The 72,089-nt window shown below is 38.8% G+C and overlaps 1 protein-coding gene across 1 annotated transcript; it reads left to right on the top strand.

Annotated features, from left to right (window-relative positions):
• The first annotated feature begins 23,975 nt into the window (after positions 1-23,975).
• On the top strand, positions 23,976-67,606 carry BPNT2 (3'(2'), 5'-bisphosphate nucleotidase 2). Its single transcript, XM_036878952.2, has 5 exons — positions 23,976-24,646; positions 50,989-51,151; positions 52,202-52,297; positions 61,672-61,833; positions 63,350-67,606. The coding sequence occupies exons 1-5, from the start codon at positions 24,260-24,262 to the stop codon at positions 63,619-63,621; spliced, it is 1,080 nt and encodes a 359-aa protein (XP_036734847.1). The 5' UTR covers positions 23,976-24,259; the 3' UTR covers positions 63,622-67,606.
• Positions 67,607-72,089: the final 4,483 nt, after the last annotated feature.

The raw sequence follows: 72,089 nt of genomic DNA, 5'->3' as shown, positions 1-72,089 counted from the left end.
TCTCTCTCTCTGCTGCCCTCTCTCTCTTTGTCTCTGTCTCTCTGTCCCCCTGCTCTCCCTGCTTTCTCTCCCTCTCTCCCTCTGCTCTCTGCCCCGCTGCTCTCTGCGGCTACCTCTTTCTTTCTCTCCCCACCCCCCTCTGGTGCAGCCACTCTCTCCTTCAGATAATAAAGTCTCTTGCGTGGGCCCGTGTCTCCTGAATCGTTCTGGGTAAGGAGGGTTGCAGCGAGACACCCTTTCAACCGCAACCTTCACCCCAGCAGGCTATCTGGGGGGAATTTCAAGGGAGCTCATCTGGTTCCCTTTCTCTGCTTCCCTAAGCCTAGAATTTGTATTTCCCATCCTTCAAGAGGTCCCTGTGTCTGAGGTCCCTGTGTACTCAACCCCCCATAATGGAAGTTTCTTGCACACACCCCGAGATTACACATCTCAGCCACACACACTCGACCTCTGAAAAATGCCCAACCACCAAGGCAGTACTTATAGCCCAATTTTTCTACCTTGTCTCGTGCACGAGTTTGCCTGGTTGCTGCGGTGCCTGCGTTTTCTCCCTGCGTTGGTCACGCTGTCTCCGCACAACAGTCTCGGGTCTCCCCTCGGCTTCCGTGTGAAGGTGAGATGCCCAGACACAGCGGGCCACCCAAAGCCAGACGGGACACATCTTCCCACTCCGCTTGGGCCCCCACCTCACACAGGCAAGAGGATCCCGGACGAGCCCCCAAATTGTGAGAAACACACTCACTGGTCCAAATTCAATAAGTGGACACGGAGACAAAGAGAACAGCAGAGCGAGGCTTTAATGACAGTTTTGCAAGATCGGGTGTCTGGTGGGCAGGCACACCTGGGGAGTTTGGCGCCAATAATTTATCTCCTAGTGCGCGAGTCCCTCCCCTGGTTCTTCATTGGCTGAGTACTACAGGGTTCAGTCTTCCCCGGACGTCACCTAAGCCCATTATATCTTTCCTTTACATGTCTTATTCTTATTGGTAGGTTTAAAAACTCAAATAGGTATCACCAGGCCCTTATCAATTCCCCCACCCCCACTCTCAGCCTGAGCAGCTTCCACCACGTGGCCCTTTGTTACTACCTTACTGTTAAAATGTTTAAACATCCTAGTGGGAATAAATAACATTTAGGTCTTATACTCTTTCCTAACAGGGGGTGATGCTGTTTCTCCCAGTGGGTGGTGGTTTTAGGGAGCAAGGCTGACAGCTCTCAGTTACAAGCCCTAGTAGTGTAAATGGGCAGGTAAGCACTTCTCACCCCACCCATTTTTCTAAAGGCCGAGGGGGAGCCTCCCTCAGGGCCCTGGTAAGGAAAGGTGGCTTGTTAATCAACGCTATTAGGATGGGTGCTCTTTTATCACAGTAAGAATAAAATTAGCTGTGCTCCATCTTTCTCAATGGAAGACCATTAAAGGATTTCCCTCTAAAATAAAAAACAAGCAAAGGATTCCCACTATGGCCACTATTTTCCATAATTGTTTTGAATGCACTTACCAATGCAGTTAGTCATATGAAATAGTTATAGGCATAAGAGTTAGAAAGGAAGAGATTTACCGATCTACATTTGCGGAGACATAATTATTAAGCATCTGGAGAACCTCAAAGAACTCATGGGAAACACTACAAAAATACCAGAATTCAATAGTCAAGATATTGTAACAGCTTGGTATGGTGATAGCTGGTACCTAGAATTGTCATGTATATAAATGTTGAATCACTATATTGTACACCTGAAACTAATGTAATGTAATACTGTGTGTCAACTACCCTTCAATAAAAAATAATTATCTACAAAAAAAAAAAAATACCAGAATTCAAAGGACACAGAGACGTAATTCATCTTTATGCACACATACAATCTTTCTAATGGAGATAAAATGGAAGCAGAGACCCCATTTCCAGTAGTAAAAATAATAATAGGAATAATAACAGAATACATAGGCATAATTTACCAGGATATGTCTAATACCTGTGTAAGGAAAATATTAAAACAATCCTGAAAGACACAAAAATAGAATTGATGGAAAGGTACATACCCTGTTTGGGATAGGAAAGCTCAGCATTTTAAGTATCTCAATTCTCCCTAAATTAATTTATAAATACAATGCACTTACTATAAAAATATTCTCATGTTTTCTAAGCAGTATAAATTTATTACAAGTAAGAAGAGGCAAAAAAGAAATCTTGAAGAAAAGAAAACTGGGAGGTGGCCAAGGAAGTTACCAATATTACTTAGGAATTACTCCATAGCATTAGGTAAAGATAAAATCTAATATTAAAGCATATTTCATTAGAGCATATTATAAGCTCTATAATTGTGGCTCTGTAGTTTTAGAGGGTTAATTGGGTAAACTAATAGTAAATCTAGAGATGGATTCAATTACGTATGGGCGTTTGGCATATGACAAAGATGGCATCCCAATTCAGTGGAGAAAAAAGGACTCTAACAAATGTTGCTAGAGTAACTGGAGAGTTGATTAAAGAATAAATTTGGTTCCACTGCACTGTACACTGTAAGGCTGGAGGCACCGGAGGGAGGGGTGAGCATGTCAGATGAGCTCAGCCCTCACCAGATAAGGAAAGGGGGCAGCAAAGCCCCCAACCCTGGCCTAGCAAGGGAAAGAGACCAACAGATTCTGGTCTGATGACGTGCCAAAATCCCCGGCTACTGCCTGCTCCCAACCTGGAAAAGGAGTAGTAACTTTCTAGTCCTTTGTCTACTGTAAAGGCCAATGACACATGCCTTAGGCTAGCCAATCCTCGTGCCGCTGTAGACCTATGCTCTCCCTCCCCCTAGCTTCTTTATAAACTCACTGCCTGCCCTGCTGTGCATGACTACTCTGGCCTGTGAATAACCAGACCGGCGAACATCTCCTGGGATTGTGCCCTATTAAACTTTTGGCTCCTTTGTTGCCTCCTCGCCTAGTCATTTTGGCTCGATTTTACCTTATATACACCAGTATCAGTTACAATACAACAGAGATTTAAATATTTAAAAATATACAAATTGATACAAAACAATGAAATACTAAGAGAAAACATGGATAACTGCCCTGTAAGTTGAAGGAGAAATCTTTCCTAACCATGATTCAAAAATCTATACCAGTAAGTGAAAAGATCGGTAAATATGACCACATGAAAATAAAAACTTGTATATTGCAAAAACCCATCATAAGCAAAGTAAAAAAATACAAATGAAAAACAGAAAAATATTAGCAACTTAGATCATAGACAAAGGATTAACATCCCATATATATAAAGAGTATGCAGAAGTTGAGAAGAAAATGTTCAACAACCATATTGGGAAAAAAATGAGGAAAGGATATACACAGTTTATGGGGAAAGATGCAAGTAATGTTAAGCATATAAAAAACTTTTCAATCTTTTCAATCTCTCTCTAAAAAGAAAATGAAAATTTCTTTGGAAATAGCAAACTTCACTTTGATACTGACACCATTTTTCACTTATCAAATTGGCCAAAATTCAAAAATTTGACCACATGCCCTATTTCTAAGCTTGTGAGGAAACAGTCTTACATATCTTGGTGGTTAGAATGCAAGATGGCCCAACACCAGTGGAGAAGAATTTAGCAGTATTTTGCAGAATTATATGTGCAGTTATCCTTTGTCACAATTCAAATTTCAGAAATCGATCTTAAAGATACTTGAATGAAAGTATGAAAAGATATATTGTACTGTGTGGGCTTTTTTTGTTAGAAGACTTATTTGTAAAATACTGGAAACAATCTTAATATCCATCCTCAGGGAAGTGGTGAAAGAAATTATGGTATGTTCACACTGTGGTATAGAATGTCACAGAATGGATTATCCTCAAATGACTGAGGAACACTGCTATGGAGCAATCTCCAAGATGCCCTGCTAAATGAAAAGGCAAGTTCTACAGCAGTCTGTATAGCATATTTCCTTTCATCTAAGAAATGGAATAAATTCTGGCTCACATTTTTAAAAACTAATAAAAATGGCTAGTTGTTTGGAAGGGGAGAAAAGGGCAGTTGAATTCGAGATGGGACTTAGGCTTCTTACTGTGGGTAAAGTTGAAACATTTACAGAATATCTCAAATATCTCACCTGGCTTTAGTATATCTGCATATCAATAGGCGTTCAGAGGTGGAAAGAAGTAAGGCTTTAGTGCATTTGCATATTTCCTCAGGGGTGGAGAAGTTCTTCTCCATATCACTGGGTGATTACCTGGGTAACAGAGGGGTTATCTGAACCGGAGAGGTGAGGGGGAAGGCGGTGCTGTGGCTGCTTGAGCAGGAGAGAGAGATGGGCTGGACTGCAGTTTTGTAAGCAATAAATGTGATTTAAACGTTATTTCTCCCATTGACTGATTTTGGTTTTTAGAGGTATTTTGCCCCAGGATTTCCTTTCCCCGGACTTACAACTGGCGTTAAGTCGACAGGATTCCTGTGAACCCAAAACCTGTCATAATGGGTGCGACCTTTGGGAGGGCTGCCAATAGAAATGATGGGAGAAGTGGTGCTCGAGCCGAGGGACATGTGTCTACACTTCTGTGGTCGTGGAGATGCCACCACCGCTGCTGGCCACGCCGATCCCAGCCCATGGCCTGAGCCTAAGGCTACTGCTTCTGCCACTGCTGCTGCTCTTGCTGCCGGCCAGAGGCTGGCCACAACCACGGAAAGGAGCAGAGGTCCCGGTCACCTTGAAGCAACTGGCTGCCGTGTATCACGCCTTGCTGGCTGCTGAGCCCGTCGCCGGAACAGCTCCAACCAAGGTAACAACCTCCTATCCCATTGCGGGGTGGGTGCAAGACTGGACCCAAAGGCCATGGAGTGGTGTGGCACAGACACCTACAGTATATCATGTGACTGGCCACTTGCTTTTGGCATCCTCAGGGAACGATGAAGCAGAAACAGTGGCCCAGATGCTCTGGCTAGAAGGAAAGCCTGCCTCTGATATGGCCCAATGGCTACGTCAGTGTTTGTTGCACATGGGGCCAAAGACAATGTGGGCCCATCGGTGGGGCTTGCTTTTCACCTTTGAAGAAGTCAGCTGAGCCCAGAAGGAGTGCCCTGCATGTTGTGCAGATCAGCAAACCACCAAGAGGGGCCTAGAGCGTCTCTCTGCAGCCTATGGTCGGTTGCCAGTTACTGAGAGTGATAGAGGCACCCACTTTATTGGACATGTGTAGCAAGGATGGGTGCAGAAATTAGAAGTAAAATGGACGTGGCCCTGGACATTTCAACACATGGACCAATGATGGCTGCCTCTTCTGGCACCTTGGGGAAAAGGCCTGGAAGCTGGCCTTCTGTGTATTCCTGTAATAACAGCAAATTGGCCCCAGACAATCACAGTTATTTGCTTCTACAGTCTTTGTGTCCTGGATGCACCCCCTGGCTGCAGCTGCCACGTGGTGGCTGGAATGGACGAGCTTTGGACTTAATCTGCATGGGACTTTGAACCTAGCTGAATCCTCTGGCTTGAGAATTATGATTGTGTTGCTGTTGTAAAGAGAGGCTTGACTTTGTCTAATGTTTGGTAAAAGTTTTGTGAGCAATCTAGCATGATTGTTAGGAATGAGTAAACAAGTGTAGAAACATATTTTTGTGCTTAGTGAGAGATCGTGCTGTAAAGTACATTTACTTAATCTGCATAGGCTGAATCCTCTGGCTTGAGGATTATCAAGATTTTATTACTGTTGCTATTGCATGTTACTAGATTGGTCTGAAGAGGGGGATTGAGTAAATTGTAAGGTGAGATTTCTGGAAGGGTGGATTGTGGGTAAAATTGAAACATTTCTAGAATATCTTGCCTGGCTTTAGTATATTTGCATATCAATAGGCGTTCAGAGGTGGAAAGAAGTATGGCTTTAGTGCATTTGCATCTTTCCTCAAGGTGGAGAAGTCATCTTCATATCAATGGGTGATTACCTGGGTAACAGAGGGGTTATCTGTACTGGAGAGGTGAGGGGGAAGGCGGTGCTGTGGCTGCTTAAGCAGGAGAGAGAGATAGGCTGCACTGCAGTTTTGTAAGCAGTAAGCGGGTTTTAAACTTTATTTCTCCCATTGACTGATTTTGGCTTTTAGAGTTATTTTGCCCCGGGATTTCCTTTCCCCAGACTTACACTTACCTTGTCTCTTGTTTTATGTTTTTGACTTTGAAGCCATGTAAATGTAACTAGAAAATAAAATCAAAACTCCTAAAAATTGAAAACAAAAGTAAATAAATGAGTCTGAATGTATATGAAATTCACAATTTAATGACACAAAGCAAAAACTATGATGTGCTTAAAACAGTAATTTCACTATACAATTCTAGTGAGATATATTGTAAGAACAAAAAGAACTTCAAAGAAATCTTACATGTTCAGTATCTCTGTTGTCAGCAATAATAAAGCGCCCAGGCTGTCTTTCCTTCCTCCAGGCTTGCCCTGCAGCAATCTCTTCAGAATCTTTGGCTAGAACTGGGTTATATGGCCACATCCGAGCTGTGGAGAAGGCCGAGACAATAGAGAATAGTATTACCACAATTATTTAGATGACTAAGGCACCATCACTTTAGGGCTAGGCTTGTATCTTGTGTCTGCTCTTTCTCACAAAAATTGGGGTCTGTTAGCAAGGAAGAAAGAATGTGCTGGAGATGTAGTTTAAAGGGTTAGCCACAGGGGGAAAGGGTGAAGGGAAGAGGGTCAGTTGCATGCTAGGGCATGAAGGTGGTCAGCTGGAGGTCATGGGGAGGGAAATCACATGTGTAGAGCATTCGTGGGACAAGTTAATCAAAGGAGAGATTTTACCTTTAATCCCTATCACTCTTGCCATGAGTTGGATTATAATGCTCTCTCTGAAGCATTCTCTGAAGATTCCTTAGTGTCCTATGTGCCTGTGTGTGTGTATTTGCCTAGACACAGGAAGTTAGGTGTTTTACCTGAGATCATAACAGCCAGTAAGTGTAGAACCCATCTCAACTCACACAAATGGCAACAAAAATAGGCTCTTAATCACTCTTCTGGAGACCAGTGTTACAAACTCAAGGTTCCTAATATCTGGGATCCATTTTGCAACAGCAGCTAATGCCTAATAGGCAATCACTGTGCTAAGTACTTTATATAGATTCTCTCTCTGAATTACACAGAAAGTTCAACTATTATCTTGCGATTCCAGATGAGAACATTGATATCCTGAGAGCCTGAGCAATTTGTCCAAGTTTTGGTAGGCAGAACCGGAACGTGTGCTTAATGCTGTCTGCTCCCAGCGCTTCTCCTAACTGCTTCAGGAACCTCTTCCTGAAGGAAATTATAAAGAAGCCTTTTATTTTTAAGACATCTTTTCCAGTTCTTAAACTTACATTGTATATTTCTGTCTCATTAAGTAGATTTTAATAAAATATTTTAAAAAATAAAATTTCCTTTAGTAGCTAATATACAAGTTAGAAGGAACCTTCTTAGTGAAATATGAGTGAATATTGAGCATTAAGAATTTAGATTCTCAGAATTGGTAGTCTAGGCCACAATGCACCCAAGAAAAATTTCAAGTAACAAACCTACAGGGGGATGGAGTTGAAGGTCCATGATCCCTAGCACAAGGCACAAGATGGAGGACAAGAAGTCTACAGGGCATGTTGGGATCTGAGAGTCCAACATGAAATACCACAGAACTTTCCAGGCCAGCTGTTGTAGTAGTAACCAAGAAGATACCTGTGGGCTGCATGGAGTCAACTCGGGTCTCCTAGACTGATGAAATGCTGTCTGGTATTGTGCTTTGTTTCAAACACTGTCTGGACTTAAACCAGCTTCCACTTCTGTCTCTAAAAGAAATAATCCCCTGGGTTTAGAAGTTCCTGATCTCTAGTCATTTTTCTCATTAGCTCACCCTCAGAGGATTGCCCTTCCCACACAAAGCTAGAGAAGTACCAGGGTTATCAGACACCAGTTCATCAGAGTAAATATGGCATCAAAAAATTGTTCGTATATTAAGACTAAATGCATTTTAAAACTAGGTGAAGCCACCTGAACATTTTAGAAGTTTAGTTATGAGAAATGCATAATTACCACAATAAGTAGAGATGATGCAACAACCTTGAAAGGGCAGGCCTTCTCAGCCCTGAAGAAGACCAACCCAATCTCCACATAGGAGGCATATGCACTAATACTTTAGCCTTTGTTTTCCTCTCACCACTTTTCTTTTGTGTTTTGTGATCAAATGATTAGCTGTAGACCATCCAGAAGAAAAAGAAAAAGGCCCTAAGTTTTACTGCAGTATTTTTTTTTATTAAGGTATGATTGATATACACTCTTATGAAGGTTTCACATGAAAAAACAATGTGGTTACTACATTCACCCACATTATCAAGTCCCCACCCAAACCCCAGTGCAGTCACTGTCCATCAGTGCAGCAAGTGGCCAGAGATCCACTATATCCCTTCTCTGTGATACACTGTTCTCCCCGTGATCCCCCATACCCTGTGTACTAAACATAATACCCCTCAGTCCCCTTCTCCCTCCTTCCCCACCTGCCCTCCCACACCCCTCCCCTTTGGTAACCACTAGTTCATTAGTTCATTCTTGGAGTCTCTGAGTCTGCTGCCATTTTGTTCCTTCAGTTTTGCTTCATTGTCACACTCCACGAATGAGGGAAATCATTTGGCATTTGTCACTCTCCCCCTGGCTTATTTCACTGAGCATAATGTCCTCCATCTCCATCCATGTTGTAGCAAATGTAGGATTTGTTTCTTTCTTATGGCTGAATAGTATTCGATTGTATATATGTACCACATCTTCTTTATCCATTCATCTACAGATGGACACTTAGGTTGCTTCCATATCTTGGCTATTGTAAAAAGTGCTGTGATAAACATAGAGGTGCATATGTCTTTTTGAATCTGAGAAGTTGTATTCTTTGGGTGTATTCCAAGAAGTGGGATTCTGGGATCAAATGGTATTCCTATTTTTAGTTTTTTGAGGAAACTCCATATTGCTTTACACAATGGTGGAACTAGCTTACATTCCCACCAACAGTGTAGGAGGGTTCCCCTTTCTCTGCAACCTCACCAATATTTGCTGTTCTTAGTCTTTTCGATGCTGGCCATCCTTACTGGTGTGAGGTGATATCTCATTGTGGTTTTAATTTGCATTTCCCTGATGTTCAGTGATGTGGAGCATCTTTTCATGTGTCTGTTGGCCATCTGAATTTCTTCTTTGGAGAACCGTCTCTTCATATCCTCTGCCCATTTGTTAATCAGGTTATTCGCTTTTTGGGTGTTGAGGTGTGTAAGTTCTTTATAAATTTTTGATGTTAACCCCTTGTCGGATATGTCATTTACAAATATATTCTCCCATACTGTAGGATGCCTTTTTGTTTCGTTGATGATATCCTTTGCCATACAAAAACTTTTTAGTTTGATGTAGTCCCATGAGTTCATTTTTGCTTTTGTTTCCCTTTCTCAAGGAGATGGGTTCAGGAAGAAGTTGCTCATGCTTATATTCAGGAGATGTTTGCCTATGTTGTCTTCTAAGAGTTTTATGGTTTCATGACTTACATTCAAGTCTTTAACCCATTTCGAGTTTACTTTTGTGTATGGGGTTAAACAATAATCCAGTTTCATTCTCTTGCATGTAGCTGTCCAGTTTTGCCAACACCAACTGTTGAAGAGGCTGTCATTTCCCCACTGTATGTCTACGGCTCCTTTATCATATATTAATTGACCATATATGGCTGGGTTTATATCAGGGCTCTCTAGTCTGTTCCATTGGTCTATGTGTCTGTTCTTGTGCCAGTACCAAATTGTCTTGATTACGGTGGCTTTGAAGTAGAGCTTGAAATTGGGGAGTGAGATCCCTCCCACTTTATTCTTCCTTCTCAGGATTGCTTTGGCTATTTAAGGTCTTTTGTGGTTCCATATGAATTTTAGGATGATTTTCTCTAGTTTATTTAAGAATGCTGTTGGTATTTTGATAGGAATTGCATTGAATCCATAGATTGCTTCAGGCAGGATGGCCATTTTGACAATATTAATTCTTCCTATTCATGAGCATGGGATGTGTTTCCATTTATTGGTATCTCCTTATAGTTTTCAGAGTATAGGTCTTTCACTTCCTTGGTTAGGTTTATTCCTAGGTATTTTATTCTTTTTGATGCAGTTGTGAATGGAATTGTTTTCCTGATTTCTCTCTCTCTCTGCTAGTTCATTGTTAGTGTATAGGAATGCCACAGATTTCTGTGTATTAATTTTGTATCATGCAACTTTGCTGAATTCTGATATTAGATCTAGTAGTTTTAGAGTGGATTCTTTACAGTTTTTTATGTACAATATCATGTCATCTGCAAACAGGGATAGTTTAAGTTCTTCCTTGCCAATCTGGATGCCTTTTAGTTCTTTGTGTTGTCTGACTGCCGTGGCTAGGATCTCCAGTACTATGTAGAATAGAAGTGGGGAGAGTGGCATCCTTGTCTTGTTCCTGATCTTAACGGAAAAGCTTTCAGCTTCTCACTATTAAGTATAATGTTGGCTGTGGATTTGTCAAATATTATGTTGAGGTACTTGCCCTCTATACCCATTTTGCTGAAAGTTTTTATCATGAATGGATGTTGAATTTTGTCAAATGTTTTTTCAGCATCTGTGGAGATGATTATGTGGTTTTTGTCCTTTTTGTTGATGTGGTGGATGATGTTGATGGATTTTCAAATGTTGTACAAGTTAGCATAAATCCAACTTGATCATGATGGATGATCTTTTTGATGTATTTTTGAATTTGGTTTGCTAATATTTTCTTGAGTATTTTTGCATTTATGTTCATCAGGGATATTGGTCTGTAATTTTTTTTTGTGATGTCTTTGCCTGGTTTTGGTAGTAGAGTGATGCTGGCCTCATACAATGAGTTTGGAAGTATTCCCTCCTCTTCTATTTTTTGGAAAACTTTAAGGATAATGGGTATTAGGTCTTCACTAAATGTTTGATAAAATTCAGTGGTGAAGCCATCTGGTCCAGGAGTTTTGTTCTTAGGTAGGTTTTTGATTACCAGTTCAATTTCATTGCTGGTAATTGGTCTGTTCAGATTTTCTGTTTCTTCCTGGGTCAGTCTTGGAAGGTTGTATTTTTCTAGAAAGTTGTCCATTTCTTCTAGGTCATTCAGTTTGTTAGCATATAATTTTTCATAGTATTCTCTAATAATTCTTTATATTTCTGTGGTGTCCATAGTGATTTTTGCTTTCTCATTTCTGATTCTGCTTATGTGTTGTAGACTCTCTTTTTTTCTTGATGAGTCTCATTAGGGGTTTATCTATTTTGTTTATTTTCTCAAAGAACAAGTTCTTGCTTTCCTTGATTCTTTCTATTGTTTTATTCTTCTCAATTTTTTTATTTCTGCTCTAATCTTCAGTATGTCCCTCCTTCTGCAGACTTTAGGCCTCATTTGTTGTTCGTTTTCTAGTTTCATTAATTGTGAGTTTAGACTGATTAAATGGGATTGTTCTTCTTTCTTGAGGTAGGCCTGTATTGCAATATACTTTCCTTTTAGCATGGTCTTGTCTGCGTCCCACAGCTTTTGCAGTGTTAAATTATTGTTGTCATTTGTCTCCATATATTGCTTGATCTCGGTTTTTATTTGGTCATTGATCCATTGGTTATTTAGGAGCATGTTGTGAAGCCTCCATGTGTTTGTGGGATTTTTCATTTTCTTTGCATAATTTATTTCTAGTTTCACAGCTTTGTGGTCTGAGAAACTGGTTGGTACAATTTCAATATTTTTTAATGTACTGAAGCTCTTTTTGTTGCCTAGTATATGATCTATTTCTGAAAATGTTCCATATGCACTTGAGAAGAATGTGTATTCTGTTGCTTTTGGGTGTAGAGTTCTGTAGATGTCTGTTAGGTCAGTCTGTTCTATTGTGTTATTCAGTGCCTCTGTGTCCTTACTTATCTTCTGTCTGGTTGATCTGTCCTTCAGAGTGAGTGGAGTGTTGAAGTCTCCTAGAATGAATGCATTACATTCTATTTCCCCTTTTAATTCTGTTAGTATTTGTTTCACATATGTGGGTGCTCCTGTGTTGGGAACATAGATATTTATAATGGTTATATCTTCTTGTTGGACTGAGCCCTTTATCATTATGTAATGTCCTTCTTTGTCTCTTATTGCTTTCTGTGTTTTGAAGTCAATTTTGTCTGATACAAGTATTGCAACTCCTATTTTTTTCTCTCTGTTAGTTGCATGAAATACCTTTTTCCATCCCTTCACTTTTAGTCTGTGTATGTCTTTGTGTTTAAAGTGAGTCTCTTGCAGGCAGCATATAGATGGGTCTTGTTTTTTTATCCATTAAGTGACTCTATGTCTTTTAATTGGTGCATTCAGTCCATTTACATTTAGGATGATTATTGATAGGTATGTCCTTATTGCCATTGCAGGTTTTAGATTCATGGTTACCAAAGGTCCAAGGTTAATTTCCTTACTATCTAAGAGTCTAACTTAACTCACTTAATACGCTGTTACAAACACAATCTAGAGGTTCTTTTCTTTATCTCCTCCTTTTTCTTCCTCCTCCATTCTTTATATATTAGGTACCATATTCTGTATTGTTTGTCTATCCCTTGATTGACTTTGGGGATAGTTGAATTAATTTTGCATTTGCTTAGTAATTAGCTGTTTTGCTTTCTCTACCGTGGTTTTATTTCCTCTGGTGACAGCTATTAAACCCTAGGAACACTTCCATCTATAGCAGTCCCTCCAAAATAGACTGTAGAGATGGTTTGTGGGAGGTAAATTCTCTCAGCTTTTGCTTATCTGGAAATTGTTTAATCCCTCCTTCAAATTTAAATGATAATCTTGCTGGATAAAGTAATCTTGGTTCCAGGCCCTTCTGCTTCATGGCATTAAATACATCATGCCACTCCCTTATGGCCTGTCAGGTTTCTGCTGAGAAGTCTGATGTTAACCTGATGGGCTTTCCTTTGTATGTGAACTTATTTCTTTCTCTGGCTGTTTTTAATAGTCTGTCCTTATCCTTGATCTTTGCCAATTTTATTACTATATGTCTCGGTGTTGTCTTCCTTGGGTCCCATGTGTTTGGAGACCTGTGGATCTCCATGGCGTGAGAGACTATCTCCTTCCCCAGATTGGGGAAGTTTTCAGCAACTACCTCCTCAAAGACACTTTCTATCCCTTTCTCTTTCTCTTCTTCTTCTGGTATCCCTATAATGCTTATATTATTCTGTTTGGATTGGTCACACAGTTCTCTCAATATTCTTTCATTCTTAGAGATCCTTTTTTCTCTCTGTGCCTCAGCTTCTTTGTATTCCTCTTCTCTAGTTTCTATTTCACTTATCGTCTCCTCCACTGTATCCAACCTGTTTTTAATACCCTCCATCATGCTCTTCAGCAATTGGATCTCTGACCTGAATTCATTCCTGAGTTCTTGGATATCTTTCCATACCTCCATTAGCATGTTGATGATTTTTATTTTGAACTCCTTTTCAGGAAGAGTCTTAAGGTCCATGTCATTTAAATCTTTCTCTGGAGTTATATTAATTTTACTCTGGACCAGGTTTCTTTGGCGTTTCATATTTGTATATGGCGCCCTCTAGTGTCCAGAAGCTCTATTCTGGAGTTGCTCAGCCCCTGAAGCAATGTCGGGGTTTGCAGAGGAGCGGTATTGGTGCCTGGGGGGAGGAAAGAGCTCTTCCCCGCTTTCCGGTTGCTGTGCCTTTCTCCACTGCCTTAACCAGTGGGCTGAGCACAGAGGTATAAGCTTTTTGTCCCAGAGCAGCTGGATATGCATCCCTGCTTTCCACAAGTGGCTGGAATCTCAGTCTCCCCAGGAACTCTGCCTGTATTAACTTTCCATCCCAGTAGTCATGCGAGTATCATGAAAGCACCTTGAAATGTACGTTTGTGCTCCCAGAGCAGATCTCCGGAGCTAGGTATTCAGCAGTTCTGGGTCTTCCACTCCCTCCCTGCTCCATTTCTCTTCCTCCCGCTGGTGAGCTGGGGTGGGGGAAGGGCTTGGGTCCTGCTGAGCCACAGCTTTGGTACGTTACCCTGTTCTGCAAGGTCTGCTCTTTTCTCCAGGTGTACGCAGTCTAGCATCATCCTCTTTCCTGTTGCTCTCTCAGGATTAGTTGCGCCAACTGTATTTTCTAATTGTATCCAGTTTTAGGAGGAAGCCTCTCTCTCTCTCTCCTCTCATGCTGCCATCTTTTCTACTGCAGTATTTTAAAAAATCAAAATATGTGTGCTTTTCCTGATGACCTGGGCCTGTCGTGCTCACCAGGCCTTTCTTGCTTCTCTGCCTCACCTCACAGCTATGGAACATCACATTTATTTCATGGAGCCCTGGTGTTATCAGTGAAGACTTAGTTTGCCTCTCAAAACCTTCCAGTATTGAGGTGACCTGTTTATATTTCCCCAAAGCAGTTATTTTTATGTGAAACCAGGTCCACAAAGTCATAACCAGCTTTGGTAAAGAGTCCAATTACATCCTGCTCATCTTCGGTGACAATCATGCTAAATTGGCCTGCTGGGTAGCACACGTTTCCCCTGCTCTCTGAACGCAGTATGTTCCTCTGAACCCTTTCGTAAACCAAAATGGCTTGTAAAGGCAAGCAGCAGCAATTACCACTTAATTATATAGAAAACATTTTGAGTGTTTCCAGACCCCAAACTGAACCTCTCTTAGGCATTCCTGATATCTTAGGACAAATCTTGTTAATGTATATGCAAAATATCTCAATATAAAGGACAGATGCTTACGCAGTTCAAAGCTCTGGCTGCTTAATGCTAAGATGCTGAGCACAGTTCCCAGGGAAGGAGCAGGGCGGCCCCCCTCTCCCTGCTCTGGTGCACTGGCTCTTTCCCTCCTGGGATGCTCTCCGGGTTCTCTGAAGTCTCCAAGCCCCACTCTCCAGCAGGGGACCCTCACCCCTTGTCCCCTGCCTTGGAAATGCCATCTCCCAGAGGCCCTGTGTCATGGTCAGCATGGCCTGGCCAGCAGGCAGGCCTCAGGAGCCTTATCACCTCAGGAGAGTCCTATCCTGGCTACATTCTGGGCAACCACATTATCAGGGGCAGAAACCTGGCTCTCTGTGCTGCCTGCCTCTCTGGTGCAGGCTGCTCTGTGCCAGCCTCTCTTGGCTTTGCTCACTCAGGTATGCCCCACTGACCTCTCTCACCTGTAGACCTGTCTACTCCCTGTGCCCTCACACTCTGGGGCACCTGGGATCTTTTCTCCAAGTGTTGCATCCGAACTCCCAGCATACTGTCTGAGGGAGAGCTGGGGTGGGTGGGTAAAAACAGCATCCAGCAGCTGGCTTTAAAGAGTCTTCACTCACCATCTCCTCTGATCATGCTCCTGGTCTCTGTGTAGGTGACAAGAGGGATTGGTTCTGTCCCTGGGGAATCCTTACAGTAGGGGTGGGGAGATGAGTTGGCAGGCATCTCTCTTCATTCTCATTGCTCTCAGCTTTAGAATTGCAGCCCAAACTCCAAGACAATGAGAAAATTTATATCTAGCAGACTGTTGTATACAGCTAATGCAATCAGGCACTGAACCCCCCTTCATTTTTTGCCCGGCACAAGGCATCTGGCCAGGTCTGTACCAGATACTGAGGAGGTTATAAAGGAAGATTAGATTACAAGTTTTGGAGAACTAATCATCCTAAAAATAAGACAAAATATTTTAATTAAAAACACATTTAGTCATCAGCAGACCTGTGCTAGCTGGCACGGCCCACTTAGGCTGTTGGACCAGGCACAGGAAAACAGGGATGGGGGAGCTGCCTCCAAGGCCAGAGCCGAGCCCCTGGAAGAAGGTAACAGGAGGTGATGTCATGCCTGTCATTGAATATTCCTCAACAGCCACAGGACAGTGGCCCAAAAGTCAAAGGCAAGAGCCTTGGAAAACTAGAGGGCATGAGGACAGGAAGCTGAGGGCAGCTTGCCTGCCCTGCAGACATATGCAAATGCCAGAAGCACCCCCGACCCCGCATCCAACTAGTCCAGGGGCTGATGGGTCTCAGCAACCATGCTTCACAGAGTATGAAAAATGCAAATAGAGAATGAGAATTTGAGGGGAAATGACCTTTCTTTTAACTAGACTGTGTTTCTTCAGTTACATGAGGCTAGTCATGGTGGAGTGTTATGAATATTATGCATAAATAATCAGGAAGATAATGGAGTGCTAAACCAAGCAGTAAAGGTTAGGAACACAGAGAAATTCAGAGAATGAGCTGGCAAGAGGGGGAGTAGGAAAGGCTCAACAGCAGGGGGCACTCAGGACTACTTGGAGGGGCCAGAGGGTGCAGAGCAGCAGGGAAGACAATTTCAGAAACCAGAAACACTGCCTGCTATAAAGTGCATGCTGTTATTAAGGGAAAACAATCGCTGCTTTTCCTTTGAGTCTTTGTTCCCGTTTCAGTCTCAGGCTCAGGAGCCCTTTCCTGGACATCACAGCTTTGGCTGAAGTCTCCCTTCAGTCCTCTAGCTAGGATGCAAACAGAGCAGCTCTCCAAACTCTTTAGTGTGTTTATCCCCTTCTTTTACTTGGCTGCAGCCTTGCTGTGACTGATGTAGACAAATGACTTCATTTTTAAACATAGCCCTAGTTTTTCTTATCCATGTCAATCTTCGAAGGATCTTAGGTCACAAATCCAGCCAGACTGGGAACTTTATTCACCCTCATGATTTATCTTCATTTACCATGTGCCCCTTCAAAGGAACTATTGAGTCTCTCATTCCCTAGTCACCTATATTCTAGTTTGACTGGTAGAAGGGTTGCTTTTTCTCCCTCTATTTTGTGTTTATTTCTACCTTCCTCAAATCAGTGAGGAGAATGAGCTTGCAGATCGCATTAGACAGGAATAGAAGACATTTCTTATCTTCTTAAAACATTACACCAGGACAATCCTGTTGAGACATGCAGTTATAGCATGGCTGTGGCAGAAACGCATGTGTCAGTGCCACACTCTACCCCATTTTGTCTCCAAAGAATTACATTAACAGCCCCTGCAGGATCTGCTTCTCGGCATGGTTTGTTCATCTGCATTCCTTCCTCTCTTCCTTCCTTACTTCATTCCCTCCCTCTAAAAGTCAGTTTTTTTAGGTATAATTTATATACAATAAATTCTCCAATTTTAAGTATTCAATTTGCTGAATTTTGACAATCTTATAGAGTCAGGCAACCATTCCCACAATCATAATATAGACCACCTCTGTCATCTCATCATCTCAGATGTTCCCTCGGGATTTCTTGCAGACTCAACCCGCTCCTTCTAGCCCTCCCCTTGGCACACTTGGTCCCTTGCCTAAATGAAAGAAATATGAGCAGTCTAAAAAGAGCACAGTCACATAAATATCACCTTGGGCTACTTGTACTTAATCTATAATTTTATAGTCTTAATTTATAGCATTTTGCTGGTCATTTCCTTATTGGAATCCTGTAGAATCAGGAATTATTAAAGTCCATCTACCTTTTGCCCACTTAGTAGGAGCCACCAGCTGGACTCATCATCTTTTTTGACTTGCTTCATGTTTCCAAAAATGTGCTACTATAATTGACATCTCTTCAGAGGCTAGAAGAGAGCAGTCTGAGGTTAAAGAGAAAGAAATGCACAATTGAAAATAAATGTAGTAAACTCAACCTCCTATCTCTTTTCCTATGACCTTTGGCTAGCTTTTGCTAAGGTTTTGCATATTTGAGATTGCTACCTGTATTCTATTACCCATGATATTAGGAAGCTAAAACATAATGAATAAGGCTCAGTGTGGAATCCAGGCATGGACTATGGTGGTGGGAATGGGGTGGGGGTCGGGGAGCAAAAGTGCATTACAAACCCATTTGTTGAGCATGGATCAAGCACAGTGCTGGGTTCTGGAATACCAACCCAGAATGAGCTGGGAGTCTTGCCCACAAGGATCTCACAGCTTAGTAGGGGAGGCAGCCAGGTAATCAGGCCGTGATGATATGATGGAATGCATGCAGTGACAGAGGCAAACCTGTTCGCTACAGGAGCATATGCGAAGAGGACATGAAGTCCATTCTTTGGTCACGGAAGCCTCCTGGAGACTGATATCTAAAACCAGGCTTGAAAAATATGCAGAGCATAAAACCTAAGAATTCATTTTTTAGGGTTGTTCATGGTAATAAGTGATTCATAAGGTCAAAGTTAGAAAATATTTGGTATTATAAGTGGCATTATTTGAAGTGCTCAAGAAGTGAGAAAAATAAAAAATGCTATCTGAATCAGATTATATGCAAATATAAAGTGATTTGATTGAATCTGAAAAGACAGATTGAGAGAGAGGGAGAGAGAGAATGTCCCATGCCATGGAGCAGACACTGGCAGGGCTGAACCCCCAGGCTCTGCCTTTGAGGGGAGAATAGTCTTGCTGCCTTCCCAAGGATTATGTTGCCCATACCTGGGCACTGGGTGAACATCATGCTGAATAGGAGGTGGGACACAAGGATTCTCTATGTGGCTTGGCTTTGGGGAACTTGGTTTACTCACCTATAAAACTAAGAGATGTTGCTAAATTCTCTCTCTACTGTTTTAACCTCTAGAATTTTCTGATTTGGTGTTCACCTAGCAGGTGTTTGTAACTTTGTAATGTGGTATGAGGATGTCAAGATGTTACCTGAGGAATTATAACAGATGAGCAGAGATGACCTGTGGCCCTCAGCAAAGGAAGCGACATCTTAAAGTAGCTGTGGCTTTTGTCATGTGTTTGGACGTCAAATGAAAGTAACTCTGCTACCCTGGCTGGGTGACTGGATCACAGCCAAAGACACCCATGTAGATGCATGTGAGAACTATGGCATGACATGCAACTTTGTGGAAAGTTGAGTGTCAGTATGAAAGACCCAATCAGAGCAGTTTGTGCTGTGGGTACATGATGCACAGAAGACAACGTGGGTCACTGGAGCTGATTTTGTATTCTACGTGACTATGAGTCAATCCTGAATTAGTTCATGATCTGTTGAACATTACAGTCTTAGAAACACTGAGATGCAGAATGACTCTAAGTTGCTGATTATATTCCTGGGGTTCCTCCTTACTGCAGATGCTCATACATAAACCCCTATCACCTAGAGCAATCTGGGTGTGTTTCATAGCAAACTATAAAAACCTCAAGTTCAGGCAGGAAGTGCTGTGTGAATGAGGCTCCTGGGTGAAGACTGATGAATAAGTGACTTAATTATGTTACAAGAATGGGTGGTTCTGGAAGATACTTTATAGCATAAATACTGTATTACTAATACTAACAAATAGCATTAGTAAGTTGACACTGAAGAAAAATATTTTTTCTATTTGGGGACAAAGATGAAGAGATAAATTGGGGAAACTGGCTTTATAACTGATTGGAGGGTATGGGAATATTGATTGTCAAGAGCTGTTGAAGGGTCTCAGATTTCCCCTACTTGAAACTAGGAGTTAGGCTGCCAATTCAGACATGCTGGCAGGAGACACAAGACTCCATGGCTCAGAGACAAAGCAATGGTGGCATTCACAGTGTCAGCACTGGTACTTGTTTCTCAAACCCCAATGCCCAGTGACACAAAGAAGGTTGAGCTTTCTGCACACAAAGTGGGTCTCATTACAGGAGAGGAACATTGATCTTATGAGCCCCAAATCTTTTATAATTGGAAGTAAGCCTGTCAGTCCTTATCTTTATTATAATGCTCAAGAAACAAACTTGGCCTTTTCTCTGTAGAGAGATACTACTGTTGTCCTTTAAGGTTGTTTGCTGTACAAACATCCTTGAAAAGATAACGTCCTTGAAAAGGGAGTCAATACTTCTCCTGGAAAGACAAGCAGAAGCACAGACTCACAGAGAAGGGTCTCTCAACAATGACCCATTAATAGAATCAATTTTGAGGGTTTAAATCATAAAATAATATTTTATGTAGTAATATTTCATTGTTTAGTGAAGTATTCCTTTGTTTTACATACATGTAAAAAATTTTTTTCTACCTTTTTTCATTGGCAAGAAGTTGGAGACACATTAGGTAAGATATTATTAAATAGAGTGTGTCTTACATTCTGGGTGACATACTTGGCTTGTATTAGGCCCAAATCTATGCAATGACTACCCCAATTATGTTGGGGTTCTGTAGTGTAAATCATGAACAAGACTCCATAGACTACATATATTCTAATTGTGATTGATGAACACATTCAGGTGCTATTTATTGCAGGCTAGAAAATTTTAGGTATTATATTGCAGTTATTTGAAAATGGAGTTTTAAGAAGATACATTTTCCTCAGGTTTCATATAGATAGTGGGGAAAATAAAAAATATGTGTTAGACCACTTAGAAAATAAAATATACTGTGGGAAAATTTACAGTACCAACTGTATTGATGCTTTGCAAAGCATTGGATTTAGTAAGGAGCACACACAAAAATTAACAAATATTTGATATTTTAACAGCTCCAAAGTAAATATTTATTTCAGCTGACTTATATGCTTGTGAAACAAATGTTTTTAGCAACAGGTGAAATGAATGTTGAATCCTTATTGCATCTAAGTTCAATATTTCTCAAAACACTTTACACAATAGACAGAATTTTGTTAAAACTAGTTTTTTTAAGAGTACAGTTTCATAAATATTTACTAAGTTCATATATGCAAAAGATCTGAGTTAGGTCAGAGGACATAAAGATCAGTAAAATACCTCCCTGACTTCATGTTGATCATATGGATTAGAGTGATTATAATTTCAAAGGGAAGAAATTATATCCAGTTTTCTATTGTCTATACCTAAATCACTTCTTCTATTTAAAGTAACTATTCACTATTATCATTGTTAAGATCCAAGCCACAGTAGGAGGTTATAATGCTAACATATTATTTTATATTAATTGAAAAAGTTACCCATATAGTTGAGTATTTCTAAATTTTGGGAAAAATCAATTTTAAGAATAGAAATTGGCCATAATTACATATGAAAGCTACTGTCCCAAGAATTGTATGATTTGCTGAAGATAGAAATCACCATATCACTGGATCTATTAGAAAACAGAATTGTTGTTTTCTTATGATCAAGTAATTTAATATACAAATAATATTCTTCTTGGAAGTTTAATATTTCAAGCATGAAGAAAATCCATCAGTTCATTGTTTTGTTTTACTTTCTGAAAAAAGTAATAAAAACCCTTTTACCTAGGGTTCAACTAACCTGAACCTTTAATTAGTTTAATTGTCCCTCTAAAAGGTACTTCTAAAAGAAAAAATACAAGCAAATTAAGTGGCAGAGAAACATCACACATATGTACACAAAGTTTCTCCAAGGTAAATTTTTGTGTCAGGAGTGATTCAGGCAAACCAAAAATATCCTTACCATTTAAGACATTAATAATGTTTCATAAATAGGTATTATTATTTCACACATAATGGAGAGCATGAGGAAAGGTGGTATGGTAGGAAGTTAGCAACTCCCAGACATGCAGGGGAGGTCCTTTATCTGAGGTAATCAGGACTGGAGTGGGCCAGTTAGTTGGAAAAACTCAATTGAAGTAACAGTAAAAACTAGACATCTTACAAACTTAAAAGATGTAAATATATAATCATTTGTCTGTCTTTTAATACAAGGCAAGGGCTTTTCTTTGAGTACATTTGCTAGTTACAGTTTCAACCACAGGAGTAATGCATAGTCTAGGATAGCCAGCTTGGTTTCTTGAAAGTCAAGAAATCTGATTTCAGTATCTGTTTCAACTTTTATGATTCTTTTTCTTCACAGTCAGCTATAGTTTCTGCTCCCACGCTTAGTTTGATGGTAATTTTTGTTTTTAGTGAGTCATCTTTATCGTCATCCAAAGCTTTCAGCTTTATATTTATATCACATTTGATTTCTCACATATTTAATTTATATATATTTATAATAACCATGATGGCAAAATGAGTTGAAATAAAACTAATACTTAAGAAGTATATAAACTTCTACTAGTGAGAGTGAAAGAGCACTTAACCTTACTAGGTGTGAGTACACTGAAGGTAGAGAGCAGGGTCTGACAAGCCAGTTATGTACAAGGTGATTAAAGATGTCTACTGTTATTGCTCTCAGTAGTAATACAGAAGAAATATTAGTTAGTCCTCATCTTTTCAACACCTAGAAAGGTTATATTTGAAAGACCAGTCTAACTCAGTTCACAAACTTGATTTATATAAAAATTATACATTTATTTTCACATAATTTTCATTAATATGTATGCAATTTTTGAAGCATCTAACAAGTTGTTACTGAAAGAGCAAGTTTCTTTCAATTTCCTGTGTTGTTCTAAGTCAGCATAACTGTCCCATATGTAATTTTTTTCTTCTTGTCACAGTTCCTATGAATGATTACATGTTATCGTTTATCAATATCTGTTACCTATTATCGATTGTCACCTGAGCACTACGGCACCTCATAGTTCCTTAAATTCACTCATACTCTTTTAAAGGTATCTTCTCCCTTACTTTTAGTGTCTCTCTTGGTATCTCACTGATGCTTTGTATAGTGCCACAGTGAATATGGTCCCGTATCCTTGGAAAATATTATTCAGCTTATTTTTTATAAGCTTCAGTCAGACTTTGAATGATGCTTTTAATATTTTCTTAACTACTACTGAGCTCTTTCTTATCTTTTGTGGATCTCATAGTGCAGTTTGAGGTGGGTCTGTTGAACCAAGCCTTTATACTTCAAACGTGATCTTTATATTTATCCCTGACTTTGGTAACCATAATTACCCTGTGACCTTCACTTTCAGATGTCTTTGGAAAGCTGTTTTGCTTAATTATGAATTTGCTCCCCAAAGCTGACAAAGACAGTGGCAGTTCCTTAAGATCTTTCATTCGTTTGTATTTGTACTTGATTTTGTGCTGTGATTATTTTTAAACTATTTATAGATTGCTAGCTGGGTAACCAAGCAATCAATAGTCTTTGTTCATAGGCAAATTCTACAGATTAACTGAACTCTATAGACGTGATTAAGGTCAGCCTGACTCTATGACTTGTTTAGCAGTGGATGTTCAGAATCCATTCTGTGTACTTGCAGTTTTTAAGGTCATATATATTAAAATCCAGTTAAATCCAAAGAGTTTTGGTGATGAATAGTAAAAGAGGCTGCATTTTAAGTTGATTTTATATAAATATTCTAAAAATAATACTGCACATTTTAATATTCACTTTGAATGTATTAAATTTATTAATGCTTATTATAATACTTATTAATATTTAGTAATTGCTTAGAGCTATAATTGCTAAGATTAGTGGCATTTTAGAAGGCAGTTATTTCTGTTAAATGCTTCTGTTAAATAACCTTTGGAGGGTCTATACCGACTCAAACAGTACATATTCTAGATGACTGACCATTCTGGGAACTTTTTATCAACTGGACTTCCTCAGATGATTCCTCTCTTCCTCAACCTCTGGGAGGAAGGTATGGGTGAAGTATTTTTGTGAGAGAAGCCTGGAGTGCATTCTTTCATTAGGAAAGTCCAGAATCAAGAGCAACGTCCTCCACGATAAGTCCAAGGGGAAGACGCGCGAGGGAGCCGAGGACAAGATGAACACTTGCATAGAGGATGGTTTATTCTGGCAGGTCGAGTACGGGGGAAAGATAATCTAGCTAGCTAGCTATTCAGATAGAGATTTAAATGCATAAGCATTTATATACACAGGGACGCCGAAAAAATACAGAGCCCAGTGAAATTCCATCCATCACCGCCCACCTCTGGCTGCAAGTTGGCCGAACACGGAGAGGCGATTTAAAGCTACAGGCCCTGTCTATACAAGCGCTGGCGAAAAAATCTACACATCTCCCTGAAAATGACTTGTAAATTCCTTCGTTCCTCAAGAATCTGAGGGATGGCAAGTCCAGACTCTCACTATGGCTTTATTTCAGTCGCAGTCGTTCAAAAAACGTCAATTTACATTTTCACAGGGCCTCCCGCCCCGCCCCAGATCGCCCCGCCCCGAGGGAGGAGTCACCTCGCCCCGCCCCCTTGCGTAAGCCGGATACACACCCACGCTCCCCTTTCACCTCGCGGCCGTCAGTTAACGTGGAAGTAAGACCCGCAGGTCCGCTGCGGGGTTGGGAGCGCGCTGGCCCGCGAGTTTGGGCGCGCCGGACCGCGAGCGTGGGCTTCTGCGCGCGGCTCGGCCTTTCCCCGGAGGAAGTGATGGGGCGCGCGGGCGCCGGTGAGCGGGCGCCGGTGTAGTACGCGCGGCGCCTGACCCGGGAGCGCGACGGCGGCGGCGGGCGCGGGGAGGCCTCTTAAGGCCGCCACCCCGAGCGCCCGGCCTCCCGCGCCATGGCCCCCATGGGCATCCGCCTGTCCCCTCTGGGGGTGGCCGTGTTCTGCCTGCTGGGGCTCGGCGTGCTCTACCACCTCTATTCGGGCTTCCTGGCCGGTCGCTTCAGCCTCTTCGGCCTGGGCGGCGAGCTCGGCGGCGCTGCGGCGGGGCCCGTGGCCGCAGCCGACGGGGGCACCGTGGACCTGCGCGAGATGCTCGCCGTTTCGGTGCTGGCCGCTGTCCGCGGCGGCGACGAAGTGAGGCGCGTCCGCGAGAGCAACGTCCTCCACGAGAAGTCCAAGGGGAAGACGCGCGAGGGAGCCGAGGACAAGATGACCAGCGGGGACGTGCTGTCCAACCGCAAGATGTTCTACCTGCTCAAGACCGCCTTCCCGAACGTACAGGTGGGGTGCCGCGAGCGCTGGGCCCGGTGGGAGCCGGGCGGCGGCAGCCCCAGCTCAGGTCAGGAGCGTGGGAGCCTTGGACCGTGTTCCAGCGCGTTGACTTCTCCCAGCAGTCGCCGGCTGTGGAGCTCTGGCTCCCATTTTGCAGATGTGGAGTTTGAGACACTTAAGTTTAGGTTCCCAAGGTCGCGCAATAGTTCGCGGAAGGGCAGGGTGAGGTTGCTGGTTGTCGGATACTGGGCCCGTGCCCTGCTGGCGCCAAGTCGGTGTGTATACGCGCTTTGTATTTGGGATCTGGAACCCTGGGTTCTATTTGGGCCTTGATATCAAAAGGCTGTGAAAGTTAACTTCGCTCCCTGCTATAGGCTCTTCTGTAAAATAAAGAGGTTAAATTAGAACCCACGCCAAGGCCCTCAAAGCCTTAGTGGATTTAATTGCTCCAAGGGTCATGACTAGAATACACACTTTCTTGGACCTGTCGGGAGCCAACTGAAGGCCAAGAACTGTAGAGGTCTTGCTGAAGAGCTGTTTGTGTGCAGGGTGTTTTGGGTTGGGGAGGGGTGCTCATGGTTTACTTTAGCTTTAGTGTTATCAGGACCCTCTTAATGGCATATATTTTGGGGGCCCTTCTAGGAAGTTTTTGGAAGTATGTTTCCCAGCAGCTTCATTTCATCAATCTATCCCATATTTACTCCAGAAAATATCAGTTGAAGAACATTGGCCTTTTCTTTGGGTAGGTTTCTGGGGAAGGCATTGACATTTTCTTAGGGAAATCCAGACATTTTGGCTTTGTTATTAATACTTTTTGAATTCATCACTTTAATAGATTTTCTGTTGAATGTATGAAGCTTTTAAAAATGTAGTACAATTCCTGAGGAAGAGCTTGAAGTGTAATAATACTTAATGTGTAGTGATACTTTTTAAGTGCACATCTTATTTAGCAGTAGGGTTTGGCAACTGGGAAGAAAAATTGTTTCCAGTGGACTTTTATTAATTATAAACAGTAAAATCTAAACCCTGGCTTCTTTGGAAGGTGTTTGACCTTTTATCATGTTTCTAGGAGAGTATTGCCATTATAGAATTAAGTATCCTTTTTAATCCTCCCTCCAGTCTATCAGAATATTGCCTTAGTTTTCTTCCTCTTCTTCTTTTCTTACTGTCTTTTTTCCTTTCCTTTTCAAAAATATGTTTGCATTGGTAAGGAATATTGGCTTTCATATCATGAGTTGCTGTATACCAGATGTAGTTGACATGGGAATTCTCAAAGTAAATGCAGAATATTTCCATTTACTCTTTTGCCTTACTCTGCTTTATTATCGTAATACTTACCTTGTGTTTGCATCTAGATGTAAGATGTGCTCGAAGAATACTATTCTTCTCCAAAACATAACGTTTTTCCCTGAGACTTTGTGGAAAAAATAGGAGTTTTAAAGAAGTTGATGTATGATAGTTATAACAGTAGTAATAGTAACCATTTTTTTAGTGTATTTAAGTTCCTGGATCCTGGTCAGGACTTCATTTGCTCCTCACCTCAACTTTAAGAAGTATATTTTACTTATGCCCACTCACAGCCACTAAATGTGAGATTCCTGACACACTAATCCACAGTCTAGATGAATTTTTTTATTCTTCATTTGAGTTAGATCTTTAGGAAGCTATGTAAATGTATGGTATGATTTCCTGAGGAAAAACCAGAAAATTGTAGAAGCTTAACAGCACTTATAGTGAAATGTAGCAAGCAGAGTTGATTTTTTTCTTTAAAGACAAAAATATTCGTAAGTACTGAAGACATATCTGTGCATGTATGTAGGTTCACATGTGAACTCCACCTCACACCACCCTTACCACGCCTTTTGCCTTGGGTGACTTCCACAGGATTCTGCATTTGTATTCACAGTTACCAGCAGACACTAAGGGAATAGCTGCCAAGGATGGTAAGCTGTGTTTTTTTATTTTTATTTATTTTTATTTTATTTTTATTTATTATTTTTATTATTTTTATTTATTTTATAATTTTATTTTGGTATCATTAATCTACAATTACATGAAGGACATTATGTTTACTAGGCTCCCCCTTTCACCAATTCCCCCCCACATCCCCGTTCACAGTCACTGTCCATCAACATAGTAAGATGCTGTAAAATCACTACTTGTCTTCTCTATGTTGCACAGCCCTCCCCGTGCCCCCCCACACTATACATGCTAATCGTAATGCCCCCTTTCTTTTTTTCCCGCCTTTATCCCACCCTTCCCACCCATCCTCCCCGTCCTCCCCAGTCCCTTTCCCTTTGGTAACTATTAGTCCACTCTTGGGTTCTGTGCTTCTGCTGCTGTTTTGTTCCTTCAGTTTTCTTTTGTTCTTATACTCCACATATGAGTGAAATCATTTGGTACTTGTCTTTCTCCGCCTGGCTTATTTCACTGAGCATTTCACTGAGCATAATACCCTCTAGCTCCATCCATGTTGTTGGGAATGGTAGGATATGTTTTTTTCTTATGGCTGAGTAATATTCCATTGTGTATATGTACCACATCTTCTTTATCCATTCATCTACTGATGGACATTTAGGTTGCTTCCATATCTTGACTATTGTAAATAGTGCAGTGATAAACGGGGGTGCATCTGTCTTTTTCAAACTGGAGTGCTGCATTCTTGGGGTAAATTCCTAGAAGTGGAATTCCTGGGTCAAATGGTATTTCTATTTTGAGCATTTTGAGGAACCTCCATACTGCTTTCCACAATGGTTGAACTAATTTACATTCCCACCAGCAGTGTAGGAGGGTTCCCCTTTCTCCACAACCTCGCCAGTATTTGTTGTTGTTTGTCTTTTGGATGGTAGCCATCCTTACTGGTGTGAGATGATAAATCATTGTGGTTTTAATTTGCATTTCTCTGATGATAAGCGATGTGGAGCATCTTTTCATGTGTCTGTTGGCCATCTGGATTTCTTCTTTAGAGAACTGTCTATTCAGCTCCTCTGCCCATTTTTTAATTGGATTATTTGGTTTTTGTTTGTTGAGGTGTGTGAGCTCTTTATATATTTTGGATGTCAACCCTTTATCGGATCTGTCATTTACGAATATATTCTCCCATACTGTAGGATACCTTTTTGTTCTATTGATGGTGTCCTTTGCTGAACAGAAGCTTTTCAGCTTGATATAGTCCCATTTGTTCATTTTTGCGTTTGTTTCCCTTGCCTGGGGAGATATGTTCAAGAAGAGGTCATTCATATTTATGTCTAAGAGATTTTTGCCTATGTTTTTTTCTAAGAGTTTTATGGTTTCATGACTTACATTCAAGTCTTTGATCCATTTCGAATTTACTTTTGTGTATGGGGTTAGACAGTTATCCAGTTTCATTCTCTTACATGTAGCTGTCCAGTTTTGCCAGCACCATCTGATGAAGAGACTGTCATTTCCCCATTGTATGTCCATGGCCCCTTTATCAAATATTAGTTGATATTTGGGTTTGGGTTAATGTTTGGAGTCTCTATTCTGTTCCATTGGTCTGTGGCTCTGTTCTTGTGCCAGTACCAAATTGTCTTGATTACTGTGGCTTTGTAGTAGAGCTTGAAGTTGGGGAGTGAGATCCCCCCACTTTATTCTTCCTTCACAGGATTGCTTTAGCTATTCGGGGTCTTTGGTGTTTCCATATGAATTTTTGAACTATTTGTTCCAGTTCATTGAAGAATGCTGTTGGTATTTTGATAGGAATTGCATCGAATCTGTAGATTGCTTTGGGCAGGATGGCCATTTTGACAATATTAATTCTTCCTAGCCAGGAGCATGGGATGAGTTTCCATTTGTTAGTGTTCTCTTTAATTTCTCTTAAGAGTGTCTTGTAGTTTTCAGGGTATAGGTCTTTGACTTCCTTGGTTAGGTTTATTCCTAGGTGTTTTATTCTTTTTGATGCTATTGTGAATGGAATTGTCTTCCTGATTTCTCTTTCTATTAGTTCATTGTTAGTGTATAGGAAAGCCACAGATTTCTGTGTGTTAATTTTGTATCCTGCAACTTTGCTGAATTCTGATAATAGCTCTAGTAGTTTCAGAGTGGAGTCTTTAGGGTTTTTTATGTACAGTATCATGTCATCTGCAAATAGTGACAGTTTAACTTCTTCTTTACCAATCTGGATTCCTGGTATTTCTTTGTTTTGTCTAATTGCCGTGGCTAGGACCTCCAGTACTATGTTGAATAATAGTGGGGATAGTGGGCATCCCTGTCTTGTCCCCGATCACAGAGGAAAAGCTTTCAGCTTTTCACTGTTCAGTGTAATGTTGGCTGTGGGTTTATCATATATGGCCTTTATTATGTTGAGGTACTTGCCCTCTATACCCATTTTGTTGACAGTTTTTATCATGAATGGATGTTGAATTTTGTCAAATGATTTTTCAGCGTCTATGGAGATGATCATGTGATTTTTGTTTTTCTTTTTTTGATGTGGTGGATGATGTTGATGGATTTTCGAATGTTGTACCATCCTTGCATCCCTGGGAAGAATCCCACTTGATCATGGTGTATGATCCTTTTAATGTATTTTTGAAATCGGTTTGCTAATATTTTATTGAGTATTTTTTCATCTATGTTCATCACAGATATTGGTCTGTAATTTTCTTTTTTGGTGGGGTCTTTTCCTGGTTTTGGTATTAGGGTAATGTTGGCTTCATAGAATGAGTTTGGGAGTATTTCCTCCTCTTCTATTTTTTGGTAAACTTTAAGGAGAATGGGTATTATGTCTTCTCTGTATGTCTGATAAAATTTCAAGGAAAGTGCATCTCACCCAGGGGTTTTGTTCCTGGGTAGTTTTTTGATTATTCCTTCAATTTCTTTGCTGGTAATTGGTTTTTTTAGATTTTGTGTTTCTTCCTTGGTTAATCTTGGAAGGTTGTATTTTTCTAGGAAGTTGTCCATTTCTCCTAGGTTTCCCAGCTTGTTAGCATATAGGTTTTCATAGTACTCTGTAATAATTCTTTGTATTTCTGTGGGGTCCGTCGTGATTTTTCCTTTCTTTTTTCTGATTCTGTTGATATGTGTTGACTCTCTTTTCCTCTTAATAAGTCTGGCTAGAGGCTTATGTATTTTGTTTATTTTCTCGAAGAACCAGCTCTTGGTTTCATTGATTTTTGCTATTGTTTTATTCTTCTCAATTTTATTTATTTCTTCTCTGATCTTTATTATGTCCCTCCTGCTGATCTTAGGCCTCATTTGTTCTTCTTTTTCCAGTTTCGATAGTTGTGACATTAGACCATTCATTTGGGATTGTTCTTCCTTCTTTAAATATGCCTGGATTGCTATATACTTTCCTCTTAAGACTGCTTTTGCTGTATCCCACAGTAGTTGGGGCTTTGTGTTGTTGTCGTTTGTTTCCATATATTGCTGGATCTCCATTTTGATTTGGTCATTGATCCATTGATTATTTAGGAGCGTGTTGTTAAGCCTCCATGTGTTTGTGAGCCTCTTTGCTTTCTTTGTACAGTTTATTTCTAGTTTTATGCCTTTGTGGTCTGAAAAGTTGGTTGGTAGGATTTCAATCTTTTGGAATTTTCTGAGGCTCTTTTTGTGGCCTAGTATGTGGTCTATTCTGGAGAATGTGCCATGCGCACTTGAGAAGAATGTATATCCTGTTGCTTTTTGATGTAGAGTTCTGGAGATGTCTATTAGGTCCATCTGTTCTAGTGTGTTGTTCAGTGCCTCTGTGTCCTTAGTTATTTTCTGTCTGGTGGATCTGTCCTTTGGAGTGAGTGGTGTGTTGAAGTCTCCCAGAATGAATGCATTGCATTCTATTTCCTCCTTTAATTCTGTTAGTATTTGTTTCACATATGTTGGTGATCCTGTGTTGGGTGCATATATATTTATAATGGTTATATCCTCTTGTTGGACTGAGCCCTTTATCATTATGTAATGTCCTTTATCTTTTGTTACTTTGTTTATTTTGAAGTCTATTTTGTCTGATACTAGTATTGCAACATCTGCTTTTTTCTCTCTGTTGTTTGCTTGAAATATCTTTTTCCATCCCTTGACTTTAAGTCTGTGCATTTCTTTGGGTTTGAGGTGAGTCTCTTGGAGGCAGCATATGGATGGGTCTTCCTTTTTTATCCATTCTATTACTCTGTGTCTTTTGATTGGTGCTTCAGTCCATTTACATTTAGGGTGACTATTGAAAAGTATGTACTTATTGCCATTGCAGGCTTTAAGTTTGTGGTTACCAAAGGTTCAAGGTTAGCTTCTTTACTATCTTACTGTCTAACTTAACTCGCTTATTGAGCTATTATAAACACGGTCTGATGATTCTTTATTTCTCTCCTTTCTTATTCCTCCTCCTCCCTTCTTCATATGTTGGGTGTTTTGTTCTGTGTTCTTTTTAGGAGTGCTCCCATCTAGAGCAGTCCCTGTAAGATGCCCTGTAGAGGTGGTTTGTGGGAGGCAAATTCCCTCACTTTTGCTTGTCTGGGAATTGTTTAATCCCTCCTTCATATTTAAATGATAATCGTGCTGGATACAGTATTCTGGTTCGAGCCCCTTCTGTTTCATTCATTACGTATATCATGCCATTCTCTTCTGGCCTGTAGGGTTTCTGTTGAGAAGTCTGTTGATAGCCTGATGGGTTTTCCTTTGTAGGTGACCTTTTTTTTCTCTCTGGCTGCCTTTAATACTTTGTCCTTGTCTTTGATCTTTGCCATTTTAATTATTATGTGTCTTGGTGTTGCCCTCCTTGGATCCCTTGTCATGGGAGTTCTGTGTACCTCTGTGGTCTGAGAGTCAATTCCTCCCCTAGTTTGGGGAAGTTTTCAGCAATTATTTCTTCAAAGACACTTTCTATCCCTTTTTCTCTCTCTTCTTCTTCTGGTACCCCTGTAATGCTGATATTGTTCCGTTTAGATTGGTCACACAGTTCTCTTAAAATTCTTTCATTCCTGGAGATCCTTTTATCTCTCTCTGCATCAGCTTCTCTGCATTCCTGTTCTCTGTTTTCTAGTCCATTAATGGTCTTTTGCATCTTGTCCATTCTGTTTTGAAGTCCTTCCAGAGTTTGTTTTATTTCTGTATTCTCCCTTCTTAGTTCTTGCGTATTTCTCTGCAAGTCCATCAGCATGGTTATGACTTTTGTTTTGAATTCTTTTTCAGGAAGACTGGTTAAATATATCTCCCCAGGTTCCTTCTCAGGGGAAGATGTAGAAGATGTCGATGCTGTCTGGGTTAGTCTTGTCTGGATCAAATTTTTTTGCCTTTTCATGTTGATAGGTACAGTGGTGAGCTATTGACTCGTCTGTCAGCTGGGAGAGCCAAGTCTTTCCACTTGCTCCTGGCCTTTCTTTCCTGGGACAACTGCGACCCCTAGTGGCTTGTGTTGGGAAATTGTGTGTAGACTGGGTCTCTGTCTCTTGCCCGGCTGGTATGGAGGAAGCTCCCTTGCTGTGGGCGTGGCCAGCCTCAGGCTGCTACTCTGCTATTGTGGGGCCCCGGAGGGGTAATGGACGGGCGGCTGTTTGGCTGTTTACCTCCGTGAGGGGTCTCAGAGCTGTTGCCCAGGGGGTTAGTGCGCCCGGAGTTCCCTGGAATTTCCAGCTGCTGGATTGTGACCCGGGATGCTTCCATCCAGTAGTGGGGTCCCTGTCCCTTTAAGACTTTCAAAAAGCACTTGCTTTTCTTTGTCACAGGGGCACGGGCTTCGGGACCTGCTCACAGGTCTTACTGTCCTGTTTCTCTAGTATCCAGCTCCCCATGCATGCACTGTGTCTGTGCTCTGGTGCGGATGGCTAGCGCTGGGTGTTTAGCAGTCCTGAGCTCCCTCTCCCTCCCACTCCGACTCCTCTCCTCCCGCCGGGAGCTGGGGTGAGGGGCGCTTGGGTCCCACCAGGCTGGGGCTTGTATCTTACCCCTTTCACCAGGCACTAGGTTCTTGCAGGTGTGGATGTAGTCTGGCTGTTGTCCTGTGTCTTCTGGTTTCTCTTTTAGGATTAGTTGTATTTGTTGTATTTTCAAAAATATATGTTTTTGGGAGGAGATTCCCACTGTCCTACTCACACCACCATCTTGGCTCTGCCTCCTAACCTAAGCTGTGTTTTTTTAAAAAAACAGAAGCTAAGCTTTCAGAATTAGAGATGTTGAAGCCTCTGTCTGCCCTTATATAAAATAACTTTTTGTTTTCCGTGACTGAGTATTTACGTGTACATCTTTGTGTTTCTGTTGGATGATAATTGGTGGACTAGAGGAGATGTTCATTTATACGGTGTCAAAGTAGAATGGTGTCATGTTGAACCATGTCTTTGTCACCATGTTGTTAGACTAGAGGCTACATGTTGTAGCTAAGTAAGTCAGCCCTAGATTCTTAAGTATCTTTCCTCCTGTCTCCAGACACCTAGCAGTTAGTGTTAAGTATCTGGTTGCTTTTGAAAACTTACCTGAAATTTTCTGGTAAGGACCTTTAAGGCAATTCCCACTCAGTTTACTTCCTTTGCCTTTTCATGTTGATAGGTGCAGTGGTGAGCTATTGACTCGTCTGTCAGCTGGGAGAGCCAAGTCTTTCCACTTGCTCCTGGCCTTTCTTTACTGGGACAACTGAGTGGAAATTAGCTTTGATTTATCCTGGTGCCCTGTGCAAATGGAGAGAAATCTCTCTTCTCCCATGGCTTTCCTATCTAGAGGCAGTCTTGAGCATTTCTAGCTGATGTTCACTTCTCAGTAAAGATATACCAGGTGTGACTCCAGAGTACTCAACCAGGGACAGTGCCCCCAGGGAATGTTTGTAAATGGAGATTTTTGGATGTCACACTGGGATTGAAATGCTATTGGCATCTAATAGGTGGAGTAAACCTCTCACAATTCACAGGACAGACCACTATAACAAAGAGTTACTGGCCTAAGTTTTCAACTGGTAATGATATTCAGGAACCCTACTGTAGAGAAGTGAGAGTTGGTCCTGAGAAAACTCAAGTTTGGCCTAGAATCTCCAGGTTTCCTTTTGTCTTAACCTTTCTCACATTGGGGATCCTGGGAGAGCCTTAGGGCAGCTATCTCCTCTTCCTAAAAACATTGGCAGTGCTTGATTTCATTGTGTGAAAATAATAGTAACAGCAACTATTTGTATGACACTGTCACATTATGTCCTTCTGGATAATGAAAATGAAGGCTGAAGATAGTTTTTTGGAGTGAATTTTCAGCCCCGGGACAAACCCAAAGTTAAATTTGTATGTTTGATTTAGTGTACAGGGAACACTATTTGATGGGCTTCTGTCCTCAACTTGTTCAAAGTCTTTGCCAATGACCTATTTGAAGATAAAGCATGGTACTGCAAACTGGTAGGAGTCTTGATTCTGGGCCTTCCTTGACTTGTATGATAAGAGTTACTTACACTCTTCTCTCCCAACCAGAGTACTCACTGGAAAAGTTTGAGAAGTGCTAATGTGGTACAAAGAACACATGTCTTGATGTATTACCCAGTCATCAGCCTAGGTATCCTACTTAGTCATTTGATTTCTTTGAGCTATAGTTTCTTCTGTAAAATTGAGATAACTAGGAATTTGATAATTAACACAGACAAACCATTGCAGACAGAAAAAAAAGGAGTTCAAAGGAGCCAGCCAGAAGTGGTAGTGTAGTAAATTCTAGTCGTTTGATGAGTGTGAATCAGATGTATATGGGAGAATGACTGTAGAAGAAATAGGGAGTAGGAAGAGGCTAGATCACATGCTAAGCCCAAGAAGTTTGGACCTGATCTTTAGTTTAATCCTGGTACTATGAGAAGGCCAGATTAACCTGACTTTTCTTGTTGCCTGCAATATGCCATACTTTGAGCTTTGGGCATTTGGAGGTAGATGAAACCAGTCAGGAGACTCTTAAAATAGGCCATGTGAGGGATGAGGATCAGACAATGGGAAAGTTACACTCAGCTTGTTTTACTAGCTAACATTTATGTAGTCCTCAGTAAGTAACAAGCACTGAATTAAGCTTTTTATTACCATTGTTAATTTACTTTTGACAACAACATAGAAAGTTAAGTACTATTGCCTCCATTTTTGCAGATAAAGAAACTGAGGCTTGGAGAGCTCAAATAATTTGCCAAAGATTACACAGCTAGAAAATAATCGTAGGCTTGCAGAGATTCACTTAATGGCCTGGGAATCATCTCGGCAGGTCTGTCTAATTCTGTGTATAAGACAGTATAGAAGGTATAACTACAGTATACTTTTAACCAAAGGATTTTAAATGATTGGAAGGATTCACAGTAGATGATTGGAAAATAGTTTGGAGGGGGTAGACCAGTTAGGAAGATTTTTTCAATTGAGGTATGATACATTGTAAATTGGTGTTATGGCTGTAGAGTAGAGAGATGTGGAAAGATGTATGAGAATTTCTAAGGATTTATCAAAAATGGTTCCTCTGTTTATGACTTTCACAATTGATGTTTTGCTCGTGGTGAGGGGTAGTGATACAACTTTGTGAGTCATCAGTGTTATGATACTGAAACCAGTTGTGAATAGGATTGCTTAGGGAGAGAATGTAGTTTGAAAGGGGAAGATCAGAGCCTATGATCAAGGATAACAAAGATTGAAAAAAAATCATTAACAATAATAATAGGAGCTAACATTTATTTAGTACTTACTCTGTGTTAAGTGTTGTATTAAATTTTCTTGACCTTCTCTGTTTCATTGATTGATCCAAAGAACCCTCTAAGAAGGTAACACCCACTTTTAGCAGTGAAGTAACTGGGGCTCAGAAAAGATTGTGTGTCTAGTCTACATTCCCAGTGAACTGAGGAGCTGGAATTTAACTCAGGCCATCTGATATAGAACACATACTCTTAATAATAGTTCTTTTATAGTTATTGGTGAACTTCATGAGAGCTTCTTTCGCGGCTTGAAGCAAAATTGAAAAAAATGGGAGGAAAGGAAATTGAGACAGTGATTAAAGACAAGTCTTTCAAGAAATTGGGCCCTTAAGGAACTTCGCTAGGGTATTACTTGGGATGAAGACAGTTCTATAGATTTTTTTTTAATGTCAGATACTAGAGCATATTTAATTATTTGGGTTATATTTGAAAGAGAGTATTGATAGGAAAAGGCTTCTGAAAAGATGAAAGGAGAAGACAATGATGTTTATCCATTTAGAAAATAGTTACTGAATGGCTACTGTGTGATAGGCACAGTGTGAAGTAGTGTATCTAAAAACTTATTAGAATGTAATGATTTAGAGAGAAATACAGGAAATGGTACCTTCTTAAGGCATTAACAAGAGACTTTTCAACCCCAAAGTAACTTAACTATCATATGAGTAGTATTAATTGTGTTTGGGGTCTTGATCTCTTACTCTTCAATTCACTGTTAAGGGCTAAGACAGGCAATATAGTCCTGATGAAGGGAGAATAGACTGAGTGGAAAAGACTGGGGAAGAAATGAAATTTCACTGGTGAAGAGAACTGTTGTCAGTCAAGAAGTATTTATTTAGCTGTGCCAGGCACTGATTTTGGCAGTGGAGATGGGGCTATAGTAGTGAAAGAAACTGCCCTTGAAGTCACAGAACTTATGTTCTAGGGGGTGTCAAGGTAGATGAAGTAAACCTGTAAACAAATGAGTTGATTTCAGATATTGATAAGGGCTTTGGAGTTGGAAAGATCTTATGGGAAGAGTGAAGAGGTCAGGGTAATCCTGCTTCAGCTATGGCAGTCAAGAAAGACCACTGTGAGGCACTGTCATTTGAGCTAAGAGCTGAATGATAAGCAGACCATCACACAGAGATTTGGGAAAAGTGTACATGAGCCAAAAGAGTGTAAGTACAAAGGCCCTAAGGCCAAGGAACTGGAAGAAGACAAGTCGGAGGCATTGTAAATAAGAATGCAAATAGAAAAAAGTTACTGGGGCCAGATCATCTAGGACTTAACTTGTAGATGATGGTAAGGGATCTGGATTTCATTTCTGTGTAATGAGAAGCTGTTGGAAGGTGTTAAGCAGGGAGTGACACAATTTGATTAGGAAGATGTCAGCTTCCTGGATTGAGAAGGGAAGCACCATAAAGGCAGTGATCTTGTTTTGTTCATTATTACATCCCCATACCCAAAACATTTCAGAATATGTAGTCACTAAATAGTGTTGAATGAATGAATCAGTGAATGCATTATAGGAGGCAAGAACAATGGAAGGTTATTTTAAGAATCCAAATGAGAAATAGTTTAAAATAAGGTTTTTTTGGTATACATTGTGACACATATTTAGAATAGAGAGGTAGAGTTTTCAGGACTCGCTAGCTAATAGAATGTGGAAAAGGAATGAGGCAGATTTACTGGCTTTTGAACCTAGCAACTGTTTGTAAGGCCTGTTTAAAATGGTGGATAGTGAATTTATTACATTTGTAGCCATACAGTGGTAGTGGCAGATAAGAAATAGCATTTCTGCAAAAACACATCAGGTAATTGTGCTGATGTTTTCATTCCCTCACTCCATTTGTTTTTCCCTAACCTGACTCTTCAGTGAACATCTTTTCAAATACAGTTCTATAATCTATTAGCTCATACTGAGTTGAAAGGATATGGAGAAGCTGATTTCAATTCTAGGCAGAAATCTTAATTGTAAGGTGCAGTAGTTACCACTCAGACTTGACACTTATATTTTTGAAAATTATGTAGTGGTCAAAACCTAGAAACTAGTTTATATTTTCTGGAAGTCATTTTTGTTGTTTTAAGTTTATTCTGTGTTTTTTGCATGGTGCTACTCTCACATTCATTCATCTGATGTAGCCTAGTGTTGTCATTAAGAGCATAGGTTCTAAAGCCAAAATACTTAAGAGTGACATCTGTAAGATGGCAGAATAGGAGTTCTCAGCTGTTATTCCCCCAGAAAAAAACAATTTTGGCATTCACCCATGGACGAGAATTTCTTTGAGGGAGTCTGGGAATCCAGTGGAGAAGTTCTAGCACACCACTGGGGCAAAAATAATCTGAGAATAGATGCAATGAAGAGATTAAGAGGAACATTTTCACTTTTGTTGCATCACCTCTCCCTCCGTGTGACACAGCTCAGTGCCCAGAAAGGCCCCATAGGCCTACAGTTTTACCATGGGAGCATGTGAGTGAGTGCTGGGCTTTCCCAGCCATACAGAACACTGCCCAAGAACCCCACTTCTTTCTCACTTCACCTAGGTTACTGAGGTGATCTGAAAAGCTAAGGGATTGGGAGAGACTGTGGGAGCCATAAACCAGGGCTCAGAGCTCATCAGAGGGATGCTGCTAACTCTTTTACAGACTCCATCAGACTCCTGTCCATGAGCCACTGAGGACTTCTTGCCTGCAGACCCCTCCAGGTAGCCCATGGACACCTACAACACTCTATACACCTTACATACACTGCCTTGGCCTGATTTTGGCACCTGCTTCCACGGGCCATGAGCATGATCCTTTGCAGATGGCAAGCAAACAAGGGCAGAAAGTCAGTATGACTCTGTGGATTAGGAAAAGGCTCATGAAATTGAGCATTTCACAACACTGTCTTGGAGAAAACAAATGGGAGGGTCACAGCATCTGACCTGGCTTTGTGGGATTTAGGTAAAACATACAATCTTAAGAATTACCCTCTAAGAGGGATCAAGTGAAGAGAAGGCACATACATAGGAAAGGTGAGAGAAACTTTAGATTCCCTAGTCAGACTAGCTGGTGAAGGTAATTCTCTCCCAAAGTAAGTTCAGTAAAGACTGGAGGAGGTGACTACTTCTGCACGTAGAAAAATCAAGGAATACAATACCACCAAAGGAACACAACAATTTTCTAGTAACCTGAGAAAATGGAATTCTACAAATTGCTTGACAGAATTCAAAATAGTTGCTCTAAGCTAGTTCAGTGAGCTATTAGCACAGATAAACCAGAGAAATCTGGAAAATATACATGAACAAAATAAAAGGTTCAACAAAGAGATAGAAATTATATAAAAAAAATTTTAGAGCTGAGTAATACAATGAATACATGAAAAATGCAATAGAGAGAAGCAACAGGAGACTTGACTAAGCTGAGGATAGAATCTGTGAACTCACAAACAGATGATTTGAAATTGTCCAGAGGAGGAAAAAAAACTAAAAAGAGTGAAGAAAGCCTACGTGAATTATGGGGCGCCATCTAGTAAAATTGTTCACATTTTGGGAGTCCCAGAAGAAGAGAAACTGAGAGAGGGAGAAAGTTTATTTGAAGGGACAGTGGCTGAAAGCATCCCAAATCTGGGCTGAGATGAGGACATTCAGGTACATGAAACTCATAGGTCCACAAACAGATTCCACTCAGGAGGACTTTATTGAGACAGATTATAATAAAACTTTCAAAAGCCAAAGAATTTTGAAAGCAGCAAGAGAAAAACTCTTCCAATATAAGGAAACCCTTATAAAGCTATCAGATATTTAAGCAGAAACCTTGAAGGCCAGGAGATGGAATATTCAAAGTGGAATGGTATGGGAGATGGTGTATTCAAGGTACTGAAAGAAAAAACTGTCAAGCAAGCTTTTTTTAAAATTTTTTCAACTTTTTTAAAATTTTGGTATCATTAATCTACAATTACATGAGGAACATTATGTTTACTAGATTCTCCCCTTCACCAAGTCCCCCCCACATACCCCATTACAGTCACTGTCCATCAGCATAGTAAGATGCTGTAAAATCACTACTTGTCTTCTCTGTGTTGCACAGCCTTCCCTGTGCACCCCCCACATTATGCATGCTAATCATAAGGCCTCCTTTCTTCTTCGCCCCCCTTCTTCCTCCATTCCCACCCATCCTCCCCAGTCTCTTTCCCTTTGGTAACTATTAGTCCATTCTTGGGTTCTGTAATTCTGCTGCTGTTTTGTTCCTTCAGTTTTTCCTTTGTTCTTATATTCCACAGATGAATGAAATCATTTGGTACTTGTCTCTCTGCCTGGCTTATTTCACTGAGCATAATACCCTCTAGCTGTGTCCATGTTGTTGCAAATGGTAGGATTTGTTTTCTTCTTATGGCTCAATAATATTCCATTCTGTATATGTACCACATCTTCTTTATCCATTCATCTACTGATTTACACTTAGGTTGCTTCCATTTCTTGGCTATTATGAATAGTGCTGCAATAAACATAGGGGTGCATCTGTCTTTTTCAAATTGGGCTGCTGCATTCTTAGGGTAAATTCCTAGAAGTGGAATTCCTGGGTCAAATGGTATTTCTATTTTGAGCATTTTGAGGAAACTCCATACTGCTTTCCACAATGGCTGAACTAATTTGCATTCCCACCAGCAGTGTAGGAGGGTTCCCCTTTCTCCACAATCTCGCCAACATTTGATGTTTGTCTTTTGTATGGTGGCGATCCTTACCGGTGTGAGGTGATATCTCATTGTGGTTTTAATTTGCATTTCTCTGATGACTAGCGATGTGGAGCACCTTTTCATGTATCTGTTGGCCATCTGAATTTCTTCTTTGGAGAACTGTCTATTCAGCTCCTCTGCCCATTTTTTAATTGGATTGTTCAGTTTTTGTTTGTTGAGGTGCATGAGCTCTTTATATATTTTGGATGTCAACCCTTTATCGGATCTGTCATTTATGAATATATTCTACCATACTGTAGGATACCTTTTTGTTCTATTGATGGTGTCCTTTGCTGTATAGAAGCTTTTCAGCTTGATATAGTCCCACTTGTTCATTTTTGCTTTTGTTTCCCTTGCCCAGGGAGATACGTTCATGCAGAAGTCGCTCATGTTTATGTCCAAGAGATTTTTGCCTATGTTTTTTTCTAAGAGTTTTATGGTTTCAAGGCTTACATTCAAGTCTTTGATCCATTTCAAATTTGCTTTTGTGTATGGGGTTAGACAGTTATCCAGTTTCATTCTCTTACATGTAGCTGTCCAGTTTTGCCAACACCAGGTATTGAAAAGGCTGTCATTTCCCCATTGTATGTCCATGGCTCCTTTATTGTATATTAATTGACCTTGTATATTTGAGTTAACGTCTGGAGTCTCTAATCTGTTCCACTGGTCTGTGGCTCTGTTCTTGTGCCAGTACCAAATTGTCTTGATAACTGTGGTTTTGTAGTAGAGCTTGAAGTAGGGGAGCGAGAGCCCCCCACACACACACTTTATTCCTCCTTCTCAGAATTGCTTTGGCTATTCGGGGTCTTTGGTGTTTCCATATGAATTTTTGAACTATTTGTTCCAGTTCGTTGAAGAATGCTGTTGGTAATTTGATAAGAATTGCATTGAATCTGTATATTGCTTTGGGCAGGATGGCCATTTTGACAGTATTAATTCTTCCTAGCCAAGAGCATGGGATGAGTTTCCATTTGTTAGTTTCCTCTTTAATTTCTCTTAAGAATGTCTTGTAGTTTTCAGGGTATAGGTCTTTCACTTCCTTGGTTAGGTTTATTCCTAGGTATTTTCTTTTTGATGCAATTGTGAATGGAATTGTTTTCCTGATTTCTCTTTCTATTAGTTCATTGTTAATGTATAGGAAAGCCTCAGATTTCTGTGTATTAATTTTGTATCCTGCAACTTTGCTGTATTCTGATATCAGTTCTAGTAGTTTTGGAGTGGAGTCTTTAGGGTTTTTTGTGTACAATATAATGTTATCTGCAAATAGTGACAGTTTGACTTCTTCTCTACCGATCTGGATTCCTTGTATTTCTTTGTTTTGTCTAATTGCCATGGCTAGGACCTCCAGTACTATGTTGAATAATAGTGGGGAGAGTGGGCATCCCTGTCTTGTTTCCAATCTTAGAGGAAATGCTTTCATCTTCTTGCTATTCAGTATGATGTTGGTGTGGGTTTTTCATATATGGCCTTTATTATGTTGAGGTACTTGCCCTCTGTACCCATTTTGTTGACAGTTTTTATCATGAATGGATGTTGAATTTTGTCAAATGATTTTTCAGCGTCTATGGAGATGATCATGTGATTTTTGTTTTTCTTTTTTTGATGTGGTGGATGATGTTGATGGGTTTTCAAATGTTGTACCATCCCTGCATCCCTGAGATGAATCCCACTTGATCATGGTGTATGATCCTCTTGATATATTTTTGAATTCGGTTTGCTAATATTTTGTTGAGTATTTTTGCATCTATGTTCATCACGGATATTGGTCTGTAATTTACTTTTTTGGTGAGGTCTTTGCTTGGTTTTGGTATTAGGATGATGTTGGCTTCATAGAATGAGTCTGGAAGTATTCCCTCTTCTATTTTTTGGAAAACTTTAAGGAGAGTGGGTATTATGTCTTCTCTGTATGTCTGATAAAACTCCGCAGTAAATCCATCTGGACAGGGAATTTTGCTCTTGGGTAGTTTTTTGATTACCAATTCAATTTCCTTGCTGGTAATTGGTCTGTTTAGATTTTCTGTTTCTTCCTTGGTTAGTCTTGGAAGGTTGTATTTTTATAGGAAGTTGCCCATTTCTTCTAGGTTTTCCAGCTTGTTAGCATATAGTTTTTTGTAGTATTCTTTAATAATTCATTGTATTTCTGTGGGATCTGTCGTGATTTTTCCTTTCTCATTTCTGATTCTGTCGATATGTGTAGATTCTCTTTTACTCTTAATAAGTCAGGCTAGGGGCTTATCTATTTTGTTTATTTTCTCAAAGAAGCATCTCTTGGTTTCACTGATTTTTTTTCTATTGTTTTATTCTCAATTTTAGTTATTTCTTCTCTGATCTTTATTATGTCCCTCTTTCTGCTGATTTTAGACCTCATTTGTTCTTCTTTTTCCAATTTCGATAATTGTGTCTTTAGACTATTCATTTGGGATTGTTCTTCCTTCTTTAAATATGCCTGGATTGCTATATACTTTCCTCTTAAGACTGCTTTCGCTACGTCCCACAGAAGTTGGGGCTTTGTGTTGTTGTTGTCATTTGTTTCCATATATTGCTTGATCTCTATTTCGATTTGGTCATTGATCCATTGATTATTTAGAAGCATGTTGTTAAGACTCCATGTGTTTGTGAGCCTTTTGCTTTCTTTGTACAATTTATTTCTAGTTTTACAGCTTTGTGGTCTGAGAAGTTGGTTGGTAGAATTTCAGTCTTTTTGAATTTACTGAGGCTGTTTTTGTGGCCGAGTATGTGTCTATTTTGGAGAATGTTCCATGTGCACTTGAAAAGAATGTGTATCCTGTTGCTTTTGGATGTAGAGTTCTATAGATGTCTATTTGGTCCATCTGTTCTAGTGTGTTGTTCAGTGCCTCTGTGTCCTTACTTATTTTCTGTCTAGTAGATCTGTCCTTTGGAGTGAGTGGTGTGTTAAAGTCTCCTAAAATAAATGTATTTGCATTCTATTTCCTCCTTTGATTCTGTTAGTATTTGTTTCACATATGCTGGTGCTCCTGTATTGGGTGCATATATATTTATAATGTTTATATCCTCTTGTTGGATTGACCCCTTTATCATTATACAATGTCCTTCTTTATCTCTTGTGACTTTCTTTGTTTTGAAGTCTGTTTTGTCTGATACTAGTACTGCAACACCTGCTTTTTCTCCTTGTTGTTTGCATGAGATATCTTTTTCCATCCTTTGACTTTTATTCTGTGCATGTCTTTGGGTTTGAGGTGGGTCTCTTGTCAGCAGCATATAGATGAGTCTTGCTGTTATATCCATTCTATTACTGTGTGTCTTTTTATTGGTGCATTGAGTCCACTTACATTTAGGGTGATTATTGAAAGATATGTACTTATTGCCATTGCAGGCTTTAGGTTTGTGGTTAGCACAGGTTCAAGGTTAGCTTCTTTACTGTCTTACTGTCTAACTTAACTTACTTATTGAGCTATTATAAAGACAGTCTGATGATTCTTTATTTCTCTCACTTCTTATTCCTCCATTCTTTGTTAGGTGTTTTTGTGTGCAAAGACACTTCCTATCCCTTTTTCTCTCTCTTCTTCTTCTGGTACCCCAATAATGCGGCTATTATTCCACTTCAGTTGGTCACACAGGTCTCTTAATATTTTCTTTCATTCCTGTGTGTGTGTGTGTGTGTGTGTGTGTGTGTGTGTGTGTGTGCGCGCGCGCTCTTTTGTGTTTCCTTTGAGTGCTTTTGTGGGTAGTTGATTTTATTTTTTGCCTTTAGTTAGTATTTGATTGTTCCGTTTTCTTTGCTGTGATTTTATTTTCTCTGGTGACAGTCTGTTTAGTCTTAGGGGTGCTTCTGTCTAGAGCAGTCCCTCTAAAATACCCTGTAGAGGTGGTTTGTAGAAGGCAAATTCCCTCAACTTTTGCTTGTCTGGAATTGTTTAATCCCTCCTGCATATTTAAATGATAATCATGCTGGATACAGTATCCTTGGTTCAAGGCCCTTCTGTTTCATTGCATTAAATATATCATGCCATTCTCTTCTGGCCTGTAAGGTTTCTGTTGAGAAGTCTGATGATAACCTAATGTGTTTTCCTTTGTAGGTGACCTTTTTTCTCTCTCTGGCTGCCTTTAATACTCTGTCCTTGTCCTTGATCTTTGCCATTTTAATTATTATGTGTCTTGGTGGTGTCCTCCTCGGGTCCCTTCTGTTGGGAGTTCTGTGTACTTCCGTGGTCTGAATGATTATTTCCTCCCCCAGTTTGGGTAAGTTTTCAGCAATTATTTCTTCAAAGACACTTCCTATCCCTTTTTCTCTCTCTTCTTCTTCTGGTACCCCAATAATGCAGCTATTATTCCATTTCGATTAGTCACACACTTCTCTTAATATTTTCTTTCACTCCTGGAGATCCTTTTATCTCTCTTTGCATCAGCTTCTCTACGTTTCTGTTATCTTATTTCTATTCCATTAATGGCCTCTTGCAACTCATCCATTCTGCTTTTAAGTCCTTCCAGAAATTGTTTTATTTCTGTATTCTCCCTCCTTAGCTCCTGCATATTTCTCTGCAAGTCCGTCAGCATGGTTATGACCTTTATTTTGAATTCTTTTTCAGGAAGATTGGTTAAATCTATCTCCTAAGATTCCTTCTCAGGAGAGGATGTCTGGATTAGTCTGGTCTGTATCAAATAATTCTGCCTTTTCATGGTGATAGAGGTAGTCATAAGCAGTTGGCATGTGTGTCAGCCGGGAGAACAAAATCCCTTCCTGCTTGCTCCTCGCGTTCCTCTCCTGGGAGAACGGCGACCCCTAGCGGCTTGTGCTGGGCATTTGCGCGCAGATGGCGTGTCTGATTCTTGCCTGGGCGGCTGTGGAGTTAAGCTCCATGCGGTTGCTGTGGGTGTGGCCCTCTCAGGCTGCTGCTCTGCTATGGTGGATCTGCGCCGGATGGGGAATGGGCAGAGGCTGTTTATTGCCATGAGGTGCCTCAGAGCTGCGCTTCCGCCCACTGAGTTAAGGCACCTGGAGTTCCTCTGGATTCCCAGCTGCTGGGCTGAGTGTGCCAGGATGCTTCTGTCCAGCTGTGGGGTCCCTGTCCCTTTAAGACTTTCAAAAAGCACTTGCTTCTCTTTTGTCCCAGGGGCACCAGCTGTGGGGACCCTCTCGCAGGTTTTACTGTTCCATTTCCCTAGTATCTAGCACCCCACGCACTGTGTGTCTACACTCCCAGTGAGGATGGCTAGGGCTGGGTGTTTAGCAGTCCTGGGCTCCCTCTCCCTCCCCGCTGCAACTCCTCTCCTCCCACCGGGAGCTGGGGTGAGGGGTGCTCGGGTCCCGCCGGCCCACAGCTTGTATTTTACCCCCTTCGTGAGGCGCTGTGTTCTCGCAGGTGTAGATGTAGCCTGGCTGTTGTCCTGTATCTTCTAGTCTCTCTTTTAGGAATAGTTGTATTTGTTGTATTTTCAAAAGTATATATGTTTTTGGGAAGATATTTTCGCTGTTCTACTCACTCCACCATCTTGGCTCCTCTGTCCCAATCAGACATTTTTTGCCAGTAGAATGTCCTTCAGATATGAATAATACTTTCTCTGACAAAGCTGAGGGAGCTCAATACCACTCACCTTGTCTTAAAAGAAATGTTAAAGGGAGTTCTTCAAGGTGTGAAATGACACTAATTAGTAACATGAAAACATTACAGTTAAAAACTTACTGGTAAAGAGAAGTATGAAATTCAGAATATTCTAATAATATAATTGTGGAATGTAAATCTCTTAACTCTAAAAGTTAAAAGATGGATTGCTACAAAAGTTTGTTAGTGGATACAGAACAAAATGTGGGGGCAGGGAGTGAGAGTTGTATGCAATCAAAGTTGTCAACAATTCAAAATAAACTGTTAAAATTATAAGATGTTTTACTTAAGTCTTGGGTTAAAGCGACAATCTGTAGTAGTCACACAAAAGATATTCTTCATATGAAAGCATACCACTATGGAAAATGATCATATCACAAAGGAAGACAGCAAGAGAAGAAAGGAATATAGGGGCTACAAAAAGCCAGAAAAGAGTTACCAAAATGGCAATAGTCTGTACCATCAATAATTATTTGAAATGGATGTGGGATTAAATTTCCATCTGTATGTTCATATAAAGAACATTCCATCCAACAGTGGCAGAATACACATTCTTTTCAAGCTCGCATGAATATTCTCCAGGGTAGATCACACAAAACAAGGCTTAACAAATTGAAGATAATTGAAACCATATCAGGCATCTTGTTTGACCACAATGGTATAGAACTGGAAGTCAGTAACAGAGAAGAAAGCTGGAAAATTCACAAATATGTGAAAATTAAACAGCACACCCCTGAACTACTGATGGGTCAAGGAAGAAATTAAAACATGAAAAAAATGTTGAAATAAAAAAGTGGAAACAAACACAAAAGTTAAAGGGTACTGCAGAAGCAGTTCTAAGAGAGAAATGTATAGCAACAAATGCCTACATTGAGAAAAAAAACTCAACCTAATTTTCATCTCAAAGAATTAGATAAAGAATAAACTAAGTCCAAAGTTAACAGAAGGAAAGAAATAAAGACCAAAGCAGAAATACAAACTAGAAAAGCAGTAGAAAAATTAAGAGCTGGTTTTTTGAAAAGATAAAATTGACAAACCTTTAGCTAGACTAAGATAAAAAGAAGACTAAAATATATAAATTCAGAAATGAAAGGATGGACATTACAACTGATACTGCAAAATACAAAGGATCATAACAGACTACTGTGAAGTTGCACACCAAAAATTGGATAACTTAGAATAAACAGATAAATTCTTAGAAAAGTACAACATGCCAATATTGAGTCATGAAGAAATATAAAATCTGAACAGACCTGTAACTAGTAAGGAGATGAATATAGATATCTTCCACAAACGATCGTGTGAAAACTGGATATCCATAGTTATCAATAGCAAGAGAGTCAACAAAAATTAACTCAAAATGCATTAAAGATTTGAATGTAACACTTGAAGCCATAAAGCTCCTCCTTAGCAATGACTTTTTGGAAAGGACACCAAAAGCCCAGAAAACAAAAGCAAAAATAAGTGGGATAACATCAAACTAAAAAGCAGCTGTACAGCAAAGGGAACAGCTAAATGAAAAGGCAACCCGTGGCATGGTAGAAAATATTTGCAAGTCATGTCTCTGATAAGGGGTTAAAATATCTAAAATACATAAAAGAAACTCATTTAACTTAATAGCAGAATAATAAATCAAATTTAAAAATCAGCTCAGGATGTGAATAGGCAGTTTACCAAACAAAGCATGCAAATGGCTTTGCGGTATATGAAAAGGTGTTCAACATCACTAATCATCCAAGAAATATAAATCAAAACCACAGTGAGATAGCACTCACACTTGTTAGGATGGCTGTTATAAAAAACGTATACTTGTTGGCAAGGATGTAGAGAATAGGGAATGCATTATACTGTTGGTGGGAATATAAATTGGCATGGCCATTATGAAAACAGTATGGATGTTCTTCAGAAAATTTAAAAAACTAGAACTACCAAATGATCCAGCAATCCCACTTCTGGATATATAGCCAAATTAAATGAAATTGGTATCTTGAGATGTCTGTACTCCCATGTTCATTATAGTAATATTCACAATAATCAAGGTACAGAAATGATAGATGGATAAGTGTCTGTTGATGGATAAATGGATAAAGAAATTACATATATACACACACACACATATATACACACAATGGAATGTTATTCAGCCATTAAGAAGAAATATCCATTCCATTTGGGACAATATGGATGGACCTAAAGGGCATTACCCCAAGTGATTGCACAGTATAACTTATGTATGGAATCTTTAAAAAAGAAAGTTGAACTGATATAAACAGTAGAATGATGGTTTCCACAGTCTAGGCCTGGGGGAAAAGGGAAGATATGGGTCAAGCAGTATAAACTTTCAGTTATAAGTACTGAGGATCTAATGTACAGCAAGATGACTGTGGTTGTATTGTATACTTGAAATTTGCTTCAGGAGTAGATCTTAAGAGTTATCACCAAGGAAAAAAATATGTAAGGCAATAGATACACTATTTAACTTAATTGTGGTAATCATTTCACAGTGTATATGCATATCAAATCATCACCTTGTATACTTTTTTAAAAACATTTGACCCTTGAACAATATGGGGATTAGGAACTACAACTTTCTGCTCAGTTGAAAATTCATACGTAACTTTGACTTCCTTCAGACTGAACTATGAATAGTCTACTGTTGACAGGAAGACATACCAATAACAAACAGTGGATTAACACATATTTTGTGTTATATGTATACATACAATAAAGTAAGCTAGAGAAAAAAAAAATGTGTTTCAACCTGTTGCAGATCTCCAAAAATTTTCCAATATATTTATTGAAAAAAACTTGAGTATAAGTGGACCCATGCAGTTCAAACTTGTTGTTGTGCAAGAGTCAACTGTATATACAACTTTGTCAGTTATACCTCAGTGAAGCTGGAGTGGGGTGGAGGAGCCAAAGTACTAGTGCCACAGTCTTAATTATTGTAGCAGTAAAGTAAATATTGACACTTGGTAAAGAAGGACATCTTACCATGTTATTCTTTTTTTCCTCCTCTCCCCAAAGTGGCTTATCTATTCCCAAAAAGGATTAAATAAAAAAAAACAACCAAAAAAAACCTTGTAGGGACTTTGATTGGAATTGGATTAAATCTATAGTTTACTTACCGGAGAATTAACATCTTTACCATTTTTTTAAGTCATTAATTTTTTAGATATAGTTTAATTTTCTCTATAGTGTTTTTGCACATCTTGGATAGATTTATTTTCAGGTATTTTATTTCTATTATCTTAAAAGGTTTCCATTTTTATGCTAATTTAAAAAAAATTTTAATACAGTATGTATAAAATGCTATTGATTGATAAATACTGATCTTATATCTGGCAACTTTGCTATATTCTATTATTTATTTTATAATTTATCCACAAGTTCTTTGGGTTTTCTCAGTAATGACTCATTAGTTTCATAGTATAATTTTGCGTCTTCTTTCTAATTAATCCTCGTTCATCCCCACACACCCGTCCTCTCCTTAGTTTTCTGCAGTGGCTAGGACCCTCTGCATATTGTTAACAGAGGTTGTGATAGAGGGCAACTGACTCTGTTGTGCCTGTGTCCTTCACCATCTGGTTTCTATTACTTTTGAACCTCAGGTCTCATCTCCATCTGCTTTCTTTGTGGCTCACTCTGATTTAGCCATCCTGCCTCCTTGCTATACTCTGAACACACTGTGCATACTCCCACCTCAGGACCTTTGCATTCATTCCATGGGCTGGAATGTGCTGCCTTCAGATACCTGCTAGGTTCACTTTCAATCTTCACTTTAATATCACCTCAGAAAGGCCTTCTATAGCTACCCCATCTTTTAAAACAACAGTTTTATTGCAGCATTATTTTACATATCATAGAATTAGCCCATTTCAGATACCTAATTGTGCAACCATCATAATCAGTTATAGGACATTTTCATCACCTAATAATATCCCTGTGTATATTTACTGATAATCCCTGTTGCCACCCTGTGCCCCAGGCAATCATTGACCTACTCTCTCCATTGATTTCCTGTTTTGGACATTTTGCATAAATGGATTCATCCTGTATGTGCTTTCATTTCTTCTTTCACTTAGCATGATGTTTTTGGGGTTCATTTGTACTATAGTATGAATCAGCACTTCATTTCTTTTTATGGCTGAATAATAATTCTGTTGTATGGGTGTAGCATATCTTAGTTATCCAAATGTCACTTGATGGGCATTTGGCAGTTTCCAATTTTTGGCTGTTCTGAATAATCCTAGCCATCCTGTCTTAAAAACTAACCCTTCTTATATGTTTCTACAATACACTTCTGTTCTTCTCTGCTGTATTTTGTATCTTACCTCCTTACCAGTATCCAGCATTCCACATGTTTTCCTTATTTATCCTGTTTGTCATTTATCTCCTTCACTAGAATCTAAACTCCACAAAGGCAGAGATTTTTGTTTCATACTGATCACTATTGTACATTGGACCTTGAAACTGTGTCTGTCATATAGTAGACAATCAGTAAAAATATGCTGAATCAGTAAAGGAATAAGTGAATGGATGAATTGGATGTTTACTATATACTGTACTAAAAATATTTGAGGAGTCAAGTGGCTTGATGTTTCTGTGATAATTTGGGATATTTCAGTGTACTGTCCGGGATTGCTGATAGTCAGAAGGTTTCCACCAAGTGTAACTTTTTACTCATACATTCTCAATATAGAGTTGTAATCACTTTGAAACTATAGTATGGGGTCTGGGCATGGCATCACATGCAGTATGAAAAAACCACAGTACCCCAGCGTCCTATTGAGAGGTATTAGTCCCTAATTGAAAATTTTATTTGGGGGATGTTTCTCTTGTGTGTGTATATTATGATCTGATATAGGAAGTATTCTGATAAGGCAATATTTGAATAAAGTCAGTTTGTTATTAACCTAATTCTAAGTGCAGTCAATTCTTAGATTTTTATTACATATTTTAGATGATTAGATATTAGATATTTTAGATGACTACTTTTCTAGGACCTGTAGCTTAGCATTTATGAATTCTATTTTTAAGGATTATTATTTTTCAAGTCCATTGTTACTTTTCTCTTTACAGTTGCTTGTGTTCAGTGTTCTGTAACATTGTCAGTCTGTTTTTACACTTAGAGCTATTACTTTTCATAACATAGCCTTTACATAGCCTGTTTCTTTGGTGCCTAGTTTCTCATTCTTTCTTTTTGGATTCTCTGTCTTGCTTAGACAACAAGCTGAGCTTGAGTATTAAGTTGGAAAGTACTTGAAGATGAGATGTTGCTGGAATTTCTCTTACAGTGTATTTTAGCTTTGCAGTGAAATGCTTTGAAATAGATCTTGATTTACCTATTGTCAATTTTTTTGTAATTTTGTCTGAAATGTTTTTCTCTTGTTTTCTTAGTGATTTTTTCTTACTTAAAATTTTTTAAACTGCCATTTATCTGTTTTTGATGCAGATAAATACTGAAGAACATGTGGATGCAGCTGATGAGGAGGTTATCTTATGGGATCATAAGATACCTGAAGATATCTTGAAAGAAATATCCACTACTAAAGAGGTACCAGCAGAAAGTGTTACTGTCTGGATTGACCCACTTGATGCTACACAGGAATATACAGGTAATTTTAAAGTTAAATTGATTCCAAACTTTAGATTATCATTATGTATCAGAGAAGCAGAATGAGGGCAAATGGTATATACATGGTAGTAAATATTTTACCAATTGGACACCACTTTTCCAATTAGATTTTAAGACAGCTGAATTAATGCAGTATAGATGAAATCTTTGGACTCGATGGGTTATTTTCAACCTTTATTCCCCTCAAACTATATTATGGCATGTTCCTGCTGGTAATAATGGCTCACTGTGTCACTGATTCTTCAGGGGAGGGACATTTTTAGTGGTCACAGCAACAAAATGGATACCTATTTATTGAAGTGTGTATTTATACTGATTTGTATTGATCTGTATGTTAAGGTATGCGTTGTTGAGGTATTTATTTAATAGCCAGAATACAGTATTTACTTATGACGTGGGGAATTTAGGTTTTATTGTGTATACATTTATCCCTGAAATTCAAAATAGTAAATCCTAGGCACTCAGAGAGCAGGAAAGGGGCAAAACAGAGTCACCAGTTGCCCCCACCCCCATTTCTGTTCTCATCCTAGCTCAGATTTCATCTCTGTGGATCTTCTCCCATGCCTGTTTCTTACTCAGGTATTTAATTCTTGCTTTTTTTTTTTCTGTTCTCTTATATATGTATATCGATTGCTTATATATTTGTCTCCTAGATGGTAAATTCTCTGAATGTGGGGGCTTCTGCTTTTTAACCTTCGCATTCTGCTTCTTAAGCATTAAACTTGAACCATAATAGACACCTCCTAGGAACTATTTGGAGAACAGGGAAAAGATAGTAGGTGTGTTTATCTAATAGTCACTGAAATTACAAACAGTATTTTACAAGAATATTAGAAATATAATAAAAATATGGGCTATTGAGTGGTTTGTTTATAAGAAGTTTTTCCTAAATTGAGATAAGCTTGATGATATGTGACAGTATTTAATAAATGCAACCCTTGTACAGGGACTATTCAAAGTCTTAACTTGAATTTTAATTTAAACTTAAAATCAAAAAGGATTTTAATATTTTTTTATTTTTTTCTCATAGAGGATCTTCGAAAATATGTCACTACAATGGTGTGTGTGGCTGTAAATGGTAAACCTGTGCTAGGAGTAATACATAAGCCATTTTCTGAATACACAGGTAAGGAATATACTAGAGCTTTCAAGAGTTAATCATTTGTTTTATAGTACTTTATTAAGTCACTTATTTAGTCATTTGTTATTAACTCATTTGTCTATAGTACTTACTGTCATGTCAGAATCTCAGCTGTAGCTCAATAATTATTATCAGTTCCCTACTCTCCCTCACCACTGACTTCACTGGATCCAGTGAGGATTTTGTTGGTGGTACACATGATAAAGCAGAGCTTTCTAAACTTTCTTTAGAGGGTAGAAACTCTGTTAAATGAAGATGAGAGGTTCTGAGTGTGTTGGGGAATACACTGGGCATGCATAGGCTCTCTAGCAGCAGAGGTCCTCTCTGTTTCTCTCATGTTTCTCTGGGAATAAGGTCCAGGGCTCTTACACATTGGATTCTGTGTGAATTCTGAGATCCACCATGAAGTAGACTTACTCAAATCTGTCATACTGTTAAGGGAATAAGCTTGATATTGTGGTGGTTAAGGGCAGTACCAACCTCAGCATCAAAAGTGGATGGTGACATTGTGAGTCCTAATCATCAGGCTAATTTGTGGATGCAGCTCATTTATGGAGTCATGTGTATACTAGCCATCAGACACCCTTCAGAGCTCCTTTGGACCCTTGTTTCCCAACTTGATGTACTCACGGTTGTTAGGTTCTTGCATTTGACAGATCAGATCCATGATGGTCATGTTGGGAGTGAAAGTGTGGAAAACCATGCCAAAGAACTTCCCATTCAGCTCAGGAATGACCTTGCCCAAAGTCTTCCCAGTGCTAATGAATCCTGGGATGATATTTTGGTACCACCACAGCCACTTACTGTGGTTTGCCAGAGAAACTAGCCATGGTCTTCCAGACAGCAGTGATGGCATGGACTGTGGTTACAAGTCCATGATGATCCTGCCACAAGCTGTCATGGTAGAGAAACTGAAGGAAACAGTTAGTGGTGTAAGCAGTACTGCTGCCAGTCTGCGGGGAATGTCATGCTTTTCCTTGGTAACTCCCATCAAAAACTTGGGGCCAGGATTATGGCTCTTTTGGTTACACTGGTCTCTAAGATGATGATGTTCCTCATGGTACAGTATCTGTTTTGTCAGAGTCTAAAGCAGTCCTAATGACCAGGTGTACTGGGTTGAATAATGTCCCTCTCAAATTCATGACCACCCCTGAATTAGTTTCCTACAGCTGCCATTAAAACAAAACACAAACTGTGTTTTTAAGCCAGAGACCTATAGTCTATCATGTTTTTGGAGGCTAGAAGCCCAAAATCAGGGTGTTAGCAGAGCCATGCTCTCTCTGAAACCCGCAGGGGAGAATGCTTCCATGTGTTCCTCTTAGCTTCTGGTAGGTTGTCAGCAATCCATGGTGTTGTCCCTTCGCTTGTAAACATGAAGCCATCTCACCCTCCATTTTAATGGCATTTTCTTATTTGTGTTTCTTTGTCTCTTCTCTTCTAATAAAGACCCCAGTCAGAATGGGTTAAGAGCCCACCCTACTCCAGCATGACCTCATCTCAATTTACTAATCTACAATGGTCTTGCTTCCAAGTAAGGTCAGATTCTGTCCTGGGGGTTAGGTCTGCAACATACCTTTTGGGGGAGCACAATTCAACTCATAAGAATTCGGAACTTTAGAATGTAACCTTATTTGGAAAAAGGTCTTTGCAGATGTAATTAAGGTTTAAATCAAGATGAGATCATCCTGGATTAGGATGGCCCTTAAACCAGTGAGAGTGCCCTTCTAAGAAACAGTAAACAGACAAAACGGGATAAGACAGTGTGATGGTGGAGGCAGCCTGGCATGATTCATATAAGCCAAGGAATGCTAAAGATTGTTGCCAGCCACCAGAAGCTTGGAGAGCGTCAGAACATTCCTCCTGGAGCTTCTAGAAGGAACAAACCCTTCCAACATTCGATTTGGACTTCTGACCTCAGACTGTGAGAAAATAGATTTCTCTTATGTAAGCCACCAGTTTGTGCTAACTTGTTAGGGCAGCCCTAGGAAGCTGATACACCCAGCATCCATACAGTTCTATGGGTACTTCAGCCTTCCCCACTGTGTCTTAGTGGTGTGGCTAATGCTACATAAAAGGCTGTCAAGTGGAAAGAAACAGAGATAAGGCTGTTTCTGATTACTCTAAATTTATGTGCTTTGCAGAGTAACCTTGTATCCAAAATCGAGCTGCTCTGAGAGAAGCTAACATATACTTGAGTGTTGGTTCTGCATTTTAAAACCAAATTTTCTTTGTGCTTATCTGACCTTTTATTTCCTTTGCAAAATTCAGATAGTACTTACAGTTAACTTGATGAGATACAGAAGATTTATGTGGTAACTGTGGTAATGTGCCTTAAGATTAATTATATAATTGCTTTATGGATTGCTTTTACCTATTTCCTTTACTCCTTACTGCATTGGTTAGAATGTAAGTTAAGCTACTAATATAGGCAGGCCACTGTAGTAATATACACCCAAATACAGGAAGTTGAACAAAATAATTTCTCTCTTCTCTAACAGTTTTATAGGCAGACCAAAGCTGCCATGGCAGCTCCGTTGTGCCAGCCACACAGACCATTCTCTCTTGCTGCTTTGCTGTACTAAATTTTGTTGCCCTCCTCTGCATGACTGAGGATGGCTCTACTGCCACATCCACATTCCACCAATGGAGAATGTTAAAAAGGGAGACAAGGGGGGACGTTTTTCACTCCAGGTGTGACCTCTAAGTTCTGCACATCACTTCATCTCACATCTCTTTGATCAAAATATAGCAAGAACCCAGCTGGAAGCTAAAAAATGTAGTCTTCACTTTTAGTGACCACCTAAGATGAAATTCAGGGATTCTTCACTTAGAATGTTGTGATATTGGAGTTATAATATACTTGGCAGTATAGCTGCTCTTAGTAGATCTCATGAGGGAGGAATACAATTGCTATTAGTACTCCCACTTCCCGTATGATATGAGACTCAGAAACTTGATACATTTCTTAGTCTCATTCAGCTAAATTAGAAGGGGAATCAAGCTCATGAATTTTATGCAAAACAATATATCACACCACTTTCATAATAACTCCTTGACTCCTAACATAATAGTGTTTGACAATTTGCAATATACTTATGTTATCTCACTTAAAGTTTTCAGAAACTGTATAATGGAAAACATTACTCTGTTTTTTTATAGAGGAGAAAAGGGGCTTAGCACCTCTTATGAAAACCATGCAGTTCAAAATGTTGCAGCAAAAGCTAACTACTCCTTATTAATATCTCACATTTGTTTCATATTTTCACAGTTTATGAAGTGTATTGACATAAATTCATTTCAGCCTCAAAATAATTGGTCATTTTAAGGGGGAGACTAAGGATAATGCCCTTTTAAAGAAAAATTTATTCCACAAGAATATATTAACTACTACCCTCCCCCATCTTAGGTTTACTTCCCTTAAAACAAAGAAGTCAAAAGTCTCTAACTTAGGAACAAGTTGAGTTCCCAAAAGGTCTTTGTAACTTAGTAATAAAATGCACTACTCTTCTCTGATGGATCTGATTGCACAGCATGCTGGTACTTAAGATGCTTGCTAGTCAGCAACCATTCCAAAAGAATCAGTAAGTCCTTAATTAGGTGTGGGTTGACCTTCCAGTCCTGGATCAAAGGTTTGTTCAGCTTGTGTCCTCTTTTTGGACTATTATATTCAGGTCCAGACTGTATATTGCTGTTGGCAGAATACCAAGTATTGTATGTTTACAAAAATTTAGCTACTCTTAACTCTCATGAGAGCTAGATATTATTTTTGGCAGCAGTTAGAGCAGAGCTGATCAAAATTCTTATCAGACTTCCTTAGAATTAATTCAACTGTGAAATTCTTAGAAGCAGGAGATTCTTGAATAGTATTTTAATGAAGTAATGTTTAAATATATAAGTGAAGTATGTCCACTCTGGAAATTTGTAGCAATTAAAGACTTCAAAATGTCTAAAGTCTGGGTGCAAAGTACCAACCATTTTATATCCTGTTGAACTTTTCTTTTATCATGTCTTACAGATAGAGTAAACATATTCTGTTAGTTGCTACTTTACTTCATCACTGTTAAACACCTACTGTATTTTTTAAGGTGTTTAAAATAATTTGTCCATATGGTGTTAGGACTACATATATTGAGATTATGTAACATAAAATATTAAGTTGATACCAGAATAATTTTAGAAAAGAATTACTATCTGCTAAGCTGTACTCTTATCCTCTTATACAATACTGACCTCTAGAGATACAGCATTGTAAATTCAGTTAGTAAAACTTTCTTTGATCATTTCTAAGAATAATTTAGAGGAATTTTTGTTTTTTCCTCTTTTTATTTTTATTATGAATAATTTCAAAGAAACAAAATTATAATGAATTTACCTACATTTAGAAGTTGATAAAATTTTATATATTTGCTTCTTTTTTCTTTTCTTTTTTTTGCCTTTTACTTAAAAAAAAAATAACCAGAATCATGACATTTTACCCCTGTATACTTCAGTATGCATTTATAAAATGGTCATGTTTCTACAGAAGAGCAATATTATTAATATAATAATAAAATTAATTATTCCCTAATTGATCTAATACTCACATTTCTCCCACTTGTTCCTAAAGTGGAGTTTAAAACTGGTTACTTCAAACCAAGGTCCAGTTAGGCGACAAGCATTTCTTTTGTTTGTTAGGCTGCTATATTAATTCTTATAATCTGGAGCAACCTCCAGTCCCCTTTTCCCCACTAGGTTGGCTTGTTGAGATCAGGTCAGTTGTCATAGAATGTCCTGCCTTTCATATTATCCTGATTATTTTCTCAGTGTGTTCTCATGCAACTTGCTTATTTTTCATCCTCTTTTTCTTAAAAACTGCAATTAGGTCTGAAGCCTTGATTGGATTAAGGTAGGCCATTTTTGTCAGTAATGCACTGTAGGTTATTCTTCATGTACTTCCTTACCACACCATTTAACATCTCATCTCACTGTGGTGATGCCACGATGGTTGAGGTGCTCATGACCAGATCTCTCAGTTACAAAATTATTTAATTCTCTTGCTACCAGCAAGTAATCTAGAGAGAGATTTTTGGCACCAGTAAATCTTTAACATAATAGTTTTAAGATCTATTAAAGATATAAAATGGGATTTACTAATTCTGTTGTTTATGTAAACTAGAATTGCATAGAGAAACTTCTCTTCAACTGGAGTCACTTATTTATCCTTGTCTCTCAACTCACTGGCCTGTTCCGTGATGAGTGGAATGAGAAAGAAAGGACATATGTTTAGCTCTTTTCCTTCACCAGTTTTCAAATAAGGAGTAAAGTAAAAACTACTTCCAGTGGGGGCAAAATGTTATTTCTTTGGGAAGGAGCCAACTTTGTTCCTTTTTTTTTCTTTTTTAAATTTATAGTCAAAATTAGGTTAAATTTTAACCTATGATCTCCTAGATTTTTATATGATTGAAACTACAGTTATTATTTAGCAAGTTAAATTTGTTCTTTTTGTTTTTTTTACTGACACACATTAATAGATTTTTTTTAAACCATTTTATAGTCCTTTTGCTTTAGGTACTATCTGCTGGTTCTTTCCTATGAGCAGCGATTAAATTAGCTTATTTTAGCCTCTTCTTGACCAGCCCCATTTTAGTTAATCATGTCTTTTTTGATGTTGATCTTTCTGCTCTACTATTCAACTCTTGAGATTTAAGTGGTACTCTGGGCCTCATCCACCAACTATGAGATAACATTTTATACACTTTTATCTCTGGTATCCTCTTAAATCTACAGTTGAATTTATTCAATGCTAACCAATAGTGCTTTTGCCATGAGAGTTCCTCAGTCGTCCTTTGGTTGAATAAAGCTTATTCATCTTCAGAACAGCCTACTCATGGATGTGAAATTACCTGAGTTCTTAACATGTTAAAAGCTTTTACCTGTACCCTGGTACTTGAAAGATAACTTGGCTAGATACAAAATCTATGGTTCACTCTGTATTCGTTTCATAGGGCAGCTATAGCAAGACTAGGTGGCTTAAAATAACAGAAACTTACCCTCTCACCGTTCTGGAGGCCAGAAGTCTGCTCTCAGGTTGTTGGCAATGTTGCACTCCCCATGAAGACTCAAGGGAAGAATCCTTGTCTCTTCCAGCTTTGAGGGCTGCAGGCATTCCTTGGTGTTCCTTGGCTTTTAGACACATTACTCCAATTTATGCCTCTGTCTTCACATTTTCTTTCTCTGTACTTCTGTGTCTCCTTTTCTTATAAGAACACCAGTCATTCAATTTAGGGCCTATTCTAATCCAGTATGACCTCAACTTTAATTACATATCAGAAGACCTTATATCCAAATGAGGTCATATTCTGAAGGTTCCAGGTAAATGTGAAATTTGCTAGATACTGTTCAACCCACTATACACTCTTTTTTCCTGGTTAACTGGTAGGAACTGTTGAACTGGTATAATACCTATGTTGGGTGCATATTGAATCTTTTGGAAAGAAGACTGAAAACCTGATTTTCCTTCCTTTATAAGTAGCTTGGTCTTTTTGCCTGGAGTGCCAAACAACTTAATCTTTAAAGTCTGATAGTAGAATTATTCTGTATCTCAGATTCCGAGTTGACATTCCGGGAGGATGTCTCTTATTTCAGGGGCATTTTTCTTGAATCATAATTTTAAATATTAGTTTTACTTCATTGTTTTGTTTTTCTTCTTCAAGGACTCCTAATGTACATAGTATCTTTCATTGGCTTCTGTATTGTTTTCTCTCATCCCTTTTATCTGTTTATGTTTCACATATTTTTTGCTTTTCTCATTTCTCATTATGCTCTTGGACAAATCTGTTGTCTTTTATGTATCCTGTGACATAGTGCTAAGTCTTCATTGATTTTACCCTTTTTTCCTCAGTTTTTTTCCTGTATTATATGAGTACCTGTAACCAAGTCCAAGCTCATTCCACTCACCACACAACAGGCCAGTGAGTTGAGAGACAAGGTGTTGGGCCAAGAAAAGTGAGTGTATTCGAAAGCCAGCAGATCAAGAAGATCGTGGACTCATGTCCTAAAGCACCATCTTAACTTGGGGTTGATTTCAAGCTGCTTTTATGTTAAGGAAGAAGGCAGGAGTGGGAGGAGCTTAAGGTCAGGAGGTGGCAGTTGACAACTTCAGACATCTGGTTGTCAGCAAGGGGCTGGGGAGGGTTGTGAAACTCCTTGTACTTGGTTAGTTGACTTCCATTGACATGATTCTGATTATAGGGTTCCTGTAAGTCCTGGACAAAACAGTCATCATTTTTGTACATACTTCCTTATCTCCTCAGGGGAGGTGAGTTTCTGGTAAGGGGCTGTTTGCATCATCTTTAAGTCATGATCAAAATTCCTTTTGATGATTGAACCAGCCTGCGTGCAGGGCTGCAGGGTTGCACAGAAGCTCTTTGATTGAAAGATTAAGGCAACAAAGGCCACAGATACAATATGAAGACTGAGGTGCCAAGATTTTTCACCCTGTTACTGTCCCATTTCATTTTTTCCTGTTGTTTATCCATTGTTTCTGAGTTTGTTTAAAGTTTTATTTTTTGTTGCTTATTTATTTATTTTTAATGATGTTGGAATGTTGTGTTATAGTTTAACTCTGTTATGTAGGTAGAAGTTTTCAAGTAGTCTGAAATGTTTTAATCTTCATTCTCAGGGTTTTCTTAGTTTTTTCAGTGCACATTTGCAGTTTTACATTTCTTACAGTGGAGCCAGCTACTATGAAGTCAGCGGGAGAGTGGTGGCAGAAAGGAGTTGGGATGATTCTCGGTTCCAGAGCTTTCTTTTCTGTTAACACAAGGATGGCATTATTTTTATTATCAGGCATCTTTTTTTCTTTCACATTTCTTCTTTCTTGTTTGATCCTACCTTGTTTCAGGAGGGCCCTTCTCTTAAGCCCACCCTTCTTGTTAGTTCTATTTTCTGTTTCCCCAATTTTCTGCCTTTGAGAGATGTTCTAAAAGATACACATTATCCCATATGCTTTCAACACTTTGCTTTTGGTTCCATGTCTTCTTACAGCTTATGGCCAGTTTCAGGCCTACATTCAGTAGTTCTCAGTTTAGCTGGAACCTATTACTTCTGGGGAGAAATTTTGGCTGATGTTATCTGAGTTCTTTCACCACTGAGAGTCCTTTGACCTCTTGACCTCTGTGAAGTCCCTGCTATATTCCCCACACTGGGCATGGCTGCAGCCAAGCCACTCTGCTGATCTTCAGTGTTTACTCCTCTTCTTTCTCTTAAATTTGTGTTTGTAGCTATCCACTGTCTCTTGCTTATTCTTTAGGTATTGATTAAGGCATTTTTATTTTCTCTCCTTGTTGCTATGTGTGGTTTTTAGAAAGAAGTATGAGGAGAGTGAGAGACTGCCATTATCATTAGGGACCTCAGATACCCAGACTAATTGTTTTGATTTTTCCTGCAGCCAGGAATAAGTGGTGGTGCTGCTGGTTTTGGTGCTAGCCCCAGTGGACATGTATTTATCCCATAGTGAGTGACTGCTAGAACATCAATCTAATAGGGATATTCTGAGTTTTTTTTCCTTATGTAGTTTGGTAGTTAGTGAAGAAAACTTCCCAACCAAGAACCAATATTTCAAGCCCTCTTTGGGGTTTTCTCACCTTCTTAATAAGTTGTTTTTTTTTTAATAAAAGAGATTTTAATAAAAAGCTTTTTTTATACGCTCCGATAAAGCAGATATGTAAACCTAACTCACTTACCTCTTTAACTATTTATATTTACAAAACTCCTTAAGAGATTGAGCCAATATACAAGTAATTGAAAGCACAGATATATCAAATGTAGAGGTAGAACACTTATAGAAAACTCTGTGTTAAATTTTGAATTATCCTGGTCATTTAATTGTGCCTGTGTCATCGGTTGTCACCAGTTGGGATCCCCAGGAGTTAGACCTTCAGGCGGAGATGAGCATGCAGGATGTTCACGAGGGAGGCTCTTGAGATAGATTTGTGAAGGGGTGGCAAGGATGCAGGATTAAGTGTAGGCAGAAGTTGAGTTGTAGTGTGATCCCCCTGAAAACTCTGCTACCACCCCACAAAGAGCTCTAGAGCCTGGAGGTTCTGAAGCCAAGTATGTAATAGTTGTTATCTCTGGTGGAGCAGGAGTACATATCCTGTTTTAGCTTTGTCATAATAATGCCTACTTTAGGTAAAAAAAAAAAAAAAAGTATTACTCTTGTCCTCAGAAAAAATAAATAAAGCCTTCAGTTTTGGGAACAAAATGAAAATAATTGAAGTAATTCTGTGGAAAAGGGTATTTTTCCAGTCAAATTGTGGTACTTTGGTTCTAGTTTAAAAGCTGCAGTGCTGTTAATGGGTACTGCATTTGCCTTTCAGCATGGGCAATGGTAGATGGTGGGTCAAACGTGAAAGCCCACACTTCCTACAACGAGAAGACCCCAAGGATCGTTGTCTCACGCTCCCATTCAGGAATGGTTAAACAAGTTGCTCTTCAGACTTTTGGAAACCAGACTACAATTATCCCTGCTGGCGGTGCTGGTATGTCCCCCCTCCTCTGAGATGCCTGTAAAGTGTTCCCAGCATGGCCAGGGCACGTCAGGAGACAGATGGTTGTCCTGTGCTCAAGAAAGAAGTGAAAATAGATAGTGTACTTTCCAGACAGGCATGAGCACCTACTTGCTTCTCTGTATGGTGGGATTTCAGTCACATGTCTTTTGATTAGAAACAGTCTCACAGTAGAAACAATCACACAACAGTGATTTCTGTTCCTTGAATACCTCAAAGACATCTTATGTCAATGATGTACTTATAATTATCCCTGCTGATGGTACTCATATGTTCCTCTTGGTGGTTTTTACATATGATTTAATTTCAGAGTAACTGGAGGGATATCAGGGAGAGAAAGATAAGCACATTATGGTACCTCATATGGCAGGATGCCAAGGAACATCATAAGTGTTATTAGAATGGCCAATCCTTGGGTCACTGTTAACACCCTGAACCCCTCAGCTTTCATGTCTTGGATGAGCCAGAAAAGAGTCTAGTGCCCACCCTACTTAATATATATTCTGCACTATTGCATTACCTATGGTGTAGGTCAAGTGTCAGCTGACTTTTTCTTAAAGGCTAGATAGTAAATATTTTAGGCTTTATGAGTTACATATGGTCATTACTGCATACTGTTCTTTGATACTTACATTTTTAAGCCTCCCTTTAAAAATATAAACAGCCATTCACAACTTGAGGGACATATAAAAACAGGCCATGGCCTGGATTTGGCTCATGGACCAATTGCCCACCCTTGTTTTAAGTGCTGTTTAAAGTGACAGAAGTGTTTTCATTCAAATATATAGCAAATTATGATCTGGAACATTTGTGTTTGAAGACCTTTTCAGCACAGTATTAAAGGGAGAAGTAATACTTAGTAACTTTTAAGCCTAACAGTTTTAATGTACTGATTACATATATCTGCCTTCCTTTATATGACTTCCTTATTTTCTTACAGGCTCTCCATTAAGTTGGTTAAAAAAGATAATGTCCAAAACATTCAGTAGGAATGGGATAAACCAAATTCTAGACCCAGTTTCTTCTGCATTGTTTTATTTGAAAAATTCTTTTTACAAAAAAGAAAAGTTAGTAGTGTTATTTTGTGTTCTCTTCTTTTAAATCTGGCCTTACTAGATACTCAAGTGAATCCTGTAGTGATGAGCTTCAGTATTCTATTCCATAGGAAATGATACATAGTGAATGTAGCATTCCATGGAAAACAACCAAAGTAGATTTAAATTTAAAAGATTATAGACCTATATTTGGTTATACTTGAGAATAGTTTAATAAGTTACTTTATAGTATTTTTTGCTTATTTGGGTCTAATGTCTGTGCTGTTACTTTAAAAAAAGGAGCTAAAAATAATTTTAGACTTATTAGTTGCAAAGATAGTTCAGAGAACTTCTGCACACCCTGTACTCCTATTTTTAACAGTGTTCTCAAAAAAGGAAGCTTGATTTCTTTAAAAATATTTTTAACAGTAACTTAAATTCTGTTTATCTTTTAGGTTATAAAGTTTTAGCGCTCTTGGATGTACCCGATAAGAGTCAAGAAAAAGCTGATCTATATATCCACGTGACATACATCAAAAAGTGGGATATATGTGCTGGCAATGCCATCCTAAAAGCCCTTGGGGGGCATATGACTACCTTGAGTGGTGAAGAAATCAGTTACACTGGTTCTGATGGCATTGAAGGTGGGCTCCTCGCCAGCATCAAAATGAACCACCAAGCTCTGGTCAGAAAACTCCCAGATCTAGAGAAGACAGGACATAAATAAGTAAAACATAGGTCACAGCTCTTCTAGAGCTGAATGGTAGCCTGAAACGCTGGAGGCTTCAAAGCATCGGTGGAGACTATGCATGGTTAAGGCCATCCCGAACTTTTAAAAGTATTTATGAAGCATCAGAGACATATTTTCCCTGTAATAAGATGCAAGATTAGGGAAAATGGGTTGCTTCGTGTCTCAAGTATTGTCTTTATTTTTGAGACTATTTTCATACAGTTGTCATACACAAGGCACATATATATATACATGTACATATGTGTGTGTGTATATATATTTGTGAATTAAAATCTAAAGCTGAGTCCATATTGTTATGAGTCACCATTTTAACACATCATGAATCTTCACTGTTTGTTAGTAATTTCATATAGAATTTAGCTGAAGAAAGGATTGATTTTGTGTAGATGTTTAATATTACTTTACAATTATATCATAAAAAAATAAATAATTGGGGATTTTCTACCCCAATTCAGATGGAAAGCACAAGAAGCCACATATTCATTAACATGCAACAAATGCTCTATTTATCTGTTATTGAATGTTTCATATGGATTAAAATACAGAAAGCTAAAATTGTTTTTTCTTTGTAATTTTAATAACAGGTTAACCAGATAGTAGAGAATATAGGCATATGACAGTCGTGTTGTAATTTCTGTGTATGTATGTTTTGTTTGGGAGGTTTTGATTTTTTTTTGTTTTATAAAGTGTGTTTGTACCCATGGGTTCATCATTTCTGCTATCTTGCTATTGGTTTTCATTTGCCCTGTGGACAGTGCATGGTTGCATCCCTTCGCTCTTGACCAACAGTTAATCTTTAACTTGTAAGGTTTGGATTAAGGTTTCAGGGTTAGCACTAGGATTTTTGGTACATTTCTCATTAGGGATAAATTATGCTCTAAAGCAACAAATATAAATGATTCTATAATTGAGTTATTTGACATTACATGAATTGAGCTGGCTTTTGTTATTTTCAAAAGTTTTGTTTTAGTACCTTAAAAAAAATTTGCCAGATTTTTATATACAGATTTTCTAATTATCAAGAATGAGTTATAGTTGCTCTTGCTATGGTTGCTTTTATTCCTAACTTAAACATAATCTCAAAAGTAGTAACTTTTGAGATACTTTATAGTTCCCTTAAGATTAAAATAGTGAAGTTTCAAGTTACTTTTTGAAGATTTTTTTTTCCTATTGAATATGCAGAACCTGGTTGGAAGAAAGTCTGTGGCATATTCACTGTGTCATAATGAGAACCTTGCTCTGTGAACTGTCTTTCATTGGGATGTCTGATTTTTCTCAACGTGATATCTAGAAATTTCATGTATACAAATACCATTATTTAATGTGATTTTTTTCCTTGCATCCTATAACACGAAGAGAGATTTCTCATGGTTTCTTTTTAAAAAAATTCTAACCGTAAAACAACTTTCCACTTATTTTCCTATCTTGGAGGTAAAATTGACCAAAGAATGGATATTCTCACCTGGTGAATATGCATACAACTGTAGGTTTGCATATCATACTGTCCAAAGCCCTTTAATTCCTCATTAGGGAATTGAATATAGTATGAGGCACATATTTCTACCCAATGTCTAGCGAATGGTCACAGATACGATAGAGTAGTGTGGGCCTCAGTATACAGGATTTGTTCAGTGAAAATTCATACAAAGTTTTGGAACACTTGATATTTAAACAGGACTTAGGGATTCTGAACAGGATATTGGAGACCTTATCTTTTTACTTTGCAATGAGATGAGAAAATCCTTTTTCTCTCATGAGAGATGGCAAAAGCATAAGCTGTTTCCAGAGTCCTATAATAAAAGCATTTATTTTCACTGTAGAAAGAGGACTGCCATATCAGGAAATGGGATTTAATTAGAGGGCTTTTTCCCCAATATTATATGGAAACTTTCTGATTTAATGAAAATGAAACAAGTTCATATTAACAAGCATGATTGCTTTGATTTAATTTCTCATTTCATTAAGCTGCATGTAGATGATGACTTTGTGAAGGGCTTGTTGTGTGCAAAAATTAAGATATTGGCTGACAGTTAAATGCTTTATTTTTATAATTTATTAGTCTAATTACTAATGAATTTTTAAGCTTTAAGCTTTTATGAAAAGTTCATTTAAAATTTTTGTTTCTAAAAATCAGTATACATTACAGAACTAATATAAATACCAAAAACAGTATTTATATTTATTTATATGAGACATTATTGTGCCAGAACATACAAGGAAAACACCTTCCTGAATAATTGAGGCATGTAATATCTCCCAGAATTACATAAATAAAGTTTCTGAAATGTAGCAAAATAACTAGAATTTTAACTTTGAGTGACCCTTAGGTCCCCATCTCCTGGTATTCTCTTTCCTCATCTTTGCCCTTATTTAGAGGAAAATTTTCTCTCAAAAATGAGTTTTGCACATCTCATGTTAGTAGAAGCAGGAACATCAGTAACCTCAGTATTCCTTAGCTGCCCTTGTTCTTTGCCCCTCCACCTACCTTGTTCCCTGTCTTCCTAGCCCATTGACATTCCTTTATTTCTGCTCTTTCTTCACCAGTATACACTTCCCCAACACTTAACCTCTGAAGTCTCTCATAGACCTGTTTTTCTCAAGTTGGCTGCTGAAATCTTAGGGTAGAACTGAGATTCTCTATGTATAAAGTTCCCAGTAGGAGAGGTCAGTCCTGGAGGAGTCCTAGTTGACTATTACTTTTCAAAGACTCCACAAAAAGTAAAGGAAAATCACCTTTGTAACCACAAAGCTTTACACTGTCAAGTCTAAATACAGTGCTTCTGCCTTTACAAAGCATTTCTTCTGATCCATCATTCAGAGAGTGAGAATGCAGAAAGTACGAGAGAGTTGGGTATGTAAGCCTGCAAGAGGAAACTTGCTTTTTCCATTAGTTCTCATACTTGTATTACTAGCTTGGTTGAGGTGATGGGCCTACAAGATGGGTCGTATTTGTCTTTGGTATTCCACTGTCCCCTTCTGCCCAATTGTAGTGTTTTTTTTCTTGATTTTTAAAAATATTTAAATGAATTACTTATGGCTGTATAATGAAATTAACAGGCATTTTGGTTTATGTGTTTTAAGTAATTGCAATTCTGTTTGCTGGGTGCTCCTTTTGACTGTTGTGCAAATTGGGTTAGAGGAACTGGGGAAGGGGCAGTGGCTAAGTTAAGGCTTTAAAAAGAGAGAGAGCTGAGGAGAAGGGTAGCAGTGGGAGGATGCAAAGCAAGTCTCTGCCCTGGCCCCTGATCAGGAATTCTGCTTTGTCTCAGATGTTTAACAAAAAAGTTAGATTTCACTCAGGCTTTGAAGGTCACATCTATGATAGCCCAAACATAAGTAAAAGCTTGAGGGGTGGCCACCTGCTCTTCCTCAGAAAAGAAATATCCAGCCTGCTTCTTTTTGAGAACACCTTGAAAATGACCTTATCTTTGGCAGCTTAAAAACAAACTTTTTGGATTATTCTAGCTGCAACTACTTATCTTGGATCTGTGTTGATTGGCCCTGGATAGAAACAATGAGTTTTCATTTTAGATCTTGGTTGAATTTAAGACATACTTAGTTATTTGCAGTACATGCCTACAAAAAGTCTATATTGTAACTTGTGTAAAATAAACCTAATCAATGGTTTTATTTTTATCATTTAAAAAGTTGTGCCCTAACAATAGGGCATTGTATGTTAATAAGGGAAAACAATCTTTTTTTTAATGGGTGGGGAAAATAGGAATTTTGCCATTAAAATTTAAATTCTTTTAATGTTTTTAGTATTAGAGTTCGGGGAGACTCATTATGGCTAAATAAAATTGATAGAAAATTATTTTTGCATAATCTAGCATTTCAACTAAAGTACATTTTTATAAGAACTGGCATCTTGATGTATGTAGGTCTGAAATGGTACTTCATCCTTTGAGTTTTAATTTTAATTAATATAAAAACATTTTTTAAAAACTTTATTTTTAAATCATTTCTGTGTGTTATTATATCTGTTCTAGTCCTCTGATACTTTGGTTTTAAAAAATAGCTATTTATTCATAGTATCATGTCAGTAATTTATTTTTAAAAAATACTGCGTGTTGTATGCTAAATAGATTAGTTCCTAGATGGGGGAAAGCTCTGATGAGCAGTTACTAAGAGGGCATGAAGAATTGAACTTTGTACTTCAAAAGGAGGGTTTGATTTTATGAAGTAGTGCTGGTTGTGTAAGTTTATTTCATCAAAGCCTGGCAGGTGTTTGCATTCCAGTTTACCATTGACAAAAGCTTACAGGAAAACTTTTCTTTTTTTAAAATTATTTTTAAAGTGGGTGGTGAATTAATTCTGTGGGAAAAGGAAATTGACAGTTTTCCTTTGAGATTAAATAATAAAGCCAAACTTCCAGAAGTTAAGGATGATGAATAATATTAAAACAACTTACTGTATGTTGTGTTTGTCAGGGTTCCCTGAGGTATTACAATTCCTATGTGTAAATTGCAAAGCAGAAACTGTGATGTTTGATGAGTAGTATGTTCTGTTAAAATTCTTTTTTGAGGTGTATGTTGTACAGGTAGTAAATTATTATTCAGGAAGACTTGTTCATCCTGTATTTTTTTAAACAGGAAATATAGAAGAATACCAAGTCATCGTTAGATCAGTGAGCCTGCAAAGACTTCATCTTCTTCCCCAAGTTATCTCCCCTGAGCTCTCTTCATTAACATTAAGGAGAGAATGTTTATGGCCTTGACTTTATGTGTAAAACATGGACTGAAATGTCTGCACCCTCACACCTGCCAGCAGCAGAGGCCCGAGCTAGCTCTGTAGTCTGAGGCCGTGGCGCTGCAGTGGCTTTCCCATCTGGTGGTGGTACTTAAGCTGCAGATGAATAGAGTTAGGTCTACACTAAAACAATGAAATGATGCTTGCTGTCTATGGCCCTGCCTCTGCAAACTTTTTGTTGCCATCCTCACTTCCTGTCAATCTCCTTTTTATAATGGGCTAACAGTGGTGAGAGGGATTAGAATAAAAATACCTCCCAATACCCCTTCTTGCGGATGGTTAAAGCTGCAGGGGAATGGGTCTGCGTCCTGTTGGCTGAGGCATGCTTGCGTGGACTCCAGAGTCTTTACTGGGCATGTCGTAGCCTGCCTCACGCCCACCACCAAACTGAAGGGGCCCGCACTTCAACATCTACAGGGAGGCAAACTCTTCCTGCCATGTTCTCAGAGTTTTTTTGTTACCTCACCTGTAGCACTCATTTTTATATGCGCTGTTGTACACATCTTAAGGACAGGGATTACGTCTTGGGTGATAACTTGTATTTCCACCTCGGCCCTGGCAGCTACCCCCATGTCTTGAACAAATTAGATGCTTAACATATGTTGAGCTAAATCTAATAAAGGGTTACTACCAGCATTAGCATTTCTCATGCCTTAGTTGTACAAGCTGGTTGGTTGTTTCCTCTGCAAATAATTATCACCTCAAACACACTATATGATTATTTTAATTTCTGCTTTCTCTCCTTCAGAGACTACCCTGTGGCCAATTAGCTCTAGAAAATGTGATTTCCTCCAATGAAATGATATTCCCATATTCTCTACCCCTGGATATACTTTGCCAAACTGAAATTTGAGTTTTCTGAATAAATTGGTCATGTCTGAAAGAATGTGTCTGCCTTTTTTTCTTGTTTACTATGGTAAAATATACATAACAAATTTACCATTTTCACCATTTTCAAGTCTATAATCGGAAGCATTAAATTCATTCCAGTGGTGCCTACTGTCACTACATTCCATGTGAAGAACCTATTCATTGTCCAAACAGAAACTAGCCACCCCTTTTCCTCTTCCCCTCAGTCCTTGGTTACTATCCTCCTTTCTGTTTTATGAATACATTTGCTTTTGAACTCTCAGTTTTATGGGATTTTGTCTTCTCTCACCATGTACACAAAAGTCATCTGTTTAAGAATGGGTGTACATCACAAAACTATAGCTTGAATCCTTTATCAGGGTTTTTAAAGTAAGATGGAAGGTAGAAAAAAGAAAAAATTGAAGAAAGGCAGTAATAGAAAATGTAAGATGAGAAAGAACAAGGTTTTTGTTGCCCTTGAGGCTTACATATGAAAAAAACATATTAGTGTTTAATTTGGTTTCTTGTGAGGATGAAAGAAGTTTCAGAAAAGAAGTACCTTTCATCCTATCACTGGCAAACTGGTTTTTTCACAAGTAGCTGCGTTTTGTTACAATATTTTCTTTAGCTACACTTTTAAAATATAAATTGACATTCAAAGAGAAGCTTTTTCTAAAAAGAATGATGTCTTTGAACTTTTGCACCTTAAATTTCCTGAGGATTTCTTGAAATAGTGTTTGTCAGATTTGCATATTAGCATTTCCCACTTGACCAAGCTACGTATAAAAATGGCAAGGTGGGTGGACCCTGTTCTGGTTTGTGAATTTCTAGGTGGTTGCTATTCTGAAATTCTCTACCACTCCTTCCACACCCAGCTAGTCTTTCTAGACTACAGTCACATATAGGAGACAGTATCTGTTTGAAGGGTGACTTCCTGATACTTTAGAACACTAAGATACATGATTCATGTTGACTTGAGATCTTGCATTATTTGGATTTATAGTAGATGTTCCATTGATAAGCCTTAGAAATTGTATTTAATATAAATGCTTGGCTCAGGGAAGAGCAGTGAGTTGAGAAGTGCGCTTTGTTTATCTAGCTCCCCTCTCTTTTTATTTATTTTTTAACCCCTGGTGAAATGGAAGAAACTTAAACCCCTGGCATCCATTTGAAGACATAGCTAGAAGAAATACCAGCAGTTCCCATGGTAGGTAGGTGAGCTTTCTTCGTAGTACATTTTAATTCATGGATATTACAGATCACTTCTGAGGCCCTCCTTTGGTATTTCTGTTGCTATGCCTAGCATAGATCCTGACATGATGAAACGATTTTCTATACCTTGAGCGTGGCATAAGCTAGCAGCACTGTTTCCTATACTTCTGCCAGAGTAGGAGAGACTCCCTAGAGTCAAGCAGCTGCCTTGGAGCAGGTTTTGTCATGGATTATGTGAAACAAGTACCTAGAAAAGTCAAGATCAAGGAAGGTAAGGTGATAAAAAGGAAACAAAGGAACACAATGGCTATTCAATTGTTTGAGGAAAGTGTGCACATATACAAGGGTGGGGAGTCAGAATATGTACATCTGAGGATGGTTGGATAACTAGGTTGCATGGTGTTTTTACATTATTTATTTCAACCTCACTAAAAACCCATGAAGGAGAAGGCAAGTATTCCCATTTCAGAAATGGTCTTCCCTAGGTAGCCAACAGTGGCCTCCCAGACTGCCAAGTGCCAACATGCCTCATCTGCTTCCATTTTGCTGTGGCTGATAAGCCATTCCTGGAAATTGTCTTTCATGTTTGATTTTGGTGACCTCCTTTACTCCTGGTTTGCCTTCTGCCTCTTTGACTACTTTTCAATTTCTTTTTCTGGGTCCTCTGCTGCCATCCACCCTTTCTGTGTGTTTTCCCAGATGCCCCATTGTTGGGCTTTTTATTCATCATATTCAGCACATTCTCCCAAATCAATTTTCAACTATCACATGTGCCACATGATCCTAAATTTTATATCTCCCAGTTTAAATTTCTTCTACACTTTAGACCTATATTTCAAAATGTCTCTATTTAATTGAATATTATGTATGCTTCTCAAATTCAGCATGTTCAAATCTAATTATATTCTAATACTTAGTGTTTGCTGTTCTCCTTAGTTAAGAACATTAATGTCCAAAAGTCCCACAAACTAGAAAACAGGTACTTTGATCAACTTTTTCTAGTTGCCTGATCCAGTCTCAAGTGCTTGTTATTATACCTACCAAATATCCCTTGACTCTTTTTCAGTGTCCTCTGAACAATTTTGGACTCTATCATTAATTTAAGATATTTAAAATGTTATGGTAAGTGTGGGGCAAGGTATAGGGCTTTTTTTAAAAAGTTTTTTTCTTAATTTTAGATATTAACACATGTTCAGAAAACAAATGAGTAAAACATAGATAAACAAGGCAAAAATATTAAAACTACCTTAATCCCACCACTCAAAGGTAACCATGATTCACACTTTTATGTGCATTGTTTTGCTTTCTCCCAATGAAAATATAGGTTATATATGCATACATAACAAGAATACATTTACATAAGAAAACAACAAGAATTCTTTAACAAGAATACATTTACATTTTTTTCTCTGCTTTGTCCCCTTAACAATATAGTTCTGACTTTCTTTTCATGTTAGTACTCATTTACAGGACAAATTTTAATAGTTACATTCCGCTGTACAGCTGTACATGATTTACTTATGGGATCCCTGTTGTATATTTAGATTATTTTTCTACTTCAGTTGTTACAAATAACACTAAAGTAATCACCATGTGATTAATCCTCAAACTTCTTCTATATCAAATAAGACACT

The sequence above is a fragment of the Manis pentadactyla genome, chromosome 3 (assembly GCF_030020395.1).
Source record: "Manis pentadactyla isolate mManPen7 chromosome 3, mManPen7.hap1, whole genome shotgun sequence".
NCBI lineage: Eukaryota > Metazoa > Chordata > Mammalia > Pholidota > Manidae > Manis > Manis pentadactyla.
The sequence above is the reverse complement of the archived record's forward strand: the minus strand, read 5'-3'. Positions and strand labels throughout refer to the sequence as shown.

Coding starts and splice junctions, on each gene's coding strand:
- BPNT2 (XM_036878952.2), top strand. CDS start 24,260: ATGGCCCCCATGGGCATCCGCCTGTCCCCTCTGGGGGTGGCCGTGTTC. Junction 52,298..61,671: donor GCCATTTTCTGAATACACAG/GTAAGGAATATA, acceptor TTTGCCTTTCAG/CATGGGCAATGGTAGATGGT. Junction 61,834..63,349: donor TATCCCTGCTGGCGGTGCTG/GTATGTCCCCCC, acceptor TTTATCTTTTAG/GTTATAAAGTTTTAGCGCTC.